Source organism: Epinephelus lanceolatus, chromosome 12, assembly GCF_041903045.1.
Source record: "Epinephelus lanceolatus isolate andai-2023 chromosome 12, ASM4190304v1, whole genome shotgun sequence".
In the NCBI taxonomy this organism is placed as follows: domain Eukaryota; kingdom Metazoa; phylum Chordata; class Actinopteri; order Perciformes; family Serranidae; genus Epinephelus; species Epinephelus lanceolatus.
Genome location: NC_135745.1, coordinates 13,023,186 through 13,095,274, shown reverse-complemented (window position 1 = coordinate 13,095,274; position 72,089 = coordinate 13,023,186). Strand labels below are relative to the sequence as shown.

Sequence of the window (72,089 nt, the reverse complement as noted above, 5' to 3'; positions counted from 1 at the left end):
GGCACACATCTCAGTTTTGGGGAGATATGCAAATACCAGTTTTAAGGGGTGTAACGGAAAAGTAATATAACAAGTAGTGTAATGAATTACTGTTGGAAAGGAGTAATAAGTAAAGTAATTTTGAAAAGAGTAATGAGCAATAAGAAATTTACTGCATTTTTAGAGTAACGAGCCCAATACTGCTCCTTAGTCTAACAACTTTCTTTAGGCATTTGACGGATCCAGAAAAAAACATGGGAAAGAGAACTTGTTCCACAGATCTAATGGCAGACTAAAGTTTTGGAGTCAGCGTGTAAGTGTAAATAACACATATTGAGGTCAGCAGTAGCTCAGTCCATAGGGAGTTGGATTGGGAATCGGGGGTTGTAGGCTCAAGTCCCCATCCGGACCAAATATGGAGCATGAACTGGTAGCTGGAGAGGTGCCTCCTGTTGAAGTAAGCTAAAGCAAGGCACCGAACCCCCAACTGCTCAGGGAGCCTGTCCATGAGCAGCACCCTCACTCTAACATTTCTCCATAGGTCCTGTTTGTGCAGGTGTGTGTATTTCAGGCCTGTGTGTATATGACAACAGAGTGATAAAATTGAATTTCCCCTCTGGGATTAAGAAAGTGTATCTTCCTCTTCTTTTAAACATGCACCAAATTTGGACAAAAAATATGGGGTTGGTGTGCGAAGGCTTCAGCTCCTGAAAAAAAAGACAGTAAAAAAGGTATTGGTTTTTTTTTTTTTTTACCAATTTTTGTGTGTAGTACTGCAACTAAAAGATTTTACTGGCATAAGGTGTAAACATTGGAAACATTTCTACAAAGAAGTTGCAGTGTACATGTTCTGTTTTCCTACTTTTGACGACACATGGATTTACTATACAGGGTTTTTTTGTGTGTGTGCATCTGAAACTTCAATAAATATGTTTCATTTTTACAAGCAAGACGCTTCCGACTATCCTACTTCTGTTTTTCTCTGGGCCCCTGTTTTTCCACTTTAAGATAAGATAAGATAAGATAAGATAAGATAAGATAAGATAAACCTTTATTGTCTGTCACAAGTAACACAAATTTGTCTTTGGCAAGCTCCAAAATAAAATAGACAAGGACACAGTGACAGTCCTCGTTGAGTTCTCAGCAAGTCATTGTTTCCAATGTGTGTACGTGTTGTGGCAATTTTCTAAATGACGTATCATTATTAAGAAGTTGTTATGGCTCAAAGTAAGGTGTTTTTGCTGATATTTGGCTTTCTGGGCTGCAGTGTCTTTGGTGTTACCCATTTTAAGGCTTACTATACCAATTTTTAACACCAGTGCTGCTAAACGTTTGTCTAAATAAATATGCAACCAGCCTACAAACCCCATACTTGCATTAGTTCTTCCATATGTCATCTCATGGGAAGACACGTACCCATGATGAACCTGCATGACAGATCATTCATTAATGAACTGGTGACGGGGGCGGGAGCAGAGTTCCCAGCACCAGCTTTAGAAGCCAGAATGCCCTCGGGACTAAATGACAGTGATAGTGAGTATAGGATAGCATGTTTGTGACAGAGACTGACAGACAGAACTGTGGGGCATGATGGGAGAAATGTTTACAGGCGGGCACAGGAGGGAAAACTCAACAACTCTTTGGTGTGAAACCTATTAATAGCCTGTTTATCAGTATAGATAAAATATTGCTTTTCTGGATTAAAGGGAAATTTCGGTTTATTTCAACCTGTCTCCTATTGTCCTAAATTTGTTTCAAGTGACTAGTGACATAGAAATAATAGTTAGCATGTTAGCCGTTAGCCTAGATACAGCCGGGGCGCATAGTAGCGTCAGACCTGTTAAAACGTAAGTGAACGGGCATCCCTTCAAGTGCAAAGTTAGTCCACTAAACAAGCTTTTTTTCCATAAAGACCGCCTCATATCGTTAGGATAAATGTCAAGAGAACATATAGAAAATGACATGTAAACGTGTTGTCTTACCTTACCAGTGTGCTGCCATGTTTGTTTACCATCTAGCTCTGCTTTCCAAAACGCGGCTGAAATATCGCGAGAACAAGCAACGATCTCATAGCGTGCCTGAACAAGCAGCAACAGCTGGAAGGCAGAACCGGACAGTCGCCTGAAAAGTTCATTCATTTATTTTATGAAAGATTTATAGAATAATGGCTGACTTTTTGCCAGACTTCGAGGAGGAATTTGATTTTGCAGAGTTTGATGGCCGCCCTTATTTATTTGAGCCAGAATACACTGACGAAGAGCTTCGTGAAATTGAAGAATGGAGGAGGAGAGATAGAGAGGCGCAACAGGTAGAGGACGAGAGAGGCGGAATGGCTGCTGCAAGGCTGCGTAGCTCTGGAGATTGGTGGTGTAACGTTACCTGTGAATGCTGTGCCCCAGTGCCCACAGAAGAGGAATACCTCTGCTGCAAGGAATGGGACCGGTTGCAGCCTTAGCTAAATGGTAAACAACAAACATAGCACCACTCTGGTAAGGTAAGACAACACGTTTACATGTCGTTTTCTATATGTTCTTTGACATTTATCCTAACGATATGAGGAAAAAAAAAGCTTGTTTAGTGGACTAACTTTGCACTTGAAGGTTGCCTGTTCACTTATGTTTTAACAGGTCTGACACTACGGCTGTATCTAGGCTAACGGCTAACATGCTAACTATTGTTTTTATGTCACTAGTCACTTGAAACAAATTTAGGACAATAGGAGACAGGTTGAAATAAACCAAAATTTCCCTTTAAATAGAGTAAAATACCTGATTAATGAATTTAATGTGAGTCATTCTTCACTTGCACAGTGTTTCTAGCTCCATGTTGCTATGTTTCAGTACATTTTGAATGTCACTCTTGGTCCTGGCATCTAAACTAATAAATCTAATTGCTACCCAGTGACAGTAATTCGAACCAAGATGTAATAGCATGCTGAATCATCCTGTTCTTGCCAAGAGGAAACTCCTGCATGTGGTAGTTTGAGTGAAATCCCATTCAGGTTGCATTTGCCCTTCTGTGAAGTGCCAGGAAATTATCAAACAAGAGGGTGCTCTTACCGCATGTGAACGCAGTGTCTCTCAGAAGTTAATTACAGTAGGTTGCCGCGGCATCATGGGAAAAACAACACGCAGGACGATTGCGTCCCATTATGGCTGTAGTGAGATGTGTTTAAACTTGTTTTGGCACCTGCAGGGGTACGAGGGGGTGGGGGAGCGTTGGATTCTTGCTAATTTATGACTTGGATCATGTGAGACAAAACACAAAAGACTGCTCGAGGATTATGTTGTTTACTCAAAGGTCAGCTTTTTTTTTTTTTTTTTTTTTCTGTTCCAGAGATCGTCTGACAGAGAACTGATCACCAGAAGTGATGTTGTTGTGGGAGGCCATCACAGGCACCAACAGTATCTCAGCTGTGATGTATCTATTCTTTGGAAGTTAGCTCAGTGCCATTAAAGTCAGTCTAAGTAATTGCAGATATTGAATGTGACCAAAGGAGGAGTGATACTCCCGGGGCGATATTTGTACATCGTTCAATCCCGAGCCAGAAATCAATTGAAAACAGTTCTGCTGTGCATCCTAACGGAACACCCCTTTAAAACAGCTTGTTTCCACACACACTCCCACAGTGTGCTGTTAGGAGGAGCTGACAGCATGTGGATGTTAGTTCTCATAAGAAGTGGTCATAAATACAGAAAGAACACTGCACTGATGGAGGTTGATGGATTGTCGGGATGACAGCGTCTGGAGGCAGAATTAATCTCACAGTCTGAATATCAAGTACCTTGATAAGGAGCATGCTCACCCTGTTTGCTTTCAGATCCTTAATGCCTCTTTTAATTTAAAACCGCTACGTCTGGGCTATTTGTGTGATTATAGCATCTATCAAATTCTAGAATCTTTCTAAGTATGGGTGAAAACTGGCTTGCCCGCCTCATTATTTTTTCTTGTGAGATGCCAAAGTTGGGAATTTTTTAATCTACACATTCTGATTCCAGACCTCTAAATCCCAGCCCACATCTCTGATTTTTTGCAGTGATTCTAGTATGTCTGGTGATTTTCTCACTGATGGCTCTTCTGCCAGATGGAAAAACAACCCGGCCAATCAGAAGCTTTGTAGGCAGGACTGAGAATGGCGTTATCATCCAGTGCCAGACCCAGAATCAGTTTCAAACAAAAAATGTTGTGATGATGCAGCTATACAAGTCCTTGTAAGTCCACGAACATAACATCTTGTAAATCAGCATATTTCTTTGACAAGTGCCCCTGGCAATTAGTAGTGAAATTAATTGAAATGCAGATTTAGTGAACTTTTACTGTGAAGTTGGGGGAGTCCAAAAGGTTTTGGTATCCATCCTTTGGAAATTTATATCAGAAAACTTCCAGAAAAAAAGGAAGGAACATGGGTAGAATCAAATAGGCATCCTTCGTTTAGCTTTAAACCACAATATTGGCTATATAGCAGAAAAACTGCGTATATACTTGGACATGCATTGCCATGTGATGCTAACCCAGAGATTAGAATTGCCCTGGTTGCTTCAACAACAATCCAGTGACATTTTCCCATTGGATTTGGTTTATTTCAGAAAATAAGCCTTGTGGCAACAAAAGTTTATGACACTTAAAGCTTACGTTAGGCTATAAACAAACCACCACAGTCAAATGACTTAACATCGCCACCACAATGAGGCTATAAAGACGGTGTTTGGCGTGTTGATGTTTAATGTCCCACAAACCTTTTGTAGTCACATTAAGCCACTTGTCAATTCACAAGTGGAGTATTTACTGGTGTATTTTATGTCGTAGAACATAATGTGAAAAGCACAGACCTTTTTAAGTCATCTAACCAAAAACCAATTCAAAAAACCCACTGACTCCAAGACGAGGGAACTGGGAGTGCAAAAATGCTTACTCATTTCCAGGTGTTCAGACTCATTCCTGCATCACTCTGTTGAGGTTTATCCCAACAAATGTGATTAATTTAGTTTCCAGATCAGCCATCTGCCTCTAAGGTTTGAGTTCTTGTGTATTCCAGTATGAATTCACAAGTCTTTGAGGACAAACAGATACTTCAGTAATCCATCTGGGAGACATAGAGGTGTAGTCTGCTTAAGGATGACATCAGGAGAAACTCCCTGTGTGATTCTGACTTCATGCGTCAGATATATAAACCTATTCCAGCCTCTATAGACTCATTATTCATTATCTATTCACTGCCGGTTACTTCCCAAGCCATAACCAAACATGACTATCAGCTGACACATTTGGGTTTCATGGCAGAATCACAGGTTCAGTCAGCAGAGTGGTTCAGCAGCACGTACTGTGTGTCTATAAGGCACTTGCTCTTAGTTTTAATGTGCATATATAACAGTGTTTACAGTGCATTAAATATGAACATTTGTGGGATTCAAGTAAACTGGGAAATTCAAAGATGGTTCATGGTGTTTATAAATTCTCATAAAGCACTGCTAGGAATAACCAAGTTGCCATAGTCACCCATTGTAGTAGTTACCTGCATAAAATGGGTTGTCTGACAGTTGGATATTTTGGATATCGTTAAGATTCCCATGAGTTTGTGTCCTTGAATAATTGATTAGATATTGGTGCTGATCCAGATCTGGGATTTCTGCCAACAGAGATGATCTTTTCAAAGCTCTAACTATGAAACAGATGGAGATGGAGATGGAGGCGTGATCCAAATCCAAAGGGGAGGTTTGCAGGCTCAAGAAATCAATTTAGCTTGAAAATTAATTGATAGGAATCTTCTTGTTAATCTTGAGTGCATGGAAAGATGAATGCGCAGCACTGCACAGCTCGGTGCATTCCGTCTTTCATCTAATGTGTTTTTTTGTGTGTGTGTTTGTGACTAATTTTAAGATAAGTTTTCATTAGAAACAGTTCAATAAAACACATAAATCCACTTTGGCCCTGCTTTCTGTACCTATTGCATCACTGAAATACCCACAGTCAGAGAAAGGAATGGCGCAAGGGTATTTTTAGGACTTTGCTGGCAGGGAAGAAAAGCTTGGTGACAACAAACAATGAAGTGTTTACTTGTTAATTTCATACACCAATTGGTAAATGAAACATGCTGTATGGAGCATCATAATCGAATAAAACAACCTGGTTTCACAGAAATATAATGACCACGACATCTTAGGGTGCATTGCGTGGTGGTGGCATGTAATGTGTCAACATTACATCATGGAACAGTGACATTTTTAAATATGTGGTTAACTTTGGGAAACAGTCCCAGTTCTGTTTGATTTATGCAGCAAAACTATTTGGTTAGGTTTACGGGGGAAAAAAGGCAGTTTAGGATAAGATGAAGGTTTCTACTGAAGTAAGTATGCTTGTTATGTATGGCATGTCAGTACATTACGTAAGGTTAAAATAAATAACGTTGAATTTTGGTTTCACGATGGAACACAAATGGTAGTCTCCTGGATGAAAATCCTTCGTTTGTTTGACCCATCCTAATTCTTCTGCAGGCTTTGATGCTCTGTATTTTCACTATTCCAGCCGGCCATCAACTTTGTTAGAAGCTGATGTTCGGTTGAATTCAGGTTGTCATGTTGGTTGACCAAAATTCAATGTGAGGACAATGTCTAGTACCAACATTAATTTGATTTAGAACACTGATTACAGATGATGCTAACATTTTGTTGGTTTTAAGTTGTTTGTTAAGTAACCAAAATCCAACATCTTCAAATGTCTCATACCAACATCATCCTAGCATTGAAAAACAACATTTAGTCATAAGGTATGGAGATAAAACCTGTCTGCAAAACAGCAGGGTGTTAACATCCAATAAATGTGAAATTCAAACATTGTTAGACATTTAACATATCATCGATCCAATTTTTATTCCAACTAAAATTTAATTAAGTCTGTTCAATGCAAGAATCCAGTGTCTTTCTTCATATTGATCTGCAGTGCCAGCTGGGCTACGGGACTGTTATATTCCCCATCCCCCACTGCGAGACATTGTTAAACCATGGAATCTGTGCATCCTCCATGGCAAAGGATCCTGATTGACCTTCCACTGGCACTGTTTCTGTGGTGCCAGCACATGATTTTAACACATTTTGTGCCACCACCACCATGTAATGCTGTGCCAAGAAGTTGTCATTTCATGTATTTCTGTGAGACCAGGCTGCAATAAAAGGTGGTTTGTGCTTCTTTTTTTTCAAACTGTCAATACAAAATGCAGTTTTCTTCTTTTAAAAATCTCACAAACCAGACCATGATGGTATTATTTGTTTATTAGTGACTTCATCTGTTTGCTATGTAGTGTATGAAACCATGTCTGAATTTTAATGTGCATGCTAAATGAGAACCATCATCTTCAGTCATGTGCAAATTCTTGTGTGTGTTCACTGTGGATGATTTTCACTTGGTGGACAGTATGATTTGCTGTTACATTTTATGGTTTAAAGCTCCATTAAGTAACCCAATAGCATATGCACCTTTTTCACTCTTTTAATATACATTTTAGTGATTGTATATTGGAGAGAAATTAGCCAGTCATTTGCAGCAACAAAGCTCCGACAAGGCAAGTGCTATCTGCAGAGGACCAAACAGCAGGGCGCAGACAACTTGCTGTTAAGCTGAACATCTCAAAAGCTTTAGCAAGTGCCAGGTATTTTTCATCAGGAGTTGGTGGAGACCAAATCAGAGCTAAAAGGCAAGGGAATATTGGACTTTACATTTATCAGGTGGACACGAACTGGACTCTGATGTGATGCTCAGGTTGCCTTGTGTCTCCTTTATCAAGTTTTTACTCACTCTTTTCTGAAGTATGATTTGAGTTAACCTAGAATTTTAAAAATGTAGGTCCAAAAATGAAACACGTCACCGGTTCATGACCAATTAGGGACCTTTGCTGCATGTCATACTCATCTCTCACGCCATCATTTCCTGTCATCTTTCTTGTGTTCATTTAATAAAGGTAAAAAAATAAATGTAGATAAACTTGGATATATAAAAAATATATATATATTCTTTAACTTTTTAAGACTGTGATCAGCATCTACAAAATTGACCATCATCTTAATTACACCACACATACGACCTTTTAAAAGCAATACACCGTTCTCCTTTTCTTGCTTGTGCTTTACAGAGATGATTTTTTCAAATTCAGTGTATCACATTTTGGGATGAAAAGCTCCAAACAGCCTTGCACAGAAATGCAAACCTCTGGGGTAAGTCACATTTTAGTCATTCCTTCAAAGTGTGGACAGAAGCTACAGTATGAGATATAAAAGCTCTTTGTTTTGACTCTGAGGTCTTACTGAGGATAGGAAGTGACAAGGAAGTACAGTGTATGTAGGTGACAAGAGTTGTTCTGACCCAGTTTGTGAATATGTGCCACTGTATCCACTGTATATTAGTCTATACTATCCTGTAGCCCAGCAGGTTTATATGAAATGCCGTTGAACCAGAACTTGGAACCGTGACCTCTGACCAAACCCCACAGGACACTAATCACATCAGGGGTTGATGACATAACCAACATCTGATACTGTTAAAAAAAGAAAAAGAAAAGAAAAAAAAAAGAATAGACGTATTGACGTAACACTGATTACAACCAACTTTTTTTTTTTTTTGGGCAGAGCGGGGATTCTCTTTTATCAAACTCAGCATGTCTGCAAATCATTTTGTTCCTGAAGGAGAAGATAGAATAGAACAGAGTGGAGCTGAATCGAACAGAGTGGAGCAAACATGCATGCACACACATCATCTCCCATGCAAGCCTGACTACGTGCATTCATGTGTGGGGGGGATGGAGGACGGCTGCAGGACGGTGAGAAGGGCTGACAGCACCAGCAGAGCAGCCTGCAGCGTTCTGTACATGAATTAGCTCGCCTCGCAAGTCTGCACAGGAGAACCGGTTCGCGCTATCAGAGTCAGGGCAACCCCTGCGGTGACAAGTTGATTTGTTTCACACAATCCAAATGACCTGGTTTGTTTTTTACCCACTGACAAATGCGTTCCCCCCTACCATCACCATTAACTCGTCAAGCACCGGTTGAGTTTTTGAGGAGATGACAAAGAAGAGTGATTTAGATGCCCTCAGTGTCATAACTGGCTCATTTGGTAAGAGGTTACATCAGATCTGAACTGTGCTGTTCAACTTTCCCAATATTCAATTTTCATTCAATATCACATCATATTACACGGGTGAATGAACACCTCTGAATATGAAATGTATGTAGAGCACTGTATAATGTGCTATAGACTTTTCACTGTTGTGCTTGTCAGTATCAATATGTCACTTGTCATGTCTGTGCACCAGCGTCGACAACATGCTGCACTCATAGTATTCAGAAATGAATCTAATTGTGACTAAGTAGAAAAAGCTGAGCATTATTCAGACTGCAGGGCGAATAAGTGAGTGCACTCGAGGCCAAGTGCAACACCGAATCAGGCAAACAATGAAAGGGGCAACTGCAGAGCGGCTGAGCCAAATCTCATGCATGTCAGAGAAGCAGTGGCATGTCAGCTCCTGCACAGTCCTTTTTTTTTTCTCACAGCAACACCTCATCTAAAGTTTCTCAGGGACAAGCAGGCACAGGCAGACAGGCCCATATTACACCATCGCTAATAACAGAAGCTGGAATCATGCCATGGGAAAAATAAATCTGTAACACTTTATTGTGGCTGTATTCCAGCCAGCCAGCATGTGCATGAAGTAATCATTCCAATTCTCATAAAGGGCATATCTGGTCTGGTCTAGTCTGGTTTGGTCTGCAATTCTCTATCATGTGCTGTAACACAATAGGGATTTACTTTACAGTAAAGTACAGTGTGGCTGTGATCAGGCAGATTTTTGATGTTTGCAAAACAGTCATTCCCTTGTAGGTCTTTCGCTAAAAAAGATCTAGCACATTACAGGAGATTTTGTTCACAATTTGAAAAACTGGATATTACAACAGATTCCTCTCCCATCTCGTCTAAAACAGCCACTTTTTCAGTGGACCTCAAAGCATGACGTGCTGGGTACCCTTTTGTGACAGTTTTGACGTACATGGATACAATGTCAATTTTCACTTGTTACATGCATTGTGTCTTTCAGTCTCTTTTAAATAAGCATACAGCGTAGGTAAAACACTTTGTTTTGAGGTTTACCCCCTTAAGTTTGGCTGTGGTTTGTTTCATTTGGGAAACAAACACCAGGCTCCCCAGTGAAAGTCCGAAGCTTGTTTGACCCATTGACCTCTTCTCCCACCCACCCTATGTGGACTTTGCCCTGTTTATACTACGGTGGTTGCTGGCGGTGTCACAAACTGCCACAGTCTGTCAGACAGTCGTATCGCCAAATTTGGTGCCTCTGTGCGTCGGTGTCTAACGCTGAGATCCACCATTAAGAACAATGGTATCTGATGAGTTGAGAGTAAGAACAGGCTGAAAAATCAACTGATTTCCGGATTGAAAGGAAAGCACCATCTAGAATGAAAAAACCTGCATCGATAGATTCAAAATTCCTGCTGATTTCAACAACAGAAGATCTCAGCTCAGAACAATGCATAATACAGTAGCAAATCATCTAAACCCAACAAACTTAAAATGCATGCACACTGTGCTTTCACAATGATTTTAAACATCACAAGTCAATATGAACAGACACAGACAGCTGTTTCGCAATGGAGAGCTGAACTTAAGGTGTGATCAGGTGAACTGTTCCATTCACACTGAATTACGACTACCTGAGCTTGAAAACGTCTTTGTCAGATATTAATGCAAATGAGTTTTATTTGAACGTAGCGCGTACAGCTGTGAATGACAAAATGTGCCAGTATCCCATTAAAATCACACTGGGTGCTGTCACACTGTTGTTCCATTATTCACCGTCTACGGAGCTGCTCCGGCGTTAGTCTCAGAATGACATCATCACTACCGTCTGTTGTTCATGTATATTCACATTTCACAATTATATCAGAAATGTGTAAACTTATCACGGCAGAATATGTGACATACTTTTCACAGAGGATTTCTATTTTAATTTGCAGTAATTTGCAGCTTTTCTCTGTGGGTGGGTGATGCGGATCAAGTTCCTGACCTACAACTTGTCAGTCATTCTGATGAGCTGTCATGTAGCCTGAGGCTGAAGGGAGGCCTCTGCAGGCAGCTGAAGAACAAAGAGTTGCATAAAAAAAATGTATTGCTTACTCTTCTGGAACTTTCTACTTTGATTTCTTTACTATGGCATGCCTCAGCTCAGTTAATGGCTATCATCATATAATAACATGAACAACATCACAAAAACACTAATATAATATAAAATAACTAATTTATTTATTGGTATATCCATTACAAGTGAGTTATGAGTCTTAGGGTTACCCTGACTCTAACCCTAACACACCCTAACTATCCCACCAAATAGCTAGCCTTCTGGCCACAATGGTGAACCATTCATAGGCTTATGCTCATTTTGAACTATGATACGACTTTGACTTCCTGCCACAAATCTTGGCATGAGATTAAGCAACCGTCAGTGGATGTTAGGCAACACTGCAGGAGTGACTCATAGGTATGAGAATCTTCATGGTTTGTCTCCCAGTAAAAATGCCTTGTTTACTTGCTGGATACCCATGCCTGTCAGCTCTTAGTGCTTCAAATCACAGGTGTCTAGATGTGCATGACTTACCACTGCAATGGATTGGCTAACAGCTTTACTACTCATGAGAACCGTATTTACCTTACTACAGTTAAAATCCACCCAGGATTAGCAAAGGCTTTAGCTTCTCTTTGCTTCAGCAACACTCCACTATGTCAGGGCGTACTTGTACCTTCTCATTATTGCATGTTGACATACTGGTACTGTTATGCAGTGGTACTCTTATAATGACTTTCATAAAATCTTTCCTACGATCATGGTGACATGTCTAAACAGGGGTTTTGCTCTGCTGTATTCTTAGGAAAGGTGATGAGTTCTTAGGTTTTGACACAGATTCTTAGAGCCTGATAAGGTCTTCTCAGACCTTGATATCGATTGTTAGATCTTGTGTGTTTACCACAACAGGGGTCATGTGTTTGCAAGCTGAGAGATAAAGAAAGGTATTGCTGAGAAGTTTGTTGCGCAAATTTGGAAATGTCATCTCACCAATTCAGAGAATCAGTACATTTACATGGACAGTTTAATTCCAGTTTTATTCGGAATGAAAGGCCATTCCGATTAAAAGTGGTCATGTAAACGGTCATTCCGATTGAAAATTAAATCCGATTAAAGGGGGTGGTTTATTCCGTTTGTCATTCCGAATGAAAGAATTTTGTGTGCATGTAATCGCTCATTCCTCTTTAAATTCATTCTGGTCCTTCTGTGCATGCTCGTTTCCTCACCCTTCTGGCGCCATGACGTATATAGCGCGCATAGCAACGGGCTGAGATAGAGCAGTCGGACTCATTACACTAACTGGTTTCCATTTGCCAAAGCACGGTCTTCTATCTCCCTTCTTTCGACCTTCTACCTCTCTTCTCCTCCTCAACAGGTGAAGCATTGGCAGAACAAGGTTGTTGTCGTACTGCTGCTTCAAGAATATAAGCAAAACAAGCCCGAAAAAGGCACTAAGAATGGTGGCGTCAAGCATCTTGTTATCCGGAGCGAGGACTACAGTGTTTTCTAACGGTAAACGTAAACACGTAACAACTTCCCTGCCCCAAATCTTGCGCAGACCCGAATAAAGGCGATTAAACTGATCTCCCGTGTAAACCCTCATTCGTAATGAATATTTCTCATGTAAACTACATGGAAAAACTTTAATTCCAAATGATTTCATTCAGATTTATTTCATTCTGAATGAGAAGCCATCATGTAACCACACCCAGTGTCTGCTCAAGAATCCTTAGTTGAACCATATATGTTTTTATGTTATTATTTAGGTTGTTGAAATGCCAAAATCTTAAACACAACTTTAATTTTTTTTTCAACAATCTCTATAATGTTAGCAGCATGGTTCTAGTGCTGGTTGGTCCACCACTTTGGTCCAGACTAAAGTATTTCACCAACTATTGGAAGGATTGCCATTAACTTTTGTGTAAGCATGGTCCCTAGAGGATGAATCTTACACATTTTGGTGTTTCCGACTTCTATTGTCCACCAGCTAGGTGACAATTTTTGCTTTTAGTAAAATATTTTGCAAACTACCGAAAGAATTGCCACAACATTTTTGTAAAGACAGTCAGGGTTCCCAGGGAATCCAAATGATTTTGGTGATCCTCCTGACCTCTCCTGTAGAGTCACAATGAGGTTGGCATGTGGTTTTAAGTGAAATGTCTCATCAAACGTGTAAGGGAACGCCATGAAGTTTGGTACTGAAATGCATACTGCCCTTCAGAATAAATTGTAATCACTTTGGTGATCCCCTGAATTTTTTATTGACTTACCTTACAAGCAACATTATTTGGATTTGGATTTTTAGCCACCTGGAAAATGTAGGACTATATTCTTTTACCTTAGTTTTTGGTTTCTACAAACTTCTGAGTGAGATAACTGGCTCTTTAGCCAGTCTCTAACTGCGTCTGTCTGCTGTTTGGTGCTGAGTGGGTAGTGTACAGTGGGTTTTTAGAGCTTTTTCTCTGAAAACAACTGCCTGCTGTGCCTGAAAATATCCCAGTGAGAGTGAACTAAACAATAAAGATGTGGGCTGGACAGCTAAACAACAAGCTCAAACTTTCTATAAGGCTTCCTAAAGCTGTCAGGAGCTTCACATACAGGTAATATTTGTGTGAAGGTTCACCAAATCATTAAAGATATTGATTATAGCTGCAGGATGAGCATGCTAAAGTTTTGCTGTTAGCATTTAGCCCAGAGCACCACTGATTGACCTGGTCATAACCTATAGAGATACAGTATGGAACTCGTGATCATGTCTCACACCAAGACATTGCTTGGTTTTGAGGGAGAACAAGCCAAAGGGCTTGGGAAACACTGACTGAACACAATGCTCTTCAGAGATCTGAGAAGATTTTTGTTCTATAGTCAGTGATACAGAAGCCAAAATGTGCACGCATTATGTCTTGCTAAGCAGGTCCCTAAAATCTTGCATATTTCATGTGAGTTTCTGTGCGTGCATCTGTGCTTTATTAGCTCTCTCTAATCTTCAAAGCATTAGTATTAAATAGAGGACTTAGTATAATTTTAAATTAACCCTGAACCCTTTGTGTTACATGAATCACGAATTCACATAATGAAATTAAATGCTTCATGATGAGATGATTAGTGTACTGTACTGTGTACTCAGGAAAATGTTAAAAACAAAACAAAAAAAACCCCACAATGCTTCTGAGCTTTAATTTTAGGAGTAAAGTAAAATTATCTATTCTGAGGAAAGAAAAATGGCACATTACCCTCCTCTGTTAATATAGATTATAAGATCCTTGTTCTTTATGAATGTACATTTGTTTTTGTGCATGCCTCAGTTTAAGTGTGTGTGTGTTACCCGTGCATGTTTCTGTGTGTGTGTGTGTGTGTGTGTGTGTGTGTGTGTGTGCATCTGATTCATAATTGGTCCATGCTGGCAGAGACACCTGTAAGAGATCCATCTCCTCCACAGGCGGAGGGGCCAAGCGCTGCAGCATCTCCCACACAGATGGACCTCACAGCGAGCAGGCTGTCCATGCAAACCCCCTCGCCCCTCACCAACGGATGGTGTATCACAGTGGGAACAGCGTTTCACATCAGTCCCAATAAAGGCCTGGCTTGCCTCAGCGATGACATTTAGATGTGTATCGTTGGGTGAGAAAGGCAGGGAGTTTTCTTTTGTGTGTTTGCTTTGGTGATGGGAGGAATGAGCTTCTCATGCCAATGATGCCTCTTTTTTCCATTGTGGGAGGTTTCAACTGTGTGTGTAATTCTGTGTCTGCATGCATGCCAAGAGTAGAAAATGACAGTTCAATTACTCCAAATCCATGTACAAAGCATCTAGTGTTACCTATATTTCAAACATGCATGACTCTCGAAATGTCTTTCAGGTATTTAAACAACCACAATAAACTTGGCAGCATTCTGTAAGATCCTTGATCTGTCACTGTAACAATCTGCTGATAGATGATATTAATAACAATACTAATAAAGTTACAGTGGGACTATGGGCAAATTGCATCAATGTGAAAAATATAATAGCGATACACTAAATGCTTCTCCCAAAGTGACCCAATTTAACACAGTGTGCAATTTACTCCCCCCCTTTATCATCCCATATTTTTCCTGTCATTTTCTAAATGTATGCAATTGCTCACACAGTAACCCTTATACTACAAAGAGAATAAAAACAATCACTGAGAATAATTTACATGTACACTTCCTGATCAACTCACCCTGCAGCCATGTAGAATGTATCTTCATACAATGGTTTGTACGGTATCCACGAAAATGGATACACAATGGTTCGGATGATATCCTATGAATCAGCGTAGCAGAAAATGTTACGTACTTAATGTAAAGTTACATACTTAACATAAAGTTACAGAGATTAGGTTTGGTCAGGTAAAGTTACTGTGGAAAGTTTTACACCAAACACTGGTCTCCTGGAGAAAGTCCTGTGTTTTGTGACCCATCCAACACGCCAACCTCCGTCCTTACGGGACTGCCTCCTTCTTTACAGTACCTCCGTCAGCACATTGGTCACATCATTGCAGCCTTCCCAAAGTACGTGGGTTATACATGAATTACCCGTTCATGATTATGTGGGATACGTACAAATTTTGGTCAGGGATTCATGATGATATCGCTAGTCGCCATAGTAATTCTGATGGAAGCAAAGGAGGAAGTCAGGTAACATAGTATGAAGAGTGACAAAAAAACAAACAAAAAACAGGACCTAGGAGACCACACGTGAAACCAAAAGTCAACATTAAGTTATTTGAAGTTATGTGTTAGGTTATGTAATGTACTTATGTCTTATTATGTACTTTTGTTACGGGACATACATATTACAACATACTGCATAATTTACTATAACATACGTATTTTAACACAAGCCATGATCTTTTTTCTAAACCTTACCAAGTATGTTCGTAAGTGCTAATAGCGATACCGACAAGTTACCAAGGGGGTCCGCTCATAATTACGACATCCCATTATTCCGACATCCCATTGTTCCAAAAATGAACCATTGTTCCGAAATCTCAATGTTTCGACATCCCATTGTTCCGACCATATTAAACCCATTGTTACGAAGTCTCGTTGTTTGGAAATCTCATTTTTCATTGTTACAAAATAACTGTTTCATGGTTAAGGTCTGGTTAGGTTTAGGCACAACAACTACTTGGTTAAGGTTAGGAAAAGATCATGGTTTGGGTTAAAATTATAACTTTCAACATCATTTCTACCTCCTCAAAACAGGGCGATCGTTGTCGTCATGGCAACAGTAAACAACACAACAACACGGTCTCTTGCTGCTTTCCCTTGCTGCTTGCTTTTTCAACTTTTTGCATTGCAACATTGAGATTTCGGAACAACAGGACTTCGGTACAATGGGTTTAATATGGTCGGACCAATGGGATGTCGAAACATTGAGATTTCGGAACAATGGGTAATTTTCGGAATAATGGGATGTCGGAATTATGACATGGCACCGTTACCAAGTATGTTGCTGCCTAACCCTTACTATGTAGTTTTGGTGTGTAACTGCAACCGTTAACAACGTTAACCACATGTTTAAAACTGCAATCATTCCTACTGCGCCTGATGCTGTTATATTGCTGCTCTCCAACAGTGATATATGTTAGATATCATAAGTGTTGTTTTGGGAGTCTTTGGCAAAAAACTTATTCTGTGGTTTAGGTATGAGGATGTGTGGTCCTGATCGAAGTCTTATTGTAATCAATTAAACAAAAAAAGGGGGAAATTGTTCTTTATAAACCATGACATTTGGCTATAGCAATGTGCACACCATCATAACCAAATTCCCACTTTTATATCTACTGTATGATCTTGTTGATTAACCTTTGGGAATTGTAAAACATTCATCAGCCCTACGCTGACAGACCGAGCCACTGAATAGGAGCTTATTTACCCTACTCTTCTCGCGTACTGTAAACAGTTCAGATGTGGGAAATATAATTGGGAACTCCATTTCGGTGTTGACGGACAGAAGCCACAGATAGAAACTCTATGATAATATTTATTTTTTCATTGGGCTTCATGCAGCTCCATGACATGGGTGGTCTTTGTGGAGATCAGACTCCACTTCTGTCAGTATTACTTCTACCAAGTGAAGGTCCAGTTTACAACCTTCTGGTTCGTTTAGGATGCAAGTTAGCCCACATACTTTCATCTTAGCTCTCTCCCAAACTATTTCTTGCAGATCAAAAACTGCATTAATGTCTCCACTGTCAATCATTTGTTTGCAATATAATATACAGTAGATTCAATTACACCGTTAAGAAACTGATTTCCTGTATTTACCTCTTATACTAGCAAACATAAAACTTGGGTTTATTCCCCACAGCACCAAGCTCAGTCTTCTGCTACAACACTGCAGGGCAACTACAGCATTGTCAGTGAAGAGATATGTAGGAGATAATGAGGTAAATATTGCATTGTTGCACCCACAGAGCACTTGTTTGGGTACAAATCACTTGAAGTATAATAAACAAGCTGGTTTGAAAAATGTTGTTTTTATGGTTTTCTGGAGATGTAATGAACAACACAGTCAAATTAAAGAGTTGGGAGAAGGCTGAGATGGAAACTTATTTGGTGATCCTACCAATTTGTGTGGACCCATAACACGACAAGGATTTCACAGGTTTCAGCAGCCCGGGACCTCCAAACCAACAGAAGACAAATATTAAGATTGCAGCAAGTTTTTTTTTCTCTCTGTCACTCTGCATAGGCAGTTTTATGATTATGCAGTGCTTCATCTTCAGAGCAAGGTAGCTTGTTTCACAGTTGCTGCTGGAACACATCAGGACACACACCTATAAGCAGTAGAGGGAGAAAATTAAAAATGCATGTAGTGCAAGTAAGGGAGTGAATGAATGAGTCGTCTCCTGTTATGCAACACAAAGTTGTGCACTGCGAAACATTGAGTAACTGCTCTCTTACTGTCGGGGTTCAGACTCAACACATTTTTGCCAGAGTAAGACTCTGGAGGTATGTGTGTGTGTGTGTGTCTGTGTGTGTGCGTGTGTGTGTGTGTGTGTGTGTGTGTGTGTGTGTGTGCATGCGCCTATGTTACAGCTTTTGGTTTAGTTGGTTTAGTCTTAAGGGTCCAGCAGTCCAGCATGATTGAATAAGCAGACAGTAATAGCAGCAGAAAATCAAAGTAAGATGAGACAAAAAAGAAGGAAAGAAAATAAGACAGAAAGACAGAGCACAGACTTTGTAATGTCTCAAAAGAAAGAAAGACTGCCAAAACCAGAAAGAGAAAAACAGACTAAGGAGGGGAGGGGAGAAAGTGACGGAGAAAGAAAGGGAGAGAAAGAGAGGGTGTTATGTAACATTGTCCTCAAGAAGCTCTGCCAAAACTCGGCTTGGCTTGCCTCGCTACTACGACGACAGAGAATTTTCTCATGGAACAGATTAAACGGCGCTCAAGCGGGAGACCAGCAGATGCATGATGGATCCCAGCTCTTCCAGCTCCCACAAACTGTAGTAAAACACCTCAGTGCACTCTGTATACACTGCCTGAGGACACTGAGACGTACCGCCGCGCAGCAGCCAGTAGGAACAGCGTGTCTTTACTTACAGACTGTACGCTCAGATGAAATTTAAAAGTTCTCCATAAGGTCTGTGTTCCATTTAGCTCGGATTTAAAGCTGTTTGGCCACAGTTTAAGCTCATCTGCTGTTGGACGCCTGCCAGTTGGGGTGCTTATATGGTGAATTACAGTGTGAAACAGCCCTGACCTTTTATGTGAGTTTAATCATGATTTTGGTGTCTGAACTTTTGTGCAAGTTTTATTGGTCTCTTTGACAGATTTCTTAGGAAAACAAGCCTCTCACTCAGTTCCCAAGAAAAGATGAGGTGGATTTCAGAGCAACCGAATGATTGACTCATTCACAGAGCGTCCAGCTGATAATTTTCAAAGAATAGGAATATTCTTAAAGCATAGAGTAATCATGAGACAAAAAGTGGAATTCCTTTAAGTTTCAGAAAATGGTTTTTGCATCTTCCTATTTTTTGTGTTTGTGAATACATAATTTCTCATAGGCTTATTATATATCTTTACTGCATTTCTGTAGAGTATTCAGAGCTGGATGAGGTTTCTTTGTGCATTCATGAGTGAACCTGATCACAGAAATCCTGTAAAGGGAAGTCTGTAAACTGCAGCACACTGACTTTTACAAACTCAGTTGGCCTGTGATGCAAACAAGATCAAAACTCTGGGCTGAATTCACAAAAGGATTGCATGGCTTTTGCGGACGCTAAACCGGTAAAAATGGAGCAAACAGATAGCATCTAATTCACAAAGCACGCGCAGAGGGTGAAATGCTCCACTAACTGCGCTGCCAAGCAGATTGCGTCTCGGTGCTCTGGTGTTATTTGCACGTATTTAAATGAGGTAATATGCATACATTTGGTGCAAAAATTGCCCATTTCTATGCAAATGAGCCTCATTGATAAACAAGGTCTAATTCACTAACACCAGCGCTAATAGCCACACACAGTTTGAGTGAAGTAAATAACGTCTTTAGAAAGCTGGTGCAAACTGGGCGCTCCTCTGTGGAAGCCTCTCGCCCAGACTTTCCAGTGATCGTGACAGTAGTGATCGTCTGTTAAATCAGTCTGTAAATAATATTTTGACATTATTATTATAATCATTATTACTTTAATGGCATCCGAAGATATTGATGCGTTGAACAGGTGACAGTCTGCGGTCGTTCTCAAAACACACTTCTGTCACGCACTTCAAAAGCAACTCAACTCAAAAGATAACGAAAAAACAGCTACAAGTGAGAGGGAATAGTGATAAAGTGGTCAAACTTGGTCAAATCCACAGCCTCAACCCATCCGACACTGTTAGACTGACTCACCAGCAGACATCACTACATGAGGGTATACAGTATTCAGTACTTTGCCAAACAAAGTCTGCCATTGTTCTGCCACGGTGTTCTTGGCGCAAAGCCAGCATTTATACTTTGCCATGTGTGGCTAATTGCAATCAGGGGCAAATCAGGGGCAAACTGCACTCAGCTGCCAAACTTTGTGGGCGTGTTTGCGCTGGTATATCATTAGCGCAATATACTTTGTGAATAGGATGTTAAGACGGAGCAAACTGCGGGTGCAAATGAAGTGCAATTCAAGGTGCTATCAGCAGTTCATTCTTTGCGAATTCGGCCCTCTGTTGGTGAGTTAGATTTTCTGAGGAAAAAAAAATGCTGACAGCATTTCAGTTTGTGACTTTACCAAGACAACATATACAAAGCCCAAGTGTCACAAGGTAAAAAAAATAAATAAATAAAAAAAGATAAAATGACTAATTCCTGAGGAGTGTTTTGAAAAGATGGTTCAGAAAAGCAGGGCTTATTGTCAAAAGTCTGCCTTGGATGACTGAACCAGTGGTTAAACAGTTTCACAAAGCCAGTTTAGATCTAATGTGATCAATCTAAGCCAAGCCTGTCACTGCACATTCATGATTCAGAAACAGACTAGAGACAAGTACAGAAAACATCTATTCACAATGATGGAAACTGGGATATAATCCTCACTCATAAAATATGAAAGGTTAAACTACCACTGTACTCAGAGAATAAAATAACCTCGTGCAACATGCTGAAGACCAGTGGTTCCCAGCTGGTGGGTCGTGGTCCAAAAGTGGGTCGTGGATCCATTCTGAATGGACCACAAGTGACTCTGAAACGTATCAATTAATTTTTTAAGTACATTGAATGCTTTTATTTTGAAGTGCTGTTTCCTGCTGTAGAGTGAGGGACAAACAGACAGCCACTCAACAGAGCAAAATAGCTGGACAACATGGCCAAACACAAGTATGATGATGAATATATTAAATTGTGTGGACTTTGTCCTAATGACTAAGGGAAAATCTGGACACTGCGGCTGGACCAGCTTGGAACCACTGTTGTAGTCAACCAGTGACTTTAGACTCTAACACAACCACCTTCTCTGTTGTGGAGGGCAGCAACTATAGATATCTAAAATGACATAATTTTGTATTTCATGGCCAAAATTCAAAGAATACGTACAGTACAAAAATTCAGTCCCAAGTCCCAGTAAAACTATCAAATGCAAGTGGTCTATTATCGAAAAGAGTGGGGGGGGTCCAACAACAAATGAAATTATGGTGTTAACCGAAAGGCCTGAAAAGTGAAGCAAAAAAACAGAAGTGCTTTAAACCTGCACTCTTTCTAATGGCCAGCAGGGGGTGACTCTGCTGGTTGCAAAAAGAAGTCTAATCATACACAAGTCTATGAAAAAATGACTTCACTTCTCACTTGATTTATTACCTCAGTAAACAGTTTCCTAATGAGTTTCTGGTCCCAATCACTAGTTTCAATATTCTTCAGTAAAGCATGATGTTCTTTTTTAAATTATGTTCCCATTTAGCGTAAAATAGAAGATAAGGCGGGGTATGCTTTTCAAGTCACCACAGTGGTGTCCTCGGGTTCCCAGTCACATCCAGTCCTCGCTCCTCCCCAGCTCCCCCTCTTGTCCAAATATGGTCACTTCTGGATCCCAAAAAATCCAAGATGGCAGCTGCCAGAAGGACAAACTTTAGGCCACAAAACAGTAAACTACAAACCCATGGGTGACGTCACAGTGGCAATGCCCACTTCTTTTATAAAGTCTATGGTGATTACCAGGCTCACACGGAAGAGTTCTGCGAGACCAGCGAAAGCACGTGAACACACATGAACGCGGTGCCCATGTCTCACTGTCTCGCACAAGCGCGCACACGTGAATGCGGTGCACAGAGAGGCAGTTAGAGCTACAGGCTACAATAACGCTAAAAACAGAGTTCAAATGACATTTTTCCAAACAACTTTTTATGACGGGGTTTCAGGACACTTGGATCACTACGGATGAGCAGTATGGAGATATTTTGTGGTTTCAATTATGTGTTTTTGGATGTTTGAATCTGGGACGCCATAAGCCTCCATTAGTTGGAGTTGTGTTGCTACCCCCTCTCCCCCTGGATCCGCAAGTGTTGTGAGGACTCTAAAACTTCACCTGAGCCTCCATTGGCATATGGATGAGTAGATAATGGCTGAATTTTCATTTTTGGGTGCACTATCCCTTTAAATGAATATTGTTGTCCACATTACAATAAAATGCAGAATTCCACAGATTTTCATTCTGGATCACTGGTTAAAACCTTTAAAAACTCTGTAGATTCCATTTGGATCCTGTAAGTACACAATGGGAAGGACTTTAAAGTTGCTTTTACTGTTTTTTGTTGTTGGTGTTGTTTTTCCATCACTTGGGAGCAGCATAACAAGCTATAGACACGACAATCTGATCCACAAAAGTCCAAAAAAAAATCACTCTTTTAGCTCTGTTTTGGTCTCCAACTCCTGAGAGGCACATTAGCTGCTAAATGTTTCACTGTCTTCACCAGATATATAATCTGTTGTTAATATAAAATAATTTTGTGCAGCTTTTAAAAATTTAAGGGCATTGCTTAGTAATTAGGGGGCACAAATTATTCATTTGAGAGAACAAATTATCTCGTTCCATAGTACAAATTACTAAACAGAGATAATGTTTAGACTGAGTGCACAAAGTAGTAATTTGGGGAAACGATTTGTAATTCAAAGGTTCAAATGAGTATCTGAGGGAGGGATAAGATGCTGTTATTTCACCAACATAGATAGTAAGACCCTCCATTCTCCATTAAACATTAAATAGTACCTAAATCAGCTTTACGGGGATCTCTGTGCAATTACACCATGTTGACAATAGTTAAGCATTTAAATGTTACCTTGAACCTTCACACTCTTTGCCCCATCATGTCATCCAATCATGTGTGCATCGCTCTCTTCCACTAACAACTCAGCTCTCCCATTTACTGCCTAATTGGGCTCTCAAGGATAATGGCCTATTTGTTTGTTTGTGTGTGAGCGATCGAGAGTCTGTGGATGTAACGGTGTGTTTCTATCTGCACATGTGTCTGTGTTGCTCTATTTGCATGACCGGCTTTGTGTGTTTTTTGAGATGGCCCCTTTTCTCAATGTTAATGTCAAGTGAACGAGGTAAATCTATGGCAGGTGTGAGAACAGCTTGAGGCTCGTGTCATTAGCCCACCACCGGTGTCACTCCGTCCTGTGCCGATCCAGCCTGGCACCATCCATCCACCACATGCCGCACACACACTCTTTTATTAAAGTGTGTATTCACTGTAAAATGGTTTAATGCAGATGAGCACTGGTCTCTGTTTGTGACTGTTAAACTGATTATGAAGCAACCTGAGGCGGACTCCAGAAGGAGCTGGCTTCACTTTGTTTTTAGCTGGGATTTACCCAGGCATAGACCCAGCTGCCTGTGATAATATTGTGCATTTCAAGTCTGAGTACGGTTTGCTTGTTTACCTGCAGATTTCTGTTGGTCTCTGTTTTTACTGTCCTAACTAGAACAAGTGTCACGCTCCATATGACTGTTGGGTTACATAAAGGTTGAATAAAGACAAAAAAGCTTTATCCTCCAGATTTTAAAGGAAGTGAAAAGTGAGAGCAGCGCAGTGGGTGTTGAAGTGTGTCATCTCGAGCGTTTGACACTTTTGAATGTGAAAGAGTCAACATGAGCGGAGGCTTTAGTGTGGACAAGGCACAGAATTGGGACAAAGTGACAGACTGCCCCGGTAAGCCTTTGGCACTGTCATCACACTGCATTGTGGGTAACGCCACATGACACGACCACAGGAGTCGGAAAATGAATTTTCCACCGTGGGTGCATGCCTTTGGGGTGATTAACAAGGTAAATGTTACTCAATACTAATTAACACTTACTGATGCTGATTAATGTGTATTAAAGGTGCCATAAATGTTTAATTTTCGTTACATGCAACAAATGGAAACCCCTCGGTGGTTTTACCTTGAACTAATTTATGTGCATGCTTAATAAAGGAATGGTAATAGCAGGTAGTGGTCTCCATAGCTGGGTTTTATCTTTGAAACTTATCTAGATGTGGTGGATTTTTGTTTGCTCATGTTTTGGCTTAAAATACCTGGAGAAGTGGCCACTAGCTGCTATGAAAAAAACTGCGTTGTTGTTTGTTGTACACAAATAGTGGTCAGCTGTCTAAACTAGGCATCTACCATCCCCTCCACCTCCCAAATACAAAGTCAGCTCATATACTTCATCACTTTAGAAATGCTAATGTTGCATACGTATGAAAAATACAATGCCAACACTGACTCTTGCAACCAGATACAAACACAGTCTTATAGAAAGGTCCTACATCCAAAAATAAATTAAAGTAAATAAAGTACTGCTCTGAGGTGTTTTGGAGAACCCCAAAAAGTGATATTGTGTGAACTTGTTTAATATAAGATCTTAATCTCCAAATTATAAATTAATACGCCCTGAAAGTCTTGGTTGATCTTTTCACCTTGCTGCAGTGATGTATGAGTGTACAGGGTGTGTCTGTACATTGTGACATTACTGCTAGGTGTGGGTGCAACAGAGCACACCTCTGCCAACACCCAAATGGATGGTAAATGGTAAATGGACCTGCATTTGTATAGTGCCCTTCTAGTCCACTCCAAGCACTTTTTACACTATGAGTCACATTCACCCATTCACACACACATTCATACACTGGTGCCCAAGGCTACCATACAAGATGCGGCCTGCTACTCAGTTTTTAACACACTCACACACCAATGGAAGCATCATCGGGAGCAATTTGAGGATCAGTATCTTGCTCAAAGATACTTGGACATGCAGACTGGAGGAGCCTGGGATCGAACTGCTGATCTTCCAATTGGTGGACAACCCGCTCTTCCTCTGCCTCTACCGCAATGCACCAATAAGTGATGTTGGTGGGGTTTAAAGTGAAACAGACCTGAAACTTTCAACCAGAGAGCTTGGTTACTTTTTAAATGCTACTCCAGCCATTTCGTGACTGTAAAAAGTTTGGATAACTAGCTAAAATACATGCAATGGGGATTAGCAGTTAGATAATGCTAAATTGCCATCACTTATGTTGCATGTGTACTGTGAAGCAGGAAATGGACAAATTCTCATTATGCATTCAAATCAATGCCATTTTAATAAAACCACTGCTACAAACACCAATGGGCATGTCCCAAACTGTGGTTAAAAAACATCTACCTTTGTTGCTACAAACATTGCTGGACATGTCCCATCTTTCGGTAAAAAACGCAAACCTTTGTTGCCACAAACATGAAAAAAATGTCTCTACAAACACTGCTGGACATGTCCCAAAATGTCCTTTTTTGTCCCTACAAAGACTGCTTGAAATGTCATAAACTGCTGTTAAAAACGCCCACTTTTGTCTCTGCAAACACTGCTGGACGTGTCCCAAACTGGCTTTAAAAAATGATTGCTTCGGTTGCTTTCTGTTCTGCTCCTGTCTGCAGCTCGGCAGCTGTCTCAGTTCATATACACGTCATCTAAATTATGTCATATGTATGAAACACACATATGTAATGTATCAGTGATTTGCAGAAATGTACAATGCCAACATTTGATTCTGGAGACTGGGCTGTTATGAAATAGTATTGAGTTGGTTGCTTTGACAAGGGCACCTTACTAATTTAATTAAAGTGCAATATTGCTGTTGTTTTATATCCCATTCACATTTTCCCAGTGTGTAGTAAATAAAGGTTCATCAGGTTCATGTCTGTACTGTCCTGCAGCAGCTGTAACACAGCAGAGCTTGTTTGTTGGACTGGGCGGCTCTGGGGAGTGCCCTGCTGCCACACTGGTTGCCCCAGTACAAACTGACCACACACAGACACACAAGCACACACACATGCACACATAACAACCTACACACAAGCCTGTGATCACAGTGTTCATTGTCGATGTGAGCCAGGGTGGCACAAACAAACACAAATGGTTACCATTCTAGCAGGGGACCAAACACGCACACACAGACGTACACACAAAATGCTCCCACATGCATTTGAATTGACATACCAGCCCACATGCACACACTCAAACACACAATCCCCAGAGCTCAATATAGAGTCCATTACTTTGGAATGCCACACTGCTTTCCTCAAAACATGAGATGTACTCAGACTTAGTCGGGCCTGACTGGTGTGAGTCACACAGGACTCCAACAAAACCGACATGATTGCTTAGTTACCCGAGTGGCTGCAGCGACTACATGTTTAAGGACAGAGTGACTCACAAACGCCCAAGATTACCCTGACATTAAAACCCACAGCTTGTGTAAATACAGCTCTATTATTCCCACTGAGCTCTCTCATTCACTGTTTGCAGTGGAGTGATTCATACGGAGACAACACGTGACCAGAAGAGAGCCACTGCTCTGAATTGGAAAGCGTGCATTTACACGGGGGGGGGGGAGGGGGGGCTTTCCCCACTGAAATGGAGGGCTGGGTTGTCATCCTGCAGGAGTCTTCCTTATAATTTCTGTTGAGATTATCAGTTATGGAGCTGAGGGAAAATATGACCGTATGACATCATTTAATTACACTTCCTTAGAAGAGTTGCTCAGACAGTTTAATGAGCTCTACTATTGTTAAACCTCTAGTATGATGCAAGGACAAAATGTGTGTGTTTCATCAACAACAAAAAAGAATATAAAGGAAAGGCTTCCTCTCATATATCTTGATTGATAAAGGTAATATTTCTTATGAACTTTAAAAGATCTCAATTCTACTAGCAGAATGACATTATGAGCATTTACCTAAAGGAGCTATTGTAGGTTTAGGTTCATATTTGCATTTTAGGTTCCTGCTAGAACATGTTTACACACTTTAATGTTCAAAACACACTATATTTTCCGCATGCGGTCAGTGCTGCAACAACATGTCTGTCTGAAACGCTCAGTTTAAGCACCTGTCTGTTTAAGCCCTGCATTCAAAAAAGCCAAGGCTGTTTTGATTTGTCATCAATTCCAGTTTTTCCACATCTGCTTTCTCAGTGTTTCTGCTGCGTCATGGCACCCGGGGAATGAATCTGATCCAAAGTCAGCAAGAATTTAACAACACTGGCAACTAAGATCACTGGTTCCCCTGATGTTAGCATGAAGTTAAATGTAGCAGTGTAGGCTACTTAATGTAAATGTGCCTAGAGCAGATGACCATATGAACAAAATAAGTCACGAGCTGGTGTCAGCTCATCTCAAAAGTAGAAATAAAAAGCTGGAAACAAAATATTCATAACGGTCTGAATCCTGAGGTTTTGCTCACAGGGATTACTTCTACATATGCATATCTCTTTGAACCTCTGGCCACATTCAACATGAAAAGCCAACACTGTGGTATTATACATATGTAAGAACATAAGCAAAAGCATATTAGTTCCCCTTCAGACTCCAACATCAGAAAGAGCTTCCTGAACTCACCAAAGATTCATTATGTGAACAGAAATTTTAGCCATTGCCAAGATACAAGAAATAGTGCATCAAAAATAAAGTCAGTTATAGGAAAGCCTCTGAAACAGAATGCTGACCCATTTAACTAGCTTGCAGGGTTTTGCTCTTGTAATTGTTTTTCTTTTGCTTTTGCTGTATGGAATCCTAAACAGGTCTTCATATGTTGCCCTTATCACGTTGGCATTTACCAGGTTGTCAGATTCTGTTGGCATAACATACCTCAAACTGTGCATTAAGCTGATGAAATGTAACGATAGGAGGCACAGCTGATCTCAGGCAACACTCAGAGATACACTTTTAAAATACAAGATTTCTGTCTGGGAGGACCAGCAAGCTCACCTAAAAGCAGTTGGTATTCCGTGTTATAATTAATGTTGGAAGGAGGGGTGAAAAGAATCACACATTTAAGCAGTCCAGATGGGATTAAAATCACTGATCAGTGCATGCAAAAGTGACCCAACGTCATAAAGAGAAATATGTCCCACCTAAAAGAGGCTAAAGATTATGTTTTGAGGGCACTTTGCAATTTTTATTTATTATATTTTGCCTTTATTTCCTTGTGCTGAGTCCACAGGGGTGTTTTCTGATTTGCAAAAAAAAATTGTGAATCAAGCTGTGGTGCAAACAAGCTCTCAGAGGGAGCAGTCCGCCAGCTATTAGTCTTCTTCCTCACCGACCACAAGCGCAAATTGCTTCGGCTTTAGAAACTGGCATTGTCATGCCCTGCCATCCTTGCATCTTTACACCTTTTTAAGAAAAAAACTAATTGCAATACACTGGGGGAGTTTGTGTTGCAAAGTGTAAATGAATTGGGCAAATGGTTTTGGAGGGCTTCCACTGCAAATAGCTATTATGAGATTATAATGTGATTTACACATAATTTGAATATGCATGACCATGACAGACGCAAAGAGGATTTATTTTTTTTGCTTGCGCCATTAGGCAGCTCTCCAGTCTTTGCACATTGTTAGGGAATTCCACGGCATTCTGGTTTGGCCATGTTGCTGACCAAACCTTTCATGAATTCATGAATCTGGGCCAGAGTCCTCACTGGCTCCATGTGGATGCTTGCCTGTGGCTTCCTCTGCACCCTGGTATCCTGTGAGTCAGAAGCTGACATGTTTACCACTGTTACAACTATTAAACTTAAAAAATCAATTTGAAACTATTCATGCTGTTTTATCATGTAAGCATGGTTTGTTTTAACAAGACGCCTTTTCTCTTTGCATGAGAGTGATTCAGACAGGATATGGATTGCCACTGGTTGGGTGGAGGATTCCCCTCGGAGTGGGGAGGAAGGGGGACTGGATTCCAAGTCTGGGCTACAGTGGGAAGGAAGGGGGTCACGTTCCTGTTTGTTCGCGTTATGGGATGGCAGCCACGATGGAGATCTGAATGGGGGTGGGTCATGCAGGGTCCTCCGGGGTCATTCACTCCTATCATCACATTCACAGCTGCCGGGGCCGGGCTGAGTGGGAGGACGAGGGCAGGAAAGAAATCTCCCATGATGTACACTCCTCAAGCATGCTAGACTTGGAGTTGGAGTTGAATGGGGACAATGTGGTGGATCCTGTTGAATATCGCTGAGTGAAGCACTGTGGTGTAGCTGCCCAGCATGAATGAATGAGTTTAAAAAAGGGAACAGCGAAGCTCAGCCAAACTTCCCTGAATAAACAAAGGTTAAAATAAAACTTAGCAGTCTGAAAGCACAGTGTCTGCAGAGTGAAGGGCTCCTCTTTAACAACTGATTGAGAAAAAAAATCAGGATGGGTGTGAACACAGCCTTTTCTAATTACATCATTTAACACGGATAGGAATACCCCCAGCTTCCCAGTGTTAAGAAATCTAGGAATTCTCAAGTCACAATTTTTCAGTCTTGTCTCAAAAAGAGGCTCATGTAACATCATTCACATGAGGCATTTTTCACCATTTTGGCACTTAAAGGGAGCATTAGCAAGCAGGAAGAAGAAGGAAAAAAATAACCCCTGTGGAATATTAAATCTAAAGTGAAATGAGGTAAAAACAAGCTGAGACTGAATAAAACTGGGACCAAACTGCAACTATCAGCATGTTTTCCTATCTTGGCTGCAAAGACCTTTAAGTATCTTTCCACTGCGTCTCTAAACTGCTTCCATAGCCTTAGCTGCACCATCTACTGTTTGTTTCCCCTACCTGTTTTTCCTATCAATTCATCTGTGTCCTCTGCATTTCCCATTTGCGAGGATACGGCTTCCTTCCTCTCATGAACAACAGGATGTGTGCTACTTGGACCGTACGTGCAGGAGTTTGTAACTTACAAATTATTTTTAGCTCTCTATAGTACCCGTGACTCCATTTTCATTTTGCTTCACCCAGCTGCTGTTGAGCGCATTTTGAAAGAAAGAAAAGTATGGATTTAAGTAGATCTACATTCACAGCCTAATTCCTAATTCCTGTGACCAATGAAGCAACGATGCAGTGTGCCACAAACCATTATGGACATAAAGCTTCTTGTACATTACCGGGATTAACAGACCTTGCACATATCTCATTCCATCATAAACTCCCGAGGTGCACTGTAGTCATTTCAAACCTGCTCTCATCTTTTTTTCTGCTTTGTTAGGCTGAGATTCTGATGATTCGACTCATTAATTCAAGGCGCTCTCTAAGTGCGGGGCCGATAATGGAGATGAGGAACCAAATTGAGCCTGTCTTTGAAAACTGTGGCCCTGCAATGTGAAAATGACGGGTGCTTGGTTTCATTACGGCATGACATGCACTTCACTGGTGTTACTATGACTGTCCACTGTTTAACTTAATGGCAGAAATTAAGTGAAAGGACAACAGGTTTCTTTTAGTTTGTAAGATTGCAGAGAGACATGGTTTGAATATTATCACTCGATGATAGGTTAGGAGGGTCCAGTAAAACACCAACTGGTATCTTCAGAATACCATTTGTTAAATGGCCGTGTTTATTGGTATGCGGTGATGAAGAGTGTCAGCTGATGTAATGTTTGTATAAAAGGCTACAAAGTCCATAAAGGGAGGGTGGTAGGGTGGTGGATGGGTCAAATACAGGACTTTCATCCAGGAGACTGGGATTTGTGTCCCATTAGACACCAAAAGTCAATGTTAAGTTATTTTAAGTACGTGACATGTATGACTTATGTCACAGGATCAACCCTGTCTGCTAGAAATTACATTTGTATATCACTAAATTGCATTTATGATCATGTTGTGATGACTATTATTAACTGCCTGGATTATGTCAATGATGCTGTGTTGTAGTGTTTGTATAAAGAGCTACAAAGTCCATATAGGGAGGGTGGTCGGGGTGGTGGATGGGTCAAATACAGGACTTTCACCATGGAGACTGGGGTTTGTGTCCCAAATGACACCAAAAGCCAATGTTAAGTTATTTTAAGTACATGACATGTATGACTTATGTCACAAGATCAACCCTGTGTGCTAGAAATGGCATTTGTGTATCACTAAATTGCATTTATAATCATGTTGTGATGACAATTATTAACTGCGACTGTGACACCAGAATGCAGGGTTTGCATCCTGTCTCCAGTCTTACCCCTTTTCTACCAACATGGAAAAGGTTCCGTTCTGGCCTCCACACCTAATTTTGAACCATTCAGAGCATAAAGACCAAAAAAAAAATTGGTTCATAACCCAAAAAGTTCTTTCTTCACTGGAAACGAAAAATAGCAAGTATCTGAAGTGCCAACTGTGACAACATCAGTGGGCATGTCATGTTTTACAGACTGGAAAGAGGGGATGGAGAGGGCAACAATGGAGAAGTCAAGTGAGAAATCATATGAAAAAACGAGCTCATTAATAGTTGGTCCATGCTTTTTGGATGAAAAGTATAATAACACAGCAAAAGTTCACAGGTAATCAATGCAATCTGCCATTTTTCTACTAATGTTTACTTCTGTAGTGCATTGTGCAATGCCCTGCATTGATGACACATCCTCGATTAAAATGGCTCTGTTTAAAACTGTTAAAAATGTGGGCTTGATCGAATTCTGTGTGGTTCAAGAATCAAAACCAATTTGGTGGAAAAGAGGCATCTGTGGTTAGGTTTAGGCAACAAAACCATTTTGATCATGGTTAGGGAAAGATCATGATTTCAGATCAATGTTGATAAAAAAAGGTAATAAAAGTAATAATACTGAATTCACGTTGCAAGGGAACATTTCAGTATCATCAGTATAACATTTTTGTGACATGCCAGGTACGTTAGTAGAAAAACATAATTCAATTATGTTTCCCTAACAACTCTCTAGAAAACAGGGCTGCACATGGCATACACCACAAAACATTATTTGAAGCCAACCCATGATATTTTTTGAATGACACTGGTTCCAATGCCAATGGGCAATTTTTATGCTGATAGCAGCATTCTGAACATACTAGTTGGAGTAGTGGGACCTTTCTAACCCATATCTACGACACAGATAACCTCTAATAACGGCCACTTAATCAAGTGATAACATTGGAAATGGGTGGCAGAGAATGGTTCTGAACGAGCAACAGATTGCAAACATGTTGAGTTTTTATAACGCTCCACCACCATGAATGAGATTAAATATATGAAGAGTTTGTATCCAATATCAATATGAGGAAAAAACTGCAACTACTTTAACTGTATTATTCAGTAACACTTTGGAAAGTGTTCACTTTCCCAAATAAGAACTCAAGTTACCCCTCAATAATAATTGTTGATAAGTTGGTGTTTTCATTTTGCACCATCAATCACATTCTAAAGCGTAAATGCATCGACTGATATCTCACATATATCTCACTTTGGAGCGAAGCTGCTTTCTTATTCCACCAAGGATCAGCATTCAATTTATCTCTCTCTCTCTCACTATGTTTCAGCAGAGGTGATAAATCTCCAGAGCTAAAGCAAAGCTAAAACAACTGACCTCAGCGCTCACTGATGATAACAGCTGTGCTCCCCTAAACTGAAATCAATACTTTATCTTTTACATTTTTTACATCTCACACATTTAGCTGATGCAATCATGCGGAATGGATGGTTCACCGTCTCCTTCGAAGATGCTGAATTGTTCAGTTTCACTTTTTTTCAGTAGAAAAATCCACTCTGTCTCCATGTTTTTAAAACAAGCACATGCAAACTATAAAACAATTTAAAACTTGTAAATTAAAATCCTATCAAATCAGGATTATGTTCAGTAAAATGTAACCAAACATAATCTTACTGAAAAATTCTGTACTTGACAGTCACATTGGCTCAGCGAACAAACTTGTAACCTTGGTTCTGTAACCATTTGGTCATCCTGCTGCTCCATCATATCTTCTAACAGGAGTTCAATATTCAGTGTAGGGATCTTTTCCCCCTGTGGACCAAACCAGTGAAATTCAGCCGATTGACACACTTCATGGTTTATTGGTCAAGGTAAAGTAGGGGCCTCTGTTTCCAGAGAGCAGCCGGTCATGAGACCGAAGATGACTCACAGTCAGCTGTGACTAGGCCATCCTAAGCATCCTTCACTCCAGCTACTGTTGATTATTCTGGTAAATGGCTCTCTGATTACAGGTATACACACATACAGAGACAGAAATAAGTGAATCCATGCATAATTGAACAGTTTTGTGCTCAGGTAAACATATCCTTTAATGGCACAGATTGACACACCGTCCCCAAGCATCTGAAACTGACACTATAGGGTACCAAGAGCATCATAGTTTCATGCTTGACAGAATACCTTGTACGTGTACTGTTTGATGCTAAAACTGTAGCTATATATGTAGCCCATTCTCATTCCCAGGGCATCAAATATGGCAGCTTCGTCTGTGGCCATCTGCATCTGATTCTGACACACAGTGCACCCTTTAGTGGTCTGTATGAGACATACTGGGCTTTCAACTAAGTGTAAACCCATTCACTGTGATGACATAGTATAAAGAGTAAGAACACAGGATCTTCACCCAAGAGACCAGTTTCGTGAAATTAGTTTTGTTTTTTATTAAATTGCATAGTTAATCATCCAACATATATATATCAGTTAAGTTACTCAAGTTATGTAACAAACATTTAACCCAAAACATGATCTTATGAAAAAGTAAAGAAAGAAAACTGTTCTCTGACACAATATTCACAGGAAATAATCAGCCAAAGATTCATCCAAATTGCTTGTTTTACACAAACGTCCTACAGCTATTGCATTAACTATTTTGGTTAATTGCACAATTTATCAGTTGTTCTTTACTTTAACTGTGTTGCAATCAATATAATATAAATTATCCATAAAATATGTCACTTAGGGTCGTCAGTTTACTCAGCGATAGAAAAGGGGTCCCTCTGGGAAAAGACTGGGAACCACTGCCCCAGACCTAAAGTAGTTTTGGTGATGAAACCTATGTCTTCTGTAAACAAAGACGTTTATTTTGAAAAGGCACTATGCATGTAACAAGTAGAAATTGACATGCCATATTTGAAGAGTTGGGAGTGAGAACGTGTTGACAAAGCAGTATATTCTAATACATGTCCTCTTGTGATAGGTGCGTAGAGTTTCGGGGTGCATCTGTGAACCCACTTGTAGTGTACTCAATGAATTTATGGGCTAGTTGGCATATTCCAAATTACAGTGTGTCTCATATACATATTATGTAACCTATGGTGTTTCAGCTTTCAACTGTTAATTTGCCTCGTAAAGCATTGTGACCAGCACTAACGCGGGTTCACCAATGGGATTTTTTTTCCTTAAATTGCACCTGTCGGGTTTGACACTTCCTCTAAGGTTCTATGTAAATCCTGCCTCCTTTACCTGATGTAGGTAGGTAGGGTGCTATCAGCACTGTGGTCTCTGCAAAAGAAAATCAGATAGTAGCTCTGGTAAAAAGAAATGGACCTGGATATGCTATTGCACCAGTGCATTATAATGCCATCTGACAACTTCCTGTATTGTCCAATTAAATACATGCAGGTACACAGACAGTATCCTGTCAGATCATCACATTAATGTCTTTTACTATGTCACAGAGGTTCACCTCCTCCTGCCCCCCACCACCACCAGCACCCAGGATCTTGATTGGATTAACACTAAAGGTCAGTCCATTATGTGTATGGAATTTATGGTTTTATGCTAAATTATTCAGTATCGTAAGTAAGTGAAATAAATCTGCATTACCTTCCCTTCTGCTTGAACTGTCGTTAGCCTCTATGTTCAATTATTTTTGTGTTGACTTTAATGTTATATTAATTATCATAAAATGTCTAATCTCACTGCAAAGTTAAAGAAAGCTCAAAACTCTGTGCCACTGAGATGGCCTTTTTCAGGACTGTGGTACACATTTTTGCTTCTGCTTACCAATTAATTACAGCTGCCAGAGGGCACATGTGGCTCAGTCTTTTGTTTAAAGTAGCCATTGGCTGTTCAAAAAGTCATAAGTGGTTGCCAGATGACATCACACAGTAATTAGCACATCAATACATGTGCTACACCACTTCTGTTTTTCCCAAGCTCGTAACGGGCAGAGTGTAAAGCCCTGCATCGGACAAAAAAGTCATTCAGATCACCATCAACTGCACCAATTTGTCTTCAAATGCTCCAGGACTCCATGCATGAGCATTTTCCTGATTGCTGAGAAGCTGTTTGGGATCTCACTTGTAAGAAATGATGTCACCAGCGACAAATTTACAAACACTGCGTGTTACGTCACCTAAAAGCTTTCCATACATGCCGAGCCACACATATAGGCACTTACATTTATCTGTATCGCTGCAGCTCTCATTTCCTCTCGCGCTCTGTTGGATCGCCGCTTTAGTGCTCCCCTGGGATGCTCAAACACAGCATGCCAATGTTCCAGCAAACGGTTAACATACTATAGTCAGGCCATCTGAAACTGCCCCCCCCCCCCTCAGATGAACAGATGACGTGTTCCTCAGATGGGATGAAGCAGAGTCATGACTCACCTAATGTACAGTTGAAAGACGTGGGAAATGTATTGGAATTGACCTTTCTTTGTGTACATGTCTCACAGGTGGAATTCTGGGTAGGGGGGCTTGCTCAGAACAGTGTTTCTGTTTATGGACTGGCTGATTCAGTTCAGCAGAATGTTGGTATACCTCTTGCCATCTCCCACCTTACCTTTCTAGAGCCAGATTTATAGTTGTGCGTCATGGTGTGCAGCATATGGGGTGCCGTTTGTAAAGTGGCTCACGCTGAAAATAACATCAACATTTTGCCACATTTAGCTTCAAACAATGTTTAAAAAAGTATTGTGAATTTTTTAATGTCACCTTTTACCACATTTACAGCAATATTTGTTAACTTAGAAATATATTAAATAGTTAAATCTAAATATTAAATGTGGCACCTAAATGTTAAATCTAAATATTAAATATAAATATAAATCTAAATGCTAAATATAAATATAAATGTTAAATCTAAATATTAAATATAAATATAAATGTTAAATCTAAATATTAAATATAAATCTAAATCTAAATGCTAAATATAAATATAAATATAAATATAAATATAAATATAAATATAAATGTTAAATCTAAATGCTAAATATAAATATAAATGTTAAATGTTAAATCTATATGTTCTGGGTGAAACTAAATATTTAGCTAATATGCAAATTCACACTGCTGGTCACCGGAAGTACCAAAATAAAAGCTCGAGATGGTCAGACTGTGTTTATAGAATCAAATAACGAATTAAAACCAACTTATCTGGGGAAATGGACACTTGAACATACATTAGCGTGATAATAACTACCTAAAATAACAAGAAAGGTGTTTGGAGAAATTTTATTTGATATGTACTTTGAGTTGTTAGTGTCCCTTCGGAGGGAATCACCTTGTTGTTTACAAATACTTCGGGGTAGAAAACCACCAGAGTTTAGCTACATATATATATGCATATCTCACATTTTTCACGTCACTATATCACCGTTTAGACTAATCTGGTGTTTGCAAAGTCTATAAACACAATGACTGAACAAACATTACTATCACGTTCTGAAATTAATAACATGGTTATCGTAGATTAGCGGGGCTAACCTTTAGCTGTTAGCCCTGTTAGCGGTGTCTGTAATGACTCATTAACTCTAAATGGTAAAAAAAATTTTTTCCAGCGAATGTCTTAGTTACAACATGATTGAGCTAACTGGAGCAGCTTCATGTCGTATCCGACAACGGGAGGCTTTTAACAGATGACGTCCTGATGTTAGCTTTGCTGCTGCTGCAGCCACTGATGCTTTCTAGACATCGTGATTTCCCAAGACTGAATAAATACCACACATAGCAACACAAAACTGCTTTGCTAGCTCAATCATGTTGTAACTAAGACATCCGCTGGAAAAAAAAAAAATTTTCACGTACCGTTTAAGAGTTAATGAGTCATTACAGACACTGCTAACGGTGCTAAAAGCTAACGGTTGTTAGCTTAGCTTAGGTTGTTAGTCCCTCCGAAGGGACACTAACAACTCAAAGTACACGTCAAATAAAATTTCTCCAAACATGTTTCTTGTTATTTTAGGTAGTTATTATCATGCTAATGTGTGTTCAAGTGTTCATTTCCCCTGATAAGTTGGTTTTAATTCGTTATTTGATTCTATAAACACAGTCTGACCATCTCGAGCTTTTATTTTGGTACTTCCGGTGACCGGCAGTGTGAATTTGCATATTAGCTAAATATTTAGTTTCACCCAGAACATTTAGATTTAACATTTAACATTTAGATTTAACATTTATATTTAGATTTAATATTTAGATTTAACATTTATATTTATATTTAGCATTTAGATTTAACATTTAGATTTATATTTATATTTAGCATTTAGATTTAACATTTAGATTTAGCATTTAGATTTTGATTTAATATTTAGATTTAACATTTAGATTTAGATTTAGATTTAATATTTAGATTTAACATTTAACATTTAGGTGCCACATTTAATATTTAGATTTAACTATTTAATATATTTCTAAGTTAACAAATATTGCTGAAAATGTGGTAAAAGGTGACGTTAAAAAAATTCACAATACTTTTTTAAACATTGTTTGAAGCTAAATGTGGCAAAATGTTGATGTTATTTTCAACATGAGACACTTTACAAACGGCACCCCATAACAGCAGTCCCATTGTAGACAACGACAAAACTGATTTATAGCACAACACTGGAGAGATCTGTTGTACATTATTAGGCTATGCTTCCCATGTGTCTCAGAATAAGGTTATTTTCTTCCTTTGTATTTGTGCAACAATTGGAAGGTTTGATGTGTCTAAATGAAGTTACTGTGCAATTGGTAATAACCAAGTTAACTGTCTTTATGTCTTCTGTGTTTGTGCTAGAGAGCGACAGTCATAACAAGCAGAGAGTTTACAGTGGAAAATATTACTGTGCTGCTCTTCCACTTGCTGTACGTCATCTTTACTATCAACAGTCACCCACACTGGAAACTTGTTGAAGAAAACACAAGCACTCTAATAGACCAATCACAGCTGCAACCATTAATCGATTGGTTATTATTGGTTGTGATTGTGATTGAAACCAAATGACATTTAGGTCTGTTATAATCTCTAATAACAGATATCTGCATATATATGCAGAATCTGTAGGCAACAGGACTTTGGTATCAGACTTGTTCTGGTTTCCATTTGCAGTTTCCGGACCAATCACGTTTAAGCAGGTAGCAGTCTATGTGGAGAGGCAGAACGCATTGGCCGAAATGCAATTTTGGAACCCATCGCCTGTCGTTTGATGACAATTTGACTTTTTATTATTTTTTTCCCCCTTAAACTTATATTAATTCAAAAGCAGATATCTGTTTATGGAATTTAGCCGAGATGGACAGTGCATGGAAGAGAAAGTCTTGGCCCACATATCCGCTTGCTAACCCCAATCTCTGGAAATATTTGCTGTTCCCCCATGAGGCTTATCATCAATAGACTGATAGCTGATGAGTTCTGAAATTGGATCTATTGCAACAGATGTTGGATGGGGGAAAAACAAGACATCCACAATAAATAAAATTGGGCTTCTTTTATGACAGTAGGACAGGGTTGTGGCTCCGATGATCGGGCTACTTGGTGTCGGTCAAATCTGGCAACACTACCCATATAACTGTTGAGTGTTATCTCAATGGCTATATGCCGTAAAGCTTCAGCGCACAAGTATAAATTAAGCTTATACCTCTCTGAAACCTCATGTAACCAAACCCCTTAAAAACAAATGTGGTACCTTAAGAGAGCTCTTTTCTCTCTGTATTTGGTTATGTTTTGAATATTGCCCACGGGCACCAAGGCCTTTGTTTTCATGCAACCATGTAAACATCACTTAAGATCTTTGCTGATTCCCCTCACAGTTATTACTCATCTAGGGAAAGTCTGCTTCCTCGTGTTCAGCTCTGAGCTTCACATTCACTCAGGTCATCCAACATAACTACCCCGTACTGTTGGACTGTTGGGAAGTGAAAACCCTGTTCAAAAACACTTAAAGTGCAGGTGCTGAGAGGGTAAGAACATGTCTCATGGAGTTCCCTCAGGAATTAAAGCAGCATTCCTGTCATCTGTTTGCTCCTCCAAACACTGAAACTGTAAGACAGGAATCCATTCCCTCTAATGACCCCAGGTCTTATGATTCTTATTCATCTCCAGTGCATCAAAACCCAAGATCACTAAGACATGTGATGTAATGAACCAATTACATTAACTCTGCTTGTTTTTGCCTGAGAGTCCCTCCACAGACTGTTGCTCATTGTGCCTGCTCTACACTTTTACATACTGTACTTTTCTTCGCTCTGAATATCTTAGCATTTTGATTAGATTCAAGTGACAGGCAGTTGGGGTGCCACACGCTGAATATGTTAGCAAAATCAACTCTCTCATGCATCCAAATGGTACCAAACGGCATGCGTTCGCGAGACGATCAATCAAAAGCGCAGACACAACAGCACGCACAGCACGCACAGCTTCTAACTCATTGTTATTTGTTATTATGCTATGTGACGATCCTCTCCAAATGGCAACAGCAAAACTTTTTTAGCCTAATTGCGACCGTGGATTTCTAATCAGACGCCAGACACTGTTTGCAAATTAAGAACTGGCTATTATCTGCTGTGCAAAGAATTTTAGGACAGCTAATTAAAAGTGAGTGACCATTTTTTGGCATGGTTTCCAAATGCAGGATTTTAAACTGTGTGTGCTGGATGAGAAACAGCATTGGTTTGTTTTCTCTGCTTGATCCCTGACATTTTCTGTGGTTGCACTTTTACAAAAGAACGCTAACTATGTGGCCGATGCATGTCTTGTGCTGGCTGATTATGTCATTTCGAGCTGTGGTATAAATATTAAAGTTGTTGTTTTGGATGCTGTGCAAAGATATGACTGTATTGCATCTTTATAAATGTGTATAGAATCTAAAAGAAGAGAACATGTTTAGTAAAATATAACAGACAGATTTTGCTCTGCTCCCTTGTTCTGTATGTGATGTATTATTCTTATATGTTGTAAAATATACATTTCTGCACCAATATTGTTTCTGTTTTTTTTAATCAAGCAAGTGGCAATCAATGAAACACATTCTCGAGCAAGCAAAGCCATCAGTGTACAGCACAGTGCACGAGACATATACAAATACTCACACAAACAAGGCCTGAGCGCGACAGAGCAGCGCTGCTTATCTGTGTGCTGTTTATGCTCGTTATTTTGTTGCCATGGATTCATCCTGTCACAGGCCGGCATCCCACGTGCATTGCCGCCAACATCAGTCACTGCTTCGTAGCAACTGCACTGATCCTATACAGTCGTGTGACTCATGCTATCTGTGCATCAGAAGTCAGGGTGACTTCTACTACCGCGAACAGGAAATGTGCAGGAATCTGATTTGATGGCACTAAATACAGAGTTTCACAAAGCACAAAGGGTGTTCAGTGATGACGGAGCAAATGTGTCACTTTAGAAAAATTAGCTGGTGAGTGTGCTGCATTCTTGAGGTGACAGCGGTGCAGACACAGACTGACGTGAGTTTCAAAACAGAAACTCACATATGAAAAGCCATGTTACTAATAATAATGGAATTGAAGTGTTGCATGTATTGTTGTTAAGGGCATTATGTGCAGACTTATATCAAATGGTTGGATATGATTTTTATGTTTTCCTCACTTAACACTGAGAGAACTGCAACAGGTTTTTGGAGAGTGAGGTGTGCATCAATTTAACTGCAAGTAGGTTATTTACTACAGAGGGTACATACAGTTTGTGCATTGATATAAATGCTCTATTGTGCCTCTACACTGTTTATAAGGTCAACAATGAATCACTGATGCTTTAGGGAAGCATGACTCTTCCCCTCTATTACTTATCATCCGTGTCACAACAGACCTGTCCATGTGCTCTCTGTCCCCAAACCCCATAGACTCATGACAGAATGTGATGCTGCTGAGTGCTGCAAATGTGCCCACAGCTGAGATCTCAACAAAAGAAACTCCGTTGTGGAGGCGCTCGACCGGGCGGATGGGTCAAACAATGGTGCTCTGTTCCAAATATGTTGTTTGTCACATCGCCTGCCTTTAACTCGTCAATGCCACTGTTGTTTCACTTGATTTCAACTTTATCCCACATCTTATGTAACTGGATATGTAGTTTGACTCACATGTAAGCTACTGTATGTTCGCATTAGTGAGCTCAGCATTAGTCAGTGTTTTGACTGATGGGGTGAGATTAAATTAAGATATTCTCCACTGAAAAAGAGCTGGGACCGATAGAGAGCACAAATTCAAATTAATTAAGGTGTTGTTTGTCGTATTAGCTGAGGGGAAGTAAGCAATTTAACTCCTCACTTAACAAAATAAAAACCAATTCTTTCACAGACTGGATTGCTTGTATTTTAAAGCCCTGGAATAATGAACTATTGAGATTTTATGACATTATGACATTTTACAAATGAAGTTTTTATGCTAACAGCCTAATAAAGCCTGAAGCAGAGCACACATGGAGGACATAAATCTCTTCATATATCAACATGTAGGCCAATTACCCTCTGATTAATATTCATGCTTCTTTGATCTGGGGGTGATGGGAAGCGGGCTAGCATTGATCACGGCAGAGCAATGATTCAAAGGAGAGGAAAAAAAAGCAAATCTGGAAAGAGTGCTGGTGTGTATTTATAACCTGTCATTCTAGAGCTGTGAGATGTATATAATAGAATCTTATATTAGAAACTTGCCATGCACCATGGGTGGCCCACGCTCCTTTTTTTCTTTTTGTACCTCCTCTTCTTTCGTGCTTCTAGAGGAAACAAGTAAACTAGCAATGTGGTTTTGTGATGGTAATCAGGAATAGTAAACCTGCTTTGGTGCGAGAGAAGTAAGCTCTCTTTTGTAGAAAGAGGGAGCCACAGGTGATTGAGATTAAAACACACACACTTGCAGCATACACAACTCATATCTCCAGCAGAAGCTAACCTGTCCCTCATGATCTGCCTCAAGCTGCTGCCACTACAATAACCTGCACAGCATTTTGAGAATAATCATCTTTATGGCAACTCTATTATAATTTAATAGCTTATTAAACTGTCTCCACTGTCACAGGGAGACTCATAATAATCCTCATGGATCTCTGGACAGCCATGAAGACAAGAAGTGTCTCTGATTTGTTTCACAGACTGCAGAAATTGATCAGATCTTTGACGATCCCCCTGAGTTTTGCAGACACCTCCATATGTTACGTGCGCTCTGCAGACAGGAGAAAAACTCAACCAATGTGACTTTGTCTTGGCAGACTTTTCCACTTTACATTCAGAAGGCTTGAGTCGTCAAGGGCAACGATGTCCGTGGTGTATGTGTGATGAAATAACAACAAAGAAGTGCTTCTATTTAGAGACTGGAGCGTCGCTTCACAGTCGCCGCCAACAGCCTGCGCTTCTCCTGCGGCTTGCGCTTCTCCGGAGCGACTCACACTCTATTCAGTAGAAAAGTCGACTTCCTCGTTTTGGTACGAGAGGACTCCGGCTTATATAGCGCTCTAAAAATAGCGCTGATTTAGCCCAATGGGAGCCGGAGACGCTTCGGACCGCGCACCAACCACAACAGACAGGATGAGTCGGCTCTGGCTCAGCATTGGCCAGAGGTGGCCTGGTAGGCGGGTGGTGCGCTCCTGCGAGCCCATTGGCAGACGTGCCGAAACGTAATGTAATCACATGGGGGTGGGTTTGTCTGTAATTTTGAATCGGGGGGGAAGTTTACAGTGCGCTGACGGACTTTTGGAGAGTTCAGTGTTGTGCGCTCTCGGTGCGTCACACGCTCAAAACCTCCACTCGAAGCGCACGACTTCAGACTATCATACATGCAAATACAGCCAAGACTCCAGCTTCTCTTTAACCACGACAAGCTTCGTTTTCTCTACAAGCTTGAATTCGCTTCTACTTGTGGCTGCATCTTAGGAGTGAAATGGATGTCATCCCTATGTGTAGCATCTTCCAGGAGCTCCAAATTGTGCACGACACCGGATACTTTTCAGCTTTACCATCTCTGGAAGAGTACTGGCAGCAGGTAAGGAGGCATTCCCTCCATCTGAGCTTGACAGATCGTCCCGTGCGATTGGTTCATTTAGAGGTGCGAGGAATGTGGGTCGATTTCGGGAAACTTGCGCTCCAGTGACAGCTGCGCGCAGACGTGCAAATGTCAACGTTGTTTATGTAGCTCCACGTTTGATTCAGTGCAACAGTTATAATATCAATTCCCCTGTTAAAAGTCGCCTTGCATGCTTTTTTTTGGGGGAAGTGATGCAAGTTCCCTTAATGACACATCTCTTCAACATTCCTATGAAATTTCCATATGCTCTAACTGTGACTTTTTGGTACCTTGTTGTACTCAGTGGAACTATTTTGATTTCTTATTACCATAATATCCTTTGAACTGACTTGTAGTTTTAATCCGCTTTCAGCATTATAATAGATGTTTCTCTGGTGAGGTTTGCTGTTGAAAATATTGTTGCAGATATTTTCGGCTCATGCACGCAGCTTGTAGAGGCACATCGGCTCGTGATAAAATAAAAACTGCGCTGCAGATTTAGCGACTGAACGGCGATCCGTGCGTCTTTGCGCGTATCTCCTCCTCCTCTCCTCTCTTTCCACACTCTCTCTCTCTCTACCTCTCCTCTCGTCTCGCTCGCTCTTGCTCGCTGTCACACACACACACACACACACACACACACACACACGCGAATGAGAGAGTGACAGACTGACAGAGAAAGAGAGAGAGAGACTGATTTCTATTCCAATTTGGCTCGACAAAGCGGCCCCTGGATGACAGAGCAGTGGAGTTTTACACTGGAAACGAGGGGAGGGCGAAAGTCGCTTCTTGTTCGGGTTGGGAAATGAAATGAATTGGCAGCACGCTTCAGTCTTCTATCTCTCCGTCTATCAGATCTCCTCGGGCTTCGGGCCAAGTCGCCCTCCCAGGCATTTAAAGCTCGCCTGGGATTTATCCAGCACTGCTGACGAGAAACATTTGCCTTGAATGCACTCTCTCTCATTACCAAATTACTACGATGTTCCCACTACAGTCCTATTTTAGACATAAAGTGTAGTTGTGATAACTTGAAGTGACATTTCCCTACCTCAGATCTGTTCCTGAGTTTAAGTATATGATTTATTAACACCCTACCATTCTTTATCAAAGTTTTTAAACCGTTATGATATTGCTATATAGTCTAATATTGTTGCTGCTTATCCTTTTGTTGCTTTGATGTTTCTATAAAATGCATCAAGGTTACTTCTGAGTCTGCACGCTTTGGAAATAGCCCACTGATGTACACATGCTCTATGTTGCATGCACCACTGACTTATGAGCAGCCAAAGAGGGATATCCCCCTTTCTATAGTCTTATTTTGATATTTAAGCAGCTGGAAGAGGTCAAACTCACCACTATCTCACTTTGAAATAAGATTTGAAAAAGACAGAAAAATATTTTGTAGGAGATTTTGTTACTTGTTAATCATCTTGCAGCCCTTCAGATTTATCGTGTGACCTCAAGCTGTGGGCACCGCTGCTCGATTCAGTTCTAATATAATGAAATTTTGCTTCAAATTGTAATCTGCTCCATTAGGAAACTGCACAGGCCTGTTAGCAGCCCTCGTATCTGGCCTGTGCTCACTGACTGCAGCGGGGTTGAGGAAGTGCTCTCTCGCTTCCTTTTCAAAGAAAATAAGCCCACAATCCACAGCGGCTCTTGCAGTATTCATGCCAGGCTTTTTATGGACCCCCGTGAACCAGACCTCCCTCCTCTCGGTCCCTGGTGTGCTATGTTATTTCTAGCGATGCCTCCAAATGCATTATTAAATCCACATTATGTTGAATAATTGATAGATTTAAAAGATCTACAAGCACTTCTCTAACCCGATGGGGGGCTCTGTAGCATATGTAAATTTCATGACCGACCCCAACACACACCTACACGCACCCGCGTACACACTCACGCAACCGTGCAAGCGTTCGCGGGTAAAAGCACCTTGTTCTTGCATGCTCTCAGAAGGAAATGCGGTGCTTGTAATCTTCCCTGACGTGGCCTCAGAGAATGTACTTGTCTATCCTCTGCATAGGACATTGTGTCTTGCCTCATTCCTGCAGGCAGGAAGGAAGCAGGGCCAGTAGTGTTACAGTGTCACAGCATTTCCCCCTCCTGCTGCTGCCGCTAAGAATACACACAGCGTAGAGAGGAGTTTGTGCTTGTTGTTTTTGGTGTTTTAGGGACTTTCCTGTTGAAGGGGAGCGTTGTGTTACAGGCCTCAGGCCCTGAGCACCCATAAACTCACTGCTATCTCGTCTTTCCTCCACACAGACATGCCTTGAGCTTGAAAGGTATCTCCAGAGCGAGCCCTACGTCTCGGCCACCGACCTCAAATTTGAGAGCCAGGAGGACCTGTGGAGCAAGCTGATGCTCGCCTGCGGGGACAAGTCAAACGAGTCGGACCCAAAGATCCCCCACATCAAGGAGGAGGAAGACAATCAGGACAGCCAGCACCTCGACGCCGGCGGCTTCAACTCCGACGCCAGCAGCGAGGCCTCGGACAGCTCCGAGGAGCTCTCCCCTACTCTCGACTTCTCCTCCAGCTCTTTGGCTGACATTCTGGGAGACGGTGGCGAAGACCTGGGCTCCGCCATCATCAGCACACCCCCGTCCTCACCTGAGCTGGGGAAAGAGGGCTCTGTTGCCCAGGTGTGGAGTGGGATACAGACTGTGCTGCACTCACCTGGGAAAATTAGGACTGGGGGCATAGAGAGGTCGGGGCTGACCAGTGGGGAGGCATCGCCTGACGGCAGGAGGCGGGTGCACAGGTGTCACTTCAACGGATGCAGGAAGGTGTACACCAAGAGCTCGCACCTCAAAGCACACCAGCGCACGCATACAGGTAAAGATACTTGACAGTGAGATGTTTTTATCACCGCTATGCAAATGTCACGAGTGCAAACTCGCTGGGGGGGGGGGGGGGTACTGCCCTGACAAGTTATGACATCAGGTTTTTAAACTTTTTTGCAAAGTAAACAAAACTCATCTGAAGAGTGCAAACCACAGGAAAGTGCAAGCACAATCAACTTAGATGTTGATTTCTTGCGTGAAGTGCTGAAAAACACTCCCACATACTTTGAATAGTTTGTCAGGAGGAATGCCCTCAACTGTGACCTAATTCACACAGAGGAACATGACTTCATGCAGGGGGAAGGGAGACAGAGAGCGAGAGGCGGGAGGGGGAGGGATGTTCCTTTGTGGCCGAGCAGCACCCAGAGGATGTGGATCCTGAAAACAAATCAACAGTTCTCAGATTTCACCATGGGAAAAAGACTCCCGTGTGCCTTCACTTTACAGTCATACAAGAGAGAGAAAAAAGAAGAAGAATATGGGAATCTGACATTTGCAGCATTTCTTCCGAGGTTCAAATGTGACCAGTTTCCAGAGTCACCTTTGACCTCTGCCAGGCTGTTTACAGCTGTGCTGCCCATTAACGGAGGAAGTCACATTCCTGGCATCCCTCACTGACCATGTTAGCCACATGGTTAATGGCCTTCAGGACCATTAAAAACAGGCTCTATTTTTTCCTGCAGCTCGCCCCCATTACATAAGCCGTCTACTCGAGCAGCTCCTTAAAGCTGCATACCACAGCCCTCAAGACCCACAAGGCACGAGGTTGTTTTTCTCTTCAGCTTACAGTAGTCAGCTCAATCTGCTTAGCGCCTGCTTGTACAGGCTCATATTTCCTCTGAAATCAGCATTGTAAAACCTCGGGGATAAGTAAGAACTGTAAATATTGGCCACATGTATAAACTTCAGATATTCTGACATTGTGATTGATAGCTCAAAATGTGTCCTAGGGTCACAAAGAGATAAAAAGGTTACTTGACAAAATACCATCATGTCTGCAAACCCATTGAAAGGTGAACTCTCATAAAACAGGTTTTTGAGGATTTTCTAAAGGACAAAAAGTGTTTTTGGAATCTTTCAACACCTTGTGACAAAGAATGTTCTTCCTGATAAAGGCTAATTTTTTCATCCCATGGTGATATTCACAGGTGAGAAGCCCTACAGGTGTTCATGGGAGGGCTGCGAGTGGCGCTTTGCACGAAGCGATGAACTTACCAGACACTTCAGGAAGCACACTGGAGCAAAGCCATTCAAATGCAGTCATTGCGACAGGTGAGAGCGCTGGGAAGTCAGTAAATGGTCACGTAACCTGGGCGACCTCCAACAAGTAATGTCTCTTGAGCAAAGTGTTTGATTTCACGCCGCCTTTTAGAATATTAACTTCCAACATCACACTGAAGCTGTAATCTCCTTCCCTTTACCTTTAGTGCTAAGCTCTCATTCACTGATAAAGACCACCACTTATGTATGTGAATTAGTTGATGGAAATGACATGTTAGGTGGAGGGGTGAGTGAGGGTCAAGGACAGACTGATGGAATGGGGTTGAGTTCAATGGGGTGGATGAAAATAGAGTTGAGTACAAAGAGATGAGCGAAGGGTTGAATGGGGATCGCTAATGAGCAGAAGCCAGAAGGTGTTGTGAGAGAGTAAGAAAGGGCAACATCTCAGTGAGCCAGCGGAGCTTTATTATCACTTAGGTAGCTCTTGTAATGACAGATATTGGCATTGGACAAACCTATATTATTCGCCAAAGAAGAAATCAGAAATTTCCGACACCTAACTACCGAAATGCCAACAAACGTGAATGCTCTGAAAAACAGCATGTTTTCCGATTCTTGTGACAGGCAACTTAAGTTGAAATAACTTTATTTACTGTTCTCTACTCACAATATGTCTAGATAAAAGAAAACAATGTAGTTATATAAAACATTTTAATTCTTAAAGGAGCTGTAAATGAATCTATGATTCAGAATCTGGGCCAGGATTGTCTGCACACAGCTCTTAACGTGGAGGTGGTTGAGTCGCCAGCTAAGTGCTAATGGTGCTAACAGCAGGAACAGTGCTAACAATGGCAACAGCGCTGACAGAGCCAACAGTGTTAGCGGTGATTAGCCATCCAATGGGATACACACACAGGGACTCACATGCACTGACATGCACGCTTAGCCGGACCGTCTACCACAACAAAGAACAGAGAAGCTCAGATTACAGCACTCACAAAGGGAGCGTGATTTCATTCTCTTCTAAGGACGCCATTACTCCACTATATCTTAACATAGCAAATAGTGGTTTGTTGTAATGTTAATGTTCTATACAGTTCCTTTAAATCCAACAGCTAAATCTTCTTTCTGTTTTCCCTTCTCAGGTGTTTCTCCCGTTCTGACCACCTGGCACTGCACATGAAGAGGCACATCTAAGATGGCCTCCATGTCGAGATCTCTGAGGGATGATTCCAGTTGATTGTCCTGACCTGTGGGGGATCAGCGAGGCCGGTGTGTCCTGGAAGCGTTAACAGGGGCACCGCCGTGTTCCAGTCAGTGGAAAAACATGAAGCAACGCAGGCTATTATTTGCACCATACTTAGTGCCTCCAACACCTCGCTGTGGAGATTGCTCTTGAAAGGCTTTTTACGGAGAAGTGTGGGGGGGCGGGGGGGCGGGGAGAGACTTGAGAAAAAAAAAAGAGTTTAAAACCGGGAAAAATCTGGGCTGGAGAAGATGGGAAGAGACTCTTCTGTATGGTGTTCAATGCTTTTTTCCTGGAGGATTATGGGACTCCTGCGGGGGTTCTGTTCCTCTAATGACAGTGTGTTTGCCTGTGCGCATGGGGACTGTGAGTGCCTGTGACTGGATGCCTGTGCTGGCTTTATGGAGCGGATGGAGCTTGCATTGTGGAACTGCGAGTGAATGACGTGGAGGGTGTGATGTTATGCGAGGGAGGTTTTAGGGGGGGATATCTGTGGTCTCACTGAGAATGAATGCAAGCAAAAAAAAAAAGGGTTCTGTCTGTGCTGATTGAGTTTATTGGCTGTGGAGGGGAATAGGGGCTTGTTTTGTGGAGCTGATGTGCTAGAAAGCGCCCCCTTTCTGTCCGGAGGTGGAACTACAGCTCCCTATTCAAACACGGGAGGTCGTTTTGTTTAGTGCAGCTATTAAATGTGCAATGTATTACGTAGCCTGTCTCAAAACATACACGCTATAAAGCTCATTTTGTTGTCCATTGTGTAAGCTCTGTATCTTAAAAAACAAAAACAAAAAAACAGTGGTTGTACACAAGCAGTTATTGCCATTATAACAGAAGTTGCATGGGATCTGGGGATGTGTTGCTCACCTGTTTGCTTATAGGACAACAAAATTCCATTCGAGAGCAGCTACCTTCATATTACTCAATATCATAGTATTGTACAAAACACATAAGGCAGTCATTTTGGTTTTTATTTTCTTGATAAGTTGGGGATACCACTATTGCTTAGCAACTGTCTTGATCATGGGATTTTTGTTCCTTTTTCTTCACTTTTGCTCTTCTCTTTTGTTCTATCTGTAAATGCACTGTTGACCTTACGGATGCCTTATGTAAGTGGCCTTGTCCTGTTAAATAGATCTCTCTCTCACACACACACACACACACACACACACACACACACACCAAACGGAGGTTGCGAATGCACTAGTGCGTTATTGAATTGCTTTATAAAGGCTCTGATCCATACAGTCGCACCTTTGCCCTGTTGTCTCACGCCAGACTCCTCTAAACTCCTCAATAAAAAAAGAAGAAAAAAAACCCCCTAAATATCAGCTTCATAATGACTGCCATTTTTACATTACTGTGCATTCTTTGTTGAACATATCATAACTATCTCAAAACTAAATCATATTCTCCAAAAATGACCCGAGTCTGAGACAAAATCTTGGGGCACTTGAAAAAGCGACTCAGTTTTTTAAAGGTTTACTACTATGTAGTATAAAGTGGCGTGGATGCACTTCAGTCGGACTGTAACTTACTGTCAAAGGTACAGAGTCTTGGAAATATGTTCTCATGATATGTGGCATGCTCAGCCTCCATGGTTGTGTCAAATTAGAGTTACTGCTAAGAAAACATTTATGCTGGGGCCATTTATGTCTGTCGATGTGTCAAAAGCTTACAGTCTTTAAAGAAAAGGATGACGACATTCTCAATCATGAGTCTGTTTTGGTGTTGTATGTCTTGGTGAGTCTCGCCCTCGGGGTGAGTCAGTATCTTTACTCAGCCCTGGTTTAAACAACCCGTGATCTGACTAAATGGTACCAAAAACCGGTCTAACCAGTTCAGCTGAGCTGTGCTGCAGGCCTAGAGGTTTCTGTATGCGTCTGCAGGTGAACTGAGGTGAAACCAGGACCAGATGTATGTCTGTACCGACTTCACTATATGCATGTTTTATCTTTAGTTAACTGTACATGACTTCAACGCACTCTGTGGGTTGATAAAGTTTATCGAATTCCTCTCAGTTTCACGATCGGATGAACTCCATCACCATTTTCCCTGTTTCTAGAAAACATTTTGGAGCCACAGTGTTTTTACTGGATAATATGTTTGTTGAAAAGTAAGACATGTGGGAGTGTTGAAAAAAAAATCTGCTTTAAGGGTATGGCTGGTTTAAGTGGTCATGAAACTTGTTGATGGCTGTCACTCAGTGGTCAGTCTCACAGCTGTACATGTGAACCTGGTCTACATTAAAGAAAGTCCGTACACTGAGAAATGTCAAAAATGAAAAAGATATGTACATTGTAAACTAAGAGAATTTTGTAAGGAAGCTTCTATTTTGAAAGGGTATGGGACCAAAAACAAGTGCAGTGTGTTGTTTCTAAAGATGAACCAATAAAGACAAGAGGCTGAAGAATTATTGTAAAATAGACACACTCCATTCTCCTTCATTTGCTTCTGTAACATCTTTGTTTTTGATTTGATTGGAGAAAGGTAAAGCAGATGTATGTTTAAAAAAAGGCATCAATTGCGTATACACCTGTGGCCTATAATCTTTCAAAAAAAACAAAACAAAACAACAACAAAAAAAAATCAGACGTGAATTGTTCTGGACACTTGAATTGTCATAATCTAGCATTCTGTTGCCCGCTAAGTATTATTTTGTTTGTTTGTTTTTGTTTGTTTTTTTGCCATGTGATTTCTTTCTCTCAACTTTTCAAAGACGCCCTATCTTTAGCTAGAGAATCTTTATTGGATAAACATGGAGATTAAAATATGAGGCTCTATTTTTTTTGTTTTATGGCATAACAAGATTTTTTCATTTGAAATTGTTTTGTAAAATAGTTTCTGTATGAATGTATTTTTTATTGGAAAATCGATAAAAAGAATTTATTGGATCTACATGTGGTTTTTGTTTTCTTTTTCTTTTTTTTCCTGCAGCCCTCCCACGACACAGTCGGCCAGGAAGTCTCTGTTTATGGGATATCCTGTAGATTCCCAAAGGAGAAATGATCTCTGTTACCCCCTTTCCCCATAGAGGTCAAAGGTTAGGGTCAACTACACAACTGTATGATACTGGCAGGGATTCAGCGACTAGAACCAGGGCCATGTAGTTACAGTGGATGGCAGTCACCCACAATTCTTTATCAAAAACCTTTATATTAAAGGCCCAGTGTTCAGGCTTGAGGGCTGTATATTGGCAGAAACAGAATCTAATATTCATAACTGTTTTCTTTAGTGTATAATCACCTGAAACCAAGAATGGTTGTGTTTTTGTTAGCGTAGAATGAAGCGTTTATATCAACATAGAGAGCAGGTCCTCTTGCACGGAGTCCGCCATGCTGTTTCTACAGTAGCTCAGAACAGAAAAAACAAACCCTGGCTCTAGAAAGGGCCATTCATGATTGCGCATTGGCCAGTGTAGGTCTACATGCTTGGCATAAAGAAGAAGTTTCAGTTTATTGTAAACTGTAACCTCACCGCTAGATGCCACTAAATCCCACACACGAGACCTTTAAAGGATTAATCTGGTTTATTACAAGCTGGATCTTATGTGCTTGGTTTTAGCCATCACTGATAGCAACAATAGTTCTTCTTTTATATTTTTCTTATCATCAACAAAAAAGACCAAACACAACAATGTGTTAGTTTGTTTGTCAATACTTTGCAAGTTCCTTACCCCGGTCTGGACTTACTCTAAATCAAGGATACTCAACTTGCGTCACCAAGGGGCAACTTTTGCAAAATGACAGGAGACCAGGGGCCAGTTAATAAACAAACAATAATATTCTGTTTTATATAATATAATTGCCTGTTTTCAACCTTTCAGTGCTTGTTATCCTTGCTCATCTTTGCCAAGAGGTAAATTCAGTTGCAGCAGCACTACACAGGTCAGGTAGCTATATGCAGAGGTGTTTTAACACATTCGGTGCTTAGCCCAGACCAGTGTTCTCTGGGCTTTTTCTGATAAACAATCTCTTTTTTTATGCCCTTGGGTGCTTTATTAACATTCAAAGTCCAACAAAAAATTGCCAGTGTAAATGAATACATTTTTACTGTGAATTAAAAATTTTGTGGCTGGACACACGGCACTGTATCATGAGCCAGATCTGGCCCTTAAGTTGAGTATCACTGCCCTAAATCTTGAAGATCAGTTAAGCAGTTTCGAAAAAGGTTCAGTAATTTCTCCAAAACACCTTGACACTATGTTTGTTAGCCAAACAGGAATAAATAGTGTATTTGTTGGGGACTATTTTCAGCAGCGGATGAATCCACAATTTTTTAATTGCATCACGTGGTGGGGGCAAAAACCCCAAGCAGTCAGATCATACAGGTCTGAAATGAATCCCAGTCAGCCAAATTTATTTAAAATTGTGACCCAAACTGCCCATCACAGTTTGAAGACTAATTTCCTGGTTTATTTCATACTTACTGTAGTTCTCCTGCAATGAAGGATTATTACTGACATTTTGAGCAATCAGTTTAAAATGGTTCAAATAATCTGGATAAACTGTGGACTTGTTTAAACCTGTCACCTTCCCAGATCTCTTTGCTGAGTACAGCGTTATTGATAGAAACAAAACTGCAGTGCTTAATTTGAGCCAGAACGTACTGGAACGCGTACCAGGATCTTTTCAGAAAAGGCCCTGGTGCGTTCCGGAACTAATTTGCATGGGTCTAGAACTTTTCGCATCTAAAAACTACATACAGTATTGGCTGATGTCACTAGTGTTGCAGGGTATACTGGTAATGGTAGACGGTACTAAAACTCCACAGTAGCCTACATATGATAGTTCAAAGTCCAGTCGCAAGATGGTGAGTGTCCATGCGCCGTCCCGGCGCGCGCTGGTCAATAACGGCACGCGCCGGCCACCTGGCGCTCAATATGCTGCTGTAGTGGTTTGTTTTCCAGGCATGTGAGTATCTTTGAGCAGTGAAAGTTATTGTTTATTTATTTTTACTTGTCGGCAGTGATTTGTTTTCCACAGAGCTCTACGTGCGAGCATTTTACTCGCATTTGCATCTGCCTCATTTTTGCCGTGGTATCCTGATACTACTCAGAACCGTGATACTTTCACTGGTATCGCACCGTGGGTCCCAATTTTGGTACGGTGACAACACTAGATGTCAAAACCATTCCATTCGGAGTCGCGCAGTGAGGCGGCTCGGGTGCCGCTTAAAAAAGTGTTCCCCCACTTTTGGGAGTGGGGGAACACTGCTCTCTCAGAGGCCCAAAGTGTTCACCTACTTCTAATTTTACAAATCAAGCACTGCAAAGCTGTAAAAAAAATTAGACCCAACTTGTAATAAACTGGAATCATCCTCTGAATACAGTGATCTTTTGATCCAAACCTCCCTACAGAAGCAGCTGGGATACTTAAGACATGTAAAAATCTGGCAAAAATAAGAGTATTCCATTTATTCTTACAGATATTTTCATGATCGGGATATTGAGATAGAAAGCTTATCCCGAGTTTGACAAAAGAGCAAGGATGTGAGCGGGTTAGTGGAATGTGCATTGTGAGGACAATCTGTTCCTCCTGCTCCAGCCAAGAGCGGCGAGTTTTCATCTTACTCTCCAAGAAATTTATGCAAATTAAGTTGTGCCGCAAACAAATCCCTGATAAGAGCTCTGCACACTACACAGACAAATAGCCTCTTCATCTCCGATTGCAAGCACAAAGTGCTTCGGCTTTAACACTGCTCCACCGAGCCTGCCACGCTCCGTGCCCCAAAGCCCCTAAATAATTGAAGCACTCTCAAGAGTTTTTTTTCCCTTTCAAATATATATTTATTGGTATTTTAATTCAAATTGCCAGAACTAAAAACTGTGCAATATAATAAAATAAATAAGTGAAGAAAGGAAATAAATAAGACTGTGGAGAAAAAAAAGGAAAAAGAGATTAAATAAAAAAAACAGTCATATTTCTTCAATCTGATACTTGTGGATGGAAAGCTTCTCATTTCCTGAGTAAACTTCCTGGTGACAAGAAATCTTCTGAAAGGCCAAAATGTTTATGCTGTCTGTCGAAGGATCTCATTTGCCCTGCAATAATTTGTTGGAGGTGGTTTTTCCAAGTATAGGGGAATAATGCACAATCTCGATTTGCATTGCCGCACTGTCAGTTATTTTGTGGACACAATAACAGCATTTATATCAATTAAATATGACTGTGACTGACTCAAACTGGCCTTATTTCCCCCCATAGCTATTAGGCTTTCCACTGTGTGCACAATTTGAGACAACCATGCTACTCTGGTTTCATTGATTTAGTGGTATAGTGGATCATTTTCTCACAGAGAACTTGAATATAGGTGCATTTTGGGAAGGATATATGAGAAGTGTATGTTTCTACATAAGATGCCGTGTGTTAAAGCAAAGCGAGGAAATAACAATATAAATACAATAAAGCTGTTGTAGCTCCGTAAAACTTAGATGTACCTTTAAACAGTCAATAGGGTATTTCTAGATGTTAAATTTTTATTTCAAGAGCCATCAGACTAATAGCTGTGGTCACATCTAATGGAGTACAGAGAGCATGCACTGCACATATCGGAAAAGCCTGACAATTATCACAGCTAGATTTTTTTTAATTTGTGTATATAAATTAGTTATTTATACCCCCAAATTTTATTTCACAAAGTGAGGTCAATGGGAGATGTGTAACTACAACATCCAGGAGAGAGACATTGCTGACACTTCAAGCTACTGTACTATTGAAGCAATGTTACATTTGTTGTAATGGAAAAGCCGATACTTCAGCAAGCTAATTAAGCTAACCACCAGCACCCGCAGAACAGAAAACAGGCCGCCTCCGCAGTTGCTCTTCATCCCCATCCTCTCCTTCAATGATCGCCAATGAAAGTTTAAGTGAAAGCCAACCCAGATTCACTTTCATTTTGAGAGGTGCTATGTCTGCTTGGCATTTTGCCTCACTATATTTGGGATTTTTTGGTGCTTTGTCCAAGATTTTCAGAGCTCCCTCACACATGCTGCGTATCCTCTGACACCTGGTCACTGCCTTTTTATAAAGTCCCAACCTCACCTGAGCGCTGTTGCCAGGAACGTCCGTACCACATCAAAAATAAGAAAATACAGGCAGACAGGAGGGTCTCTACAGATAAATACACAGCCACACACCTCTAGTGGTTTGTAAGTGATGAGTGAGAAGGATTACTTCTGTTAGGATAGCTTTATTGGTAGTTTAATGAATGTCTTGTAGATGTGGGTGTGGTTTCGGCAGGTGGCAGGAGGCAGGGTCAGCACTGACGTCACACTTGGGGGTCGGTGGTATTGACTCATTAGCTGCTATTAGCCTCACCTGGAGGGAGGGCTGAAGGGCCTTTGAGCTGAGCAGGCATGCCACAAGGGAGCACCGAAGGCGAGACACTGGTACATACAAAAGAGACTGAGAAAGCGTTTGACATGCCACCACAAATTATCCACTTAAATACACATTTACCTTGAAGAACCATAAAGAAGAGCGAGCTGACCAAGTGGTCCAAACGAGCTGGTCGCGAGGAGCAAGAGCGGTGGCTTGGTGGTGAGTCAGCCACACAGCCCCCCAGATAAGAGAAGTCACACTTACCAAGGGAAGTCCATGTACATTTCCCAAGTCTAATGCAACACGTAAGGAAAGGTAGTAAGTTGTGGGCTTGCTAGCCTTAGTTGATGAGGTTTCACAAGCCAGGTTTAGCATAGCAGCGTAACACTTCTGTATGAGTCTATACATTGTTTACTTTTTAGGAAAATGCTGCATAGTGTACCTTAAATCCACCTTTTGTAATTTGTGCATGCTTGTATAACTTAAACTCGTAAACTCTTCCCTTGGTCATTTCAACCATCACGTTTCTGAAACTATATGAGGGACATTATCTTGGGATCGTACGGCCCTAAAAGAGCAAACTAGCCACAACAACCTGTAACTCTTCTTCCTACTGCTACCATAACTTTAACTCACACATTTCGACCTTTGGTCATGGACTTTCCGTGTCGAGATACAGGTGCCTTGGGTGCGTTGGTTGCTGACACTCTGGGGTGCCATCTCAAGTTCTGCCCATTACATACATTGTGTGTTTTGTTTTCACAGGAAATGTACAGTTTGCCCATCCACCACCCCTCCCGGCCACCCTGCTCGGACTTCTGCTACCCTAACTTTCATTGTTGTACCGTCGCATTTCCCCTGGCGCCGCTTGACGACATCAAGCAATAATGGCGACCGACCGAGTATGCTGATGTGAAAGGACAGCTTTTTTTAACGGTGTCTGACGCTGGAAGTCACTGACCAAGTGCCAGATTTCGACGACTTTGGAGTAAGACCTGATTGCCAGTACATGTATCAATCAAATTTAAGGGAATTATCATGGCCAAATTTATTTGAGGGAGTAAATTTAATCAGTATAAGTTTCATGGTGGGAATTGTTAAATTGTGCACTTAAATTTTCCAAACCTGTATCCGTGTTACTTGCTATGCTCTGTCCGCATCTGACAAGCAATGGTTAGAATGTTTTTATTTAACATGCACATTTATCTGCACCATTTTACAGCACCTGGGTTATTAATACTGCATATATCATGGGGCAGCTCCAATGGGATTCAAAGGCTTTGCTCTTCCTATTGAATCTGCCCTGGTTGAAGCTTCAGCAAAGAGTATTCAGAGAATGTATTTAGATTCACAGCTATCACTGAAATGAATTAGAACAGTCAAGGTCGACCAGGAGAACAAGATCTTCCCCTCAGCAAGGTTTCACCACATGCACATATGTATATATATACACACACACACACACACACACACTCCTCCCCCTCCTCAGAGCTCAGATGTCCTGTGGCCCTGGAGGAGGTTGCTTGTTAAACCAGAAGGAAAGTGGAGGTCAGCGACCCCACATGGGGATGGTAGTCTGTCAAGTCTTTGTCACCTGGGAACCTTCCGTCTGGTTTACCTCCATATCCAGCCACAAAAAGCTGAGACTGTCAATTCTGCCAATTAGACACATTCACCAATTCGACAAAATGGACATTCTGTTGGTCTCCAGTGGTTTATAATGCTCCATTTACATTTGGGCAATTAGTTGATGTTCTGTCCAGTGACTATGACTGAATATGAAGATGAATAATAAAGATTATAATCAGCATATGTAAGCATAACTTTGAATCTATATTTTTTTACTTAATTTACCCCAGATTAAAATACTAGTCTCTCACCACCCAAATACAATAGTGAAAACAGAAACAACGCCACTGCTACTTTGGATTTTCAAAAGATCACACCATCATCATGTTTTTTTTTGTTTTGTTTTTTTTAAATTGACCAGAGGTGTATATTTCAAAACAACAGATATATATTGATGCAGTTATGTGTGAAAGAGATGTGATTACATCTGGAAGAAAGTTGACTTCCTTATAAGCTCACAAGTTTTATTTCTGTTTGTATTACAATGATTGTAACTCTTTCCACTGAAAAGACCTCCATTGAGAACCAACATCAATACTGCTGAAGTGTCCTTTAGCAACAGCTCCAACTATGGACTATTAATCATGCTAGCCGGACAGGAAATGGATGCTGTGCTGTATTTCCGCCCGGCAACAAGATCCAGCTCTGTGAAAGCTCCTTCCAACACACTTAAGGAAGCTGAAAAATTATTCCTTTGTTCCACTTTTACAAAACTAATATAGCTAAAGCTTTACATCTTGTGATTTTATGATCCTGTGTATTTTATTGTGAGTTCAAGGTTTTTAAAGTAGAAACAGACAAAGGTTTAGCTTGAGTCTTTGATCCAGCACCTGTTAAGCCTTATATGGATGCACACTTCTCATACTGGTTGTTCGCTGTATTTCACCTGGCAACTGTATGAATTATCCTCTGAGCAAATTCAATTTACATTTGAAGCTGAAGACACAATAAAGTGACATTCAGTGTTGGTAGGAGATTTGAAACAAACCATGTCTTGTGTCAAGGTTAAATGGTTTATAGATCTATTTGATATAAAACTGTAAAGAAAAAGACAAATTTCTCCCTTTGACATCAACAGATTATCAGAAAAAAGACATATTTGTTGAATGGTGGAATTAAATCCGTCTATAGTACCATTTGGGGTCCATTCTCCTTTTAACTGTGATCTGAAAAGCTTTTCCAAACCCTGTGTTCACAGACAGTGATGAAGAGGTCTGGAGGTTTGAGGGGGCTGGGGCTCAGGCCAGACTCTGGGTTCTGTGCCTGATGGATGGGCATTCCTCAGCCTTCCTCCCCCTCTGAACCCCCACTCATCCTCCCCTAGGTGATGAACAAGCTCATTACTATGGCATACTGATAAAAGGAGGCCATTATCTTCTCACAGCGCACTTTGAACTCTGACAAAGGAATCCACCCCTCCCAGTCTCTGCCTGGTGGTTACGTAATGCAGTCACGGCACGGTGAAATAGGTGGCCCGCTGCCAATGTTGTCAGTGCACCCCACGCTAGAATCTACTCCAAGATACTGTCATGGCCACATACACAGAATTCTAGCTTGTCAGTGAACCAAGTCTATCTCTATTTCTATCCTGCCTTGATGCCTCTGTCAACAGAGGGGAAGTCTGTCATCTTCACTGGCATTAAGAAAGACCAGCGGCAAAGACAAAATCTTCATTCAGACGTTGAGGGGGCACAATTGGCTTGGGGGGATTGATGGAACCCTCCAAAAAAAGCAACACTGTGAAATTTAATGTATAATGATCGCCTGGTTTGTTCATAGTTATACAATATAGTAACAAATCTTAGACCCAGTTTTCAAAAGACAAGTGACAGAAGGAAAATCAATCCATTTAAATAGTCGTTGAGAAATTTGACTCAAAACCACACATGTAATCCTCATGGTGGTACCAGAGGAAAAGTTATGGGATCAACATGAGCCATATTTACGGCTAGTATTACCTGGGGACCTCTAGAAAGTCGAATCTACCATGTCCATAATTGGGGAAATGAAAGTTCCACCACAAATTACTTAACCATATTACCCCTAACAGATGGAAATTGATAATATTAGTCCCATGGGAATTGGCTGATTTGGAGCTGTATTTAGTTTTGGGTTTTTTTCTCCACCACCTTTTTTCAGGCTGAGAATTTTGGAGGCTGATTTGGCCATTTTAAAGGAAAGTTTTGACAGCCTTTTGAGTGCAGGAGGCTCATCTTGCTGCACAGCCTGGAGACCCAATGTGTTGCAGAGACAGTTCTGTTTGTTTAACCTATTATTTAAAAAAACAACAAAAAAATTAAAAAAAAAAAAAAGAATAACATGTACATCATCATTAGGGCTGCTGTGTCGTGTTTCTGTGTTGTGTAAAGTGGAGTTACAAAGGACTGCGTGCATCCTATCCAGTAAAATTGAGTAAAATACCAACTTTGCTTATGGCCAGCAGGGGCTAACGCCATTAGGATTCATCATCTGGTGACCATGATTGTTAATGCAACATTATGAGCCAATCCGTCAAGTATATGTAAAGATACTTTAATGGATAAGTGAAAAATTTATAGGAAACATCAGAGGATCACCAAGGTCATTAAGATTCCTCATCTGGCCATTATAATGTCTGCACCAAATTTTATGGGAATCCATATAAAAGTAGTTTAGATATTTCAATAAAAGCCAAAAAAAAGAACCGACTTGCTGGTGGCACTAAAGGAAAAGTAAGGGGATCACCATCCAGTCAGGATTCATCAATTGGTGTCCCGTAGATGTTGAGATATTTTAGTTTGGTCTAAGGCCCTGAAACACCAAGCCGGCAGTTGGCCATCAGCTAAAGTGCACCTTTGGCACTAGTTGGCCATTGTTGGCTGTTTTTTGCTGATTCAACAGCATGTTGAATTGGCTTTGGAGCCGGCAGAGCCAGTTGGTGAGTGAAATCAATCCGATTGGCAGTTCAGCTCAGTGCACATGAAAAGAAACTGAAGTGAGGAAAGTAAACAAACAGCTAAAGTTACTAGGGCGTGAGATCAAAAGAAAGTTGTTATATAGCGGAAGATTATTTTTTTAGCCATTGAGCTCTTGAGCAGAAACAGTCCACACTTGTTTGTGTTATTGTTCCCTTGAGCACAGGAAATGTGCTTTTCTCTTTTTTTACGTGCTAGTTGGCCAGTGGCTGTAGTCTTTGCTGTGTGTTCAAGAGCAACTTTTTGGCTAAAACACAGGACGCGATGCGATGTAGCAGTTGGCTATCAGCACTAGTTCTAGTTCACTTGGTTATAGTTCATACTGGTTGAAATAAACAATTTGATCATATTTTCTATATTTGCTGAGCAACAGTTTTATGAAAAAGGAATTAAAGGCCTGCCCCATGTAGCTACCTGTCCCAAATATAAGCCTGTTATCAGTGATTTAAGAAAATAAAAGCCTGGGCTACTGATAGAAGTTTTACGGTAGTAAAGAGGGCAGTATTGAGAGGGCTGTCCTTGTTGCCTTAGTTTAGTTTGATGTTAACTTCTAATGTTTAGGACAGTATTAAAAATAAAATTTTCAGTGCAAATTTAAATTTATTTATGAATCTATCAAAAAACAAAAAAAGAAAGTTGCATTTTTTTCAGTCCTGAGTTGTGTCTGCTGGGCGTCCTGCAAGGCTTCATGGGGTCGCAGAAAGCTCAACCAATCAGAAGCTCAGAGTGGCCTGCGTGAAGCCTGAGAGGCAAAACTAAGGGCAAAAATAGTTTCATTGTCCCGGCTGCTGCTCATGTAGCAAATATCACTTTGAGCTCACAGTAACCGACGAGGATATCTGGATTTTCCTCAACTCAGAACTGAGTGAGTCACTCAAACTGAGCTTTTGACAGATGGGGGACATGTTCACCCCATCCCCAGTTGGAATGATGCCCTTGGGACTAACTCTTCCACTTTCAGCCCAGGTACGACTCACTGTGTGTTTGAATGTTGGAAAATTGAAAACACAACACCCTGTGAGTCTTTATCAAGGTCACAGTAACTTTTCTCTCCTCTTTCACAAAAAAAAATCCATAAACACACCCCAAACCACCTTCACCACCACCCTCCACATATACACACTCACACACACTCACACCTCTTTCCCTGAAGGTTTGCGAAGCCCTGTTTGAATTCACCTATCACCATGACAACTACTCTCTCTTTACCGGCTGTGCCCGTGGGAGGTTTTCGCCCAGCCTTTTCTAATTTCACACTGTGTGGATATCTCCATTCAGTAATTACAATCCCATCCATTCTCATTTTCCCTGTCCAGACAATGTGCCCTGGATATACACAGAAAAAAAAAAATCTCTTGCCTCTTTACACACATATACACACACTAAGCTGGAACGAACACACACCAATAGACCCCCTGCGTTCACGGACACATACAAAAACTGAGGGAGTGTGTGTTTGTGAGTGTGAGAGAGAGAGATAGAGGGAGAGAGACAGATGTGAACTGTCACGACTCCAGATTCACCAGCGCACACAATCACATACAAGCACATCGCTCTCAAAATCCAATTAGAAGCCAACCTCCAGCCTGTAAAGTTGGGCTCATTGTTAAAAAGTTAATAATTGCAAAATAATAGGAACACAAATCAGTATTTGTCTTGCAAATAGGCAACAACAGATAACCAGTAAAGTAGCTATTGTATAGAAACAGGTAGAAGACAGTAACAGTTGACAGTTGACATGAAGACAACCAAACAGATTTAAACACAGGGCCCCTCTACATGACAACCTTAAGTAATGATGCTGACAGTAATGCTTGGTTGACATTTTACTTACACTTACAATCATTAGTCACTAACACCCAAGGGTTGAAGCTGGACAGTTGCCAGTTTTTCCCAGCTGGTAATGCAGCCTGGCTCACAACCAACCAGAAACATGCATTTTTTTTGTGACAAGGGAAAAGAGTTATGAAGTTGCACTCCTGAAGAGCAACACACACCAGAAGCATATGATGCATGTCAAAACACCAGTTGTTATGTAAGTCCACACACAGGCGGAGGCTTGACAGCGTTGTATTCCAACGAGTTGACAACCTCCAACCTGTTAGGATATGCCACTGTCCTATTCCCAGCGTCAGCACATGTCAGCTCTTGAGAAAAGCAGCAATTTCATCACATTTGCTTCCCAGGTTTGGCATATCCCACATACTGTGCATTGGATCCTTCTGTTTCTATGATGGGTGACGTCGAATGGCGTGAGTCAAATGACGTGATGCTCAGCAACGTGGCAAGTGAACTTAATTAACTCAGCCCCTGAGGTCAAGATTTAAGGTAGCTCACAGTAGGATTTACTGTACACATGCTCAGGGTTTAAATGAACAGAGCAGCTAAATCTAAATGTATCTATTCAGTTTTACTTATGCTGATTTCTTAAGTTTGTGTCTTCTCATTTCTTTTCTTCTTTTGTTGTTGTTTTTCTCCTACCTTGTTATCTCTCATATGTGTCTTCCCGTTAAACACTTGTCTAGCAAAATTAGGCCCTGTGTCCACCAGATGTTTTTTCCTAGCTGCAAAAGGTGGGTGCTCCACAGGAAACACCCAACTGGGAGCACTTTAGGCTTTTTGGAGGCGCAGCAATTTTTCAGCTATGACGCTTTCATCATGTCTGGTTGCTATGATACGGAGATACAGAGGTAAAAATGACGGGGCAAGGTAGATATCTTGCTCTGGGTGATGGGAAGGCTGAAGCACGTAGGGAGAGAGGGCATACTTGCCGGGTATTGTACATGTAAGATGTAAAGGTTGGTCTTTGTGGTATTGGTCCCTTGTCCACTGGCTGGGTAAAAATGACAGTGATGAGCACAGCAAACATGCAGTGCTCAGCACCTCGTCATGCTGCTGGTGTTTGCAGCATAAATACACAGCACTCCCATTGCAAAGAATTATATAAATACACTGGCCTCACTTGCCCCTTAAAGAAAACGCAAAAAAAGAAAAGAAAACCAGGGACAACCAGAGTCAGAAGCTCCATTCCTAAAAGGCACATCCCCACTGCATGTTACATAAGAAGGGTGTTGGCAGGTTCCTCCAGAAAGTGATGGCTCAGTCTGTCACCTCAGCTACATACAGAACATTTGCACAACCTGACTGCGAGTAACCCGTTGATCCTGAGTGGTCAAACTGGATCTCCTTTAAGAGTATGCCTTCGTAGAACTGCTAGTCACTGTTAACATGCTGCTTCACTGCTGCATGCATCAGAAAACTTGAACTCTAATACATGTAACATCATCCAGCTGGTCAAGAAAGCACAACAGCGGCTGTTCTTTCTAAGGAGATTTTGAAAATTCTGCATGTCGCCAAGCATTCTCAGCAGCTTCTACAGTTGCATCATAGTGTAAGAGTGAAATTGTGTGATGTAAAAATAATAGTAAAGACTTAGGTTTGGTATGCTATTGAATTCATATGTACCATCTTGTTTACACATACTCAGTGTGGTATCAGGTATTCAGACAGCTGGTAGTTCTTGTGGTTGGGATAAAAGAGACAGGAGGGAGAAGGAGAGAGTTGAGTTCGCAGGTGATCAAGCAGGTGTAATGGCTGGACTGTTCCCTGTTTGGACTTCACTGAAGTTATGAGGAAAACCCAGAGGATGTTGGACTGTTTTATTCAAGTAGAAGAGCCCTGATACACCGTGATGGCCCGTCAGTCACTGTCGGGCTGTCAGTGAGCATCTGTTGCCCTATGTGTCCCGCACTGTTGGCACTAGTCACCCCTTGTCTGCTTTTTTGCGGCCGATTCAGTATGTTGAATCGGCATCAAATATGCCTTACATAACACAAAGTGAGGGGAGCAAACAACAACTAAAGCCAAGAGGTCCTGAGACTGAAACATCTTGAATCTGTCTTGTCAGTCTTCCAGCTTCCTTTCTTTTTGAATGACAAATACTACTACTGCCTGCTGCTATAGAGAGTTAATTCCTCTCACGCAGGCTCAAGACATACATGCAAGTTGGCCACTGGTTGACATCTTTGTGGTGTCAAGTGCAACCTTTGGGCCAAGACACAGGTGACGTGAGGCGACACAACAGTCGGCTTTCATCGCCACTAGATCTTTGATGCCGGTTTGGTGTGTCTGGACCTATAGAGAGCATCTTTAGTAGCTCAGTTGTGTGGTATGGGAATAATTCCACCATAAACTGAAAGCACTTGCAGAGAGTGGTAAAGACTGCAGGGAAGATCGTCAGGGCAACCCTTTCATCTCGGCAGGACGTATACAACAAGAGAGTCCATAGACAAGCCTATGGCATTATCAAGGACTCCACCTACCTCCAACACAGGGTTTTCACACTTATGTCCTCTGGCAGAGGGTATAGAAGTGTGAAATGCGGGATCTCTTGGATGAGGGACAGTTTTTGTCCTCAGGCCATCAGACTGATCAACATATCCAATCCACCGCCCCTGCCACAACCCTAATCCACCTCACCTACAAGAAGCTCAACTGTTGTTGTTTGTTTTCTCTGCTGATATCTTAGTATTTTCATATATTCTTATATTTATATGTTCCACCTTTTACACCTTGTGTTTCATTATTAAACAGCATTCAGAGTGGAAGGCAGAGGAAGATTTTCATTGTACAAGGAAGCTTGTTTTTAACTGTGCATATGACAATAAACACCTTGACCTTGAGCGACAATGATAACAAAAGACAAACAAAAGAATGATCGCAAATAACAATCACCAAAAGAAATATGCCAGATGGCTGTCATTTTTGTTGAAGGTCCTATGTATAAAAGAACATAAATTATCAAACTCAGTGCAAGTATGTAATATAAACTATGAGCTGTAATGTATCATATATTCAAAGCTATGCCACAACAGAAAGTCTCTAAAGTACTGAATCACTATTAAACCCTTTGTTGTCTAGATATATTCAACATATTGATGGCAGTTTAAATGAGGACATAAATGGGGCTCTTTTAAAGGCCAGTAAACTTTCCACATGAAACAAAGATAATGAGAAAAGTTGAAAAATGTAATTTAAAGTTCACGTTTGCATCATTTGCAAACATTGGAGCACATGGGTCCTCTATTTTGAGTTATGATGGGATCAGAACATTGCAATGTCATTATTTTCCATCAGTGGGTCCTGCAGGCCTAAATCCCATCAATGATATTCCTTGATAATTGTATTTATGGGTTTCTCTCTGTATACTGGTGAGTGCAGTCCACTCTTTATTCTGTGTTTCTACATTATATTTTCGCTATTTTTAGCTAGAACATCCACATCACGTGCACATTTTTGAATACTGAGTCATTATGAGACTTCACAACCGATGTACCTTCCTCCTTCTTAATCACAAAAGGTGGACGGATGTGACCTCAGTTTGTTTTTCCAAAATCCTCTCGCCTCTTGTTTATGGCTTGGCTCGGGCTGTTCTCAGGACTCCCGTGGGACTTGAGTTGCAACAAACTGCTGCGCTGCATGTAAACACTGGCCCGGCTTAACTTGTGTTTACTCCACAACTCTTTCAGGTCATCGCTGTGTCCCCCACATCGGTTGCTTAAGAAGATATCAACACTGATAGCACTCCGGATGATGGCTGTGCAACAATGGCAGGGACGAGGGAGGGGATTCAGGGACATGAGGTCATTTTGGTGGTTAAAGATGAACAAGTTTGTCATGAACCAGCCTGATGTGGAAAAGTGGGGGTAAAAAAAGATTTGCAGTGTTTTGAATTTATCAGTCTCAGCCAATTTTGTATCTGGATAGATGTTTCATAGAACAACAAACAGATTCAGATAGATGTAGTACTGACTTTCCAACACATATTAGTTAATACTGACACCTCCACTGTAGCTTTTTATAAGTATGCTGTGTGTAGGTTTTTCCATTGTGGGAAGAAGGAGCTGAAGTTACCTGCTTCAGGCAAGATAAAGAGTGAGATACAAATACAGTATTATCAACTCAGCTCAGGCCTAAGTTGCAGTGTTCCCTGGAATGTTGTGTTTTTTAGCTGATAGCATATTTCCTCTTGTCTTAAATCTAAATGAACACATGGTACATTTGGATTACCTGAACTTTCCAGCAGCCTGCCAGAAGAAATACGATAAGAAAACCTGGTTTTGGTCTCTATGACACAAGCAAATTCAAATATTCATGCATCTGCATTTTATCGACAACTTCAAGCTGGGGTAGACAGACATCTGGAAAAGGCAAAGAGAAAATATTAACAGCAGAATCTGAAAATATACCTCCTGCAGCTGTCCCCTCTCTGTCCTAAGCCCCTCCCACCAGATGACTGCAGGTATATGCGCACGCTTCATACAGTACCCAGTGTTTTCCATACATTGATATATTTAATCTTACTTCATTGTAGAGTGGCGTGCAGGCCACTGTGGCTTGGTGCAGGATGGTGCAGCCACTGACTGGGTGTTCGTCTCCTGCTCTCCTGGCAAGGTGTCCTATAGCAATGGAGACTCAGGCAAAGATACACTTTGATTCAAGGCTCGAACTAATGTTAGCCACATTAACATGAGCATAGCCACAGCCATAAGCCATGAGCTCCGGGATATTAGCAACATTTTCTTTCCATCTCCGAGACACTTCACCAATATTGACGCGTTTTATTTCATTCATTGTCAGACCGTCTTTCAGACTCTCTTTTCATCACATTCTCACCCTGACCTATTGACGTTTGGTCATGGACTTTGAACGTCTATAGAGTATACGACATGCAAGGTACCCTGGGTGCGTTGGTTGTTGACGTTCCTAGACGCCGTGTCAGGTTCTGGCTGTTACATGCATTGTCTTCTTTCAAAATACACTTCTGTTTTCACAGGAAATTTAGCGTTTAGATACAGTCTCTCAGTCTCTCTTTTTTTCCTTTAACAACTGACGCATGTGGTTGGGTTTAGGAAAAAAGAAAAGGGTTTGGCATTATAATCTTACAGGACGTGAAGACCACTCTCCAGGACGAAAGTCAGTGTTTGTTGGACGTGTCCACCACCCCTTCTGCCCACACTACTCTGACTTTTGCCGCCTTAACTTTCGTTCTTATCCCGTCACGTTTCCCCCTGATACTGCCAAACGCCATTAACGGCGACCGGCCGTCACTGTCCAAGCGCTGGATTTGATCGACTTCGGAGTGAGACCAGGTTGCTCTTTTTGGTAAGTTCATCTTCCTTTTTTGTGGTTGCTTTGCAGTATAGGCAGTTGTTATCAATGCTGGAATAGCAACTTTCTCTGCAGGAATCTCCGTCATTGAATCTGGCTTTCTACGAAGGGACATTCTCATGCATCTGCACTTGTAAAACAGCCAGTAGGAACACCCTCTCTCTGAAATGACCCTGTGACTGGCCTATGTCTCCCATCATGGGCTAAATTTTCTAAAGCCTGAAAACATGGCCAAGAGGAGGTGAAGAACTCTATTGTTCTCTTAGACCACATGAATTACAGCATGCTAAAAGTTTATTATGGGATTTTTGCCCAGTGACACCAAATGAAACTGCCTACACCAGCTTTAATACTCTCACCCTGCTGCTGCAGTTTTGGTGATTGAGAGTCTAAATTATTTTGCTGAGCTACATGAGCCAAACAATGTCTCTTCCCTTTGTTGTCTAATATGATCTCTTTGTTGATTTAATTGTACAGTATGTTCTAGCTTTGTAAGAAAAGTGCTTTGATACAGTTATAACTTTTTTTTTTCTCTTTGGAGCCACCAGGGTCAAAGGCTGTGACAGGATTGTTTTCCACAGCAAATTATTTACACTCCCTTGCTCTGAACATAACATGTATGCTTGACTGACACAAATATATAGAGGAAAAATTAATTGTTCATGAGATCTTGCCACATTTTGACATGTTTCCCGCCCCTGACGCTCCAAATATTTGGCCACCCACCAAAACTCCATACCAAAGTAGTGTAAACAACATGTCATTTTCATGCCTTTTGATCACTGAGCTATTCTGAGTGAACCTCCCGAGGTTTTGCGACTGGGGGTACGAGGTGCAGAGGCGATGCTCTGGTGTAATGATAAGCTGAGGTTCTTTTTTCCCCCGTCCTCCTTTTTCTCTTTCACTTTTTAGGATTGAGGTTTTGAAAAAGAATAATAAAACAACTGTCAGCTAATTGGCAATAGGAGTGCACTATGGAGGAATAAAAAAAAAAAAACTACAAAGTGACTCCACAAGGGAAATGTAGAAAGCTACACGGTAAGCACATACGCACACACATGCACATACAGACGGGTTTTAAGGGCATTCTCCTATTGCAGAACAATCCCTCGCCGACTACTTTTATGCTTTCATTGTTCAATTTTTCATTTTTCTTTTCTCGCACGACACAGAGAAATACTTAATTCTACAGTAAGTCTCCCTCTGAAGAAGTTTACTTGGAGCAATGACAGGCCATAGCTAATAGCTTCAACCCAGACCTGACTCCAACAGCAGCCACAAATAATCTTTATGGTTCTTTGTTTAGAAAGATATGAGAATAGAGGTTTGTTCAGATACACTCTGGTCAGTTTTAACTCTGTTTTACAACATACAATATGCTAATTAATGGGGGTAAAGGTGTAGATGTACATTTTAAACTTCTAAACAAAATTTGGTTGATGAAGCTTCCAGTTTCTATGGTACATCAGCATTAGAGGCCGATACCCCAACATAATTGGTTATCAGTCAAGAGACACAAGTTTTCAATTAGACCTAATATGTGTGTCTGTTCCGCAGAGATATCAGCAGTCAGCTTTTCACACATTTGACTGGTTGCATCATATTGTCTGTGTTTACTACAGTTTTCATGCCAATGTAAACAACTCTAACTCCAACCCTGTCAAACAGTTGAGTGGAATCTGAGGTCTGACTGTGGTGACTGACGCATTGCAGAGCATCTGGGCATGAAACTCTCCTGATTGAATCATCAGTACAAAAGATGTACGTGTTAGAAGATATATTTTCATCACTAAAATCAAAGGTAGAACACTGTAAAGAAAAACAGTAAGGAGAGAAGTCAATATTTTACTCAAAAAAACAAATGTGTTAAAAGAGCTGGATATGCAGAGCATAAGCCAAAAAAGTTCTACCTTGCTGGTTTGCTTTCATATTCTGCAGCCCATTGCAAAGGCACACTAGTGTTTCTGTCCCTCGCTCCATCAGCTCACTCCTGTTGGGTGCAGAGACTTTACTTTAGGATTATATCACGCACAGAAAAATCATTTTTCTAGGCTTTGGGCATGTTTTACTAGTGGCTGAAAAAGTATTCAGATCTTTTACTTTAGTAGAAGTTCCTCAAGCTTGGGTTCTCTACCAGAAGCCTGGGAGTTTGAGGGTTGTGCGCAGTATCTTAGCTGTTCATAGGACTGAATTCCACTGGACAGAGACCTCATGTTGTGCCTGGAATCTGCTGGAGCCACTCTCCCAATTTGTGGGTCACAGCCCCAAGTGTCTTTTATAGCACCTCACATATACATGTGTGTGTGTGTGTGTGTGTGTGTGTGTGTGTGTGAAGCTGTCAGAACCACCAAGTAAAAAGTACAAATTTGCCACAGAGATGTTGTTGCAGTAATGCAGTCAGAAGTAGCTGTAGGCCTACTTTCCACCACTGTGTGTCATAAATATATGAAACCTTCACCCTCAATAAACAATAAGTGACCTTGTTTGCAGATGGTGGTGTCTTGTCTCTTTCACAGATGTCAGTTTTATTATGTCTATCGGAAATATATGTTTTTTGTGCTGTTGGGTATTTTTGTTGCAGAACCATGGTTGGCCACTGGGGGAAATATGCAGCAAGGCTGTCTAGCGGCTGGATTTCCCTGGTATGAAGTTACTTGGATCTTTTGCATTGGAGGGTCCCAGTGCACACTAGTGTGACAACCCCTAGTGTAAGCTAGTTACTAGTTATAAAGCGTGCACACACACCACTGGCAACTGTATATAAAAAAGCCAAAGGAATCCAGTCAAGGGAGTTTTGGTACATTTTCCTCTTGTTTGTTTCGCTCTTGTCTTTTCTTACTGCCGCTTTCATGTTTGAAAGACATGACTGCTCGCTGTGCTTGTAGATGTGCTCAACTTGACAGTCTTGAAAGATTTTGTGCCTAAACTAGTTACCAGATTGTATTGTCTTGTCACATGATCAAATAAAGACTTGACATTAGAAAACATTAACATATATTTTACCAAAGGGAATACAGCCCACAGCAAATAGCACCATTTTTAATTTAATGTGTCCTTTTTCAAACACAGGTGTGGTTCCATGGTGGCAATCCCTCACACTATGGGCCCCAGTGCAACCGCACTGCCTCCACTATATATTTACGCTCCTGGAGAGCCCATAGAGCAAGAGCACTAGAGACTTATGGCGGCTGAGCAGGGCCAAGTTCGGCTGACGCAGTTAACTTCCAGTTTAATCCTCCACCAACTTGAATGGGGATAAACTGATTTAATTGTGCAGCAAGATTCAAGATTTTTTAAATGTTAAGAATGCATCAAATCCTAAGTCATCTGCAGTAGTTGTGACACTCAAAAAATGTATCCATTGATTTACAGATGTCACTTTAACATGGAAATCTATGGGAAACAGTCTTTCTGGACCAAATGGCATCAAGTGATGGACCTAAACCTTGTGATTTTCTAGGGGCTAGTTGTAGTGTCATGCTATGTGGACCAAAAATAACTATGGACAATAAATTGGCAATTACTGTACCTATATTCACCAGTGATTATCAGTGATTATCATTTTGTAGCTGCATTGTTATATTGCTTTTGTGCGCTTGTGGGAATGCCCAGAATCTGGGATGTCAAAGCTGGCTTGGCATTGTTGTAATATTTTGAAAGAAAATCAAGCCAAGACAACAATAAGCAGGCAGGCTGCAGCTTCGCAAATCTGACAGTTGCGTGTCATTGGAGGGTGGCAGTCTACTGAGTACGTTTTAGTTGTTTCAGTACAAGTAAACATTTTGCAGACTTCTTTTTGAGTAGTACAATGAAAAACCAAGGCTGCTAACAAGCCATGATTCGATGCTGGAAGATGCTTAAAACAAGCTGAAGAGCATAAGACTGGATAAATCATGTCACCTAACCTTTATTTATAGACTGATAAATTATGATAGACAATATCTTTGTGATATTTGAGATTTTTTTTAAAAAAAAATCTCATTTCCTGCAGCATAAAAGAAGTGTCAGTTTCCATCTCATTCTGGTTATCACACATGCAGTCACATATTTGCAGGCACACATACAAAGAAATCCTTGACACGCGCGCACACAAGACTCCTCATTCATGCACACATGTACAAACACACAAATCACTCACACATCAACGGCGCATAAAAAAAGCATTTCAATGTTGTTCATTTCTTGGATCAAATGACACAAGCCATCACATGGTGGAGGACACATTTGGTCTCTTCCGCCGTGCTAATAATATGCTATCATCGGGCCGAACCACAAATGCACCGCTCATGGCCATAATCTTGTTGTCAGCTGTCTCGCACTGTGGATGACGTGCAGACACTCAAAGCCATTTGGCATGTAGGGCTGAGATCCCACAGTCCCAGCTTAATTGGATTTTGAAATGTGGTGTGTGTGTGTGTGATCATCTGTGGGTGTATGCATACATGCATTGGTAGCTGAGCACATCTGAGTGTTTTCATATGTGTGCATGCGTATGTGCGCTCACATCTGACACATAAAACATATCGCTGTCAGGTGAAAACCTCATATATTACATCTTTTCAGGAGCAGAGAAAAACAGCCTTGATCTTAAACAGCTTGTGTTTTGAGTTTATCTAATTGGTTTCGAAAGGGTTTCATCAGCACAGGCCTTGTGAATTTTTTTCTTCCCAGTCTGGTGGAAGA

The 72,089-nt window shown here is 41.0% G+C and overlaps 1 protein-coding gene across 1 annotated transcript; it reads left to right on the top strand.

Moving 5' to 3' along the window:
* Window positions 1-42,678: 42,678 nt before the first annotated feature.
* LOC117272003 (Krueppel-like factor 6) lies at window positions 42,679-48,865 on the top strand. The gene is made up of 4 exons (XM_033650645.2): window positions 42,679-42,999; window positions 45,289-45,859; window positions 47,016-47,139; window positions 48,234-48,865. Exons 1-4 carry the CDS (start codon window positions 42,898-42,900, stop codon window positions 48,283-48,285), a joined length of 849 nt encoding a protein of 282 aa, XP_033506536.2. The 5' UTR covers window positions 42,679-42,897; the 3' UTR covers window positions 48,286-48,865.
* The last annotated feature ends 23,224 nt before the right edge of the window (window positions 48,866-72,089 follow it).

What these genes read in the sequence shown, in the direction of transcription:
- LOC117272003 (XM_033650645.2), top strand. Translation starts at nt 42,898, where the DNA reads ATGGATGTCATCCCTATGTGTAGCATCTTCCAGGAGCTCCAAATTGTG. An exon ending in TGGAAGAGTACTGGCAGCAG is followed by an intron (nt 43,000 to 45,288) that starts GTAAGGAGGCAT and finishes TCCTCCACACAG; the next exon opens with ACATGCCTTGAGCTTGAAAG. An exon ending in AAATGCAGTCATTGCGACAG is followed by an intron (nt 47,140 to 48,233) that starts GTGAGAGCGCTG and finishes TTCCCTTCTCAG; the next exon opens with GTGTTTCTCCCGTTCTGACC.